This window comes from Notamacropus eugenii, chromosome 3 (assembly GCF_028372415.1).
Source record: "Notamacropus eugenii isolate mMacEug1 chromosome 3, mMacEug1.pri_v2, whole genome shotgun sequence".
NCBI lineage: Eukaryota > Metazoa > Chordata > Mammalia > Diprotodontia > Macropodidae > Notamacropus > Notamacropus eugenii.
The window spans coordinates 356,588,715-356,660,803 of NC_092874.1; the positions used below are offsets into that span (position 1 = coordinate 356,588,715).

General features: G+C 36.1%; 2 pseudogenes; one reads left to right on the forward strand and one right to left on the reverse strand.

Moving 5' to 3' along the window:
• Positions 1-7,986: 7,986 nt before the first annotated feature.
• LOC140532177 (heterogeneous nuclear ribonucleoprotein A1-like 2) lies at positions 7,987-57,012 on the reverse strand (annotated as a pseudogene).
• Positions 56,978-57,778, forward strand: LOC140531649 (small ribosomal subunit protein uS5 pseudogene; annotated as a pseudogene).
• The last annotated feature ends 14,311 nt before the right edge of the window (positions 57,779-72,089 follow it).

A 72,089-nucleotide genomic window follows, 5' to 3' on the forward strand; every position in this document is an offset into this window, starting at 1 on the left:
GAAAATATACTCAATAGGAAAGTTTATGTAGAATCTATACAGAATTGTATGCAGTCGTGGGGAGGGAGGGAGGTAGTGGGGGGTGGGTGGGGAGGGATAAAATCGCAATTGTATGGCAGTGATTGTTAAACATTAAAAAAATAAAAAAATTAATAAAAAAAAATAAAAGGAAACTGATTTAAAAAAAAAAGCAGTTATTAGGGGAAGTTTTATATCTCTGAATGCTTACATAAATAAAATAGAGAAAGAGGAGATCAATGACTTTGGCTTGCAGTTGAAAAATCTAGAAAAAGAACAAATTGAAAATCCCCAAGTAAATATCAAATCAGAAATACTGAAAACCAAAGGAGAGATTCATAAAATTGAAATTAATAAAACTATTGAATTAATAAATAAAACCAATAATTGGTTTTATGAAAAAACTAATAAAATTGATAAACCTTTGGTCAATCTGATTAAAAAAAAAGAAAGAAGAAAATCAAATTACTAATATTAAAAATGAAAGGGGTGAACTCACCTCCAATGAGGAGGAAATTAAAACAATAATTAGAAACTACTTTGCCCAACTTTATGCCCACAAATTCGATAATCTAAATGAGATGGATGAATATTTTAAAAAATACAAATTGCCCAGATTAACAGAAGAGGAAGTTGAATACTTAAACAACCCCATCTCAGAAAAAGAAATTGAACAAGCCATCAATGAACTCCCTAGGAAAAAATCTCCAGGACCAGATGGACTCACAAGTGAATTCTATCAAACATTTAAAGAACAGTTAATTCCAATACTACATACACTATTCTTGAAAATTGGGGAAGAAGGAGTCCTCCCAAATTCTTTCTATGATACAAATATGGTTTTGATACCCAAACCAGGAAGAGACAAAACAGAGAAAGAAAATTATAGACCAATTTCCCTAATGAATATAGATGCAAAAATTTTAAATAAGATTCTAGCAAAACGAATACAGCATCTTATCACGAGATTAATACATTATGATCAGGTAGGATTCATACGAGGACTACAGGGTTGGTTCAATATTAGGAAAACTATTAGCATTATCGATCTCATCATCACCAAAGCTAACAAAAAACACATGATTATCTCAATAGATGCAGAAAAAGCTTTTGACAAAATACAACATCCATTCCTACTAAAAACATTGGAGAATGTAGGAATAAAGGGAACTTTCCATAAAATAATAAGCAGTATCTATCTAAAACCTTCAGCAAGCATTATATGCAATGGGGATAAGCTAGATGCATTCCCAATAAGATCAGGGGTGAAACAAGGTTGTCCATTATCACCACTATTATTTAATATGGTACTAGAAATGTTAGCTGTAGCAATTAGACAAGATAAAGATATCCAAGGAATTAAAATAGCCAAAGAAGAAACTAAGCTATCACTCTTTGCAGACGATATGATGATTTACCTAGAGAATCCCAGAGATTCAAGTAAACAATTACTAGAATTAATAAACAACTTTGGCAAAGTTGCAGGGTACAAAATAAACCCACACAAATCTTCTGCATTCCTATATATTAGCAACAAAGTCCAACAGCAAGAGATAGAAAGAGAAATTCCATTTAAAGTTAGGGTAGACAGTATAAAATACTTAGGAGTCTACCTGCCAAAACAAACCCAGGGATTATATGAACACAATTACAAGACACTTTTCGCACAAATAAAGTCAGATTTAAGTAAGTGAAAAAACATTAGTTGCTCATGGGTAGGCCGTGCTAATATAATAAAAATGACAATTCTACCCAAATTAATATACTTATTTAGTGCCATACCAATTAAACTATCAGACAATTACTTTCTAGAGCTGGACAAAATAATATCAAAATTCATTTGGAAAAACAAAAGGTCCAGAATATCAAAGGGACTAATGAAAAGAAATGCTTGGGAAGGTGGCCTAGCGCTACCAGACCTCAAACTCTACTATAAAGCAGCAATTATCAAATCCACTTGGTGTTGGCTAAGAAACAGAGAGGTAGACAAGTGGAATAGACTTGGCACTCAAGATGCAGTAGGCAAGGAATATAGCAACCTTCTGTTTGATAAACCCAAGGACCCCAGCTTCTGGGATAAGAACTCATTGTTTGACAAAAATTGCTGGGAAAAATGGATAACAGTGTGGCGGAAATTAGGCATAGACCCATACCTGACACCGTACACAAGAATAAAGTCCAAATGGGTACATGATTTAGGTATAAAGATTGATACCATGAATAAACTGGAGAAGCAAGGAATAGTGTATTTATCAGATCTATGGAGAAGGGAAGAAGTCTTTACTAAAGGAGAGATAGAATGCATTATGAAATGCAAAATGGATAACTTTGATTACATTAAACTGAGAAGTTTTTCCACAACCAAACCCAATGCAACCAAAATCCAGAGGGATGTAGTAAATTGGGAAAGAATTTTTACAGCTAAGCTCGGGGATAAAAGCCTCATTTCTAGAATATATAGAGAACTGATCCAAATGTATAATCATACAAGTCATTCCCCAATTGATAAATGGTCAAAGGATATGAACAGGCAATTTTCAGAGGAAGAAATTAAAGCTATCTATAATCATATGAAAAAATGCTCTAAATCACTATTGGTTAGAGAGATGCAAATCAAAACAACTCTGAGGTACCACATCACACCTATAAGATTGGCAAACATGACAGAACAAGAAAATGATAAATGCTGGAGAGGATGTGGGAAAGTTGGAACACTAATTCATTGTTGGTGGAGCTGCGAGCGCATCCAACCATTCTGGAGAGCAATTTGGAACTATGCCCAAAGGGCTACAAAAATGTGCATACCCTTTGACCCAGCAATATCGCTACTAGGACTATATCCCCAAGAGATCATAAAAATGGGAAAGGGTCCCACATGTACAAAAATATTTATAGCAGCACTCTATGTAGTTGCCAAAAACTGGAAGTCAAGGGGATGTCCATCAATTGGGGAATGGCTGAATAAATTATGGTATATGAATGTAATGGAGTACTATTGTGCCATAAGAAATGATGAACAAGAAGACTTCAGAGAGGCCTGGAAGGACTTATATGACCTGATGCTGAGTGAAAGGAGCAGAACCAGGAGAACTTTATGCACAGCAACAACCACAGTGTGTGAGAGTTTTTTCTGGTAGACTTAGATTTTTGTAATAACACAAGAACTTCTTACCAAAAAAAAAAAAAAAAAATCCCAATGGAGGATCTCAAGGCAAAATGCCTGCCACACTCAGAGAGAGAAATATGGAAGTCACTCACATATTGTAGCAGATCATGTTTGTGTACGTGTATGTGTTTGTGTATCATGTTCTGATTTGTTATACTATTTCTTTCATTTATCTTAGTCTGACTACATAGCATGACTATAGTCAAAATATACTCAATAGGAAAGTATATGTAGAATCTATACAGAATTGTATGCAGTCGTGGGGAGGGAGGGGGGGAGTGGGGGGGATAAAATCACAATTGTATGGCAGTGATTGTTAAACATTACAAAATTAAAAAAAAAATAAAGGCTAAAAAAATCCCCCCCCCCCAAAAAAAAGAAAGATGAAGAAAAAAAAGAAAAAGAAAAAAAAATGTTTCTTGGTTTCTTATAATTTTTCTTGCTTCCCCTTGCCCAGTTCTCATTTTCAAGGAGTTGTTTCCCTTAAGTTTCTGGGTCTCTCTCAGTTGATTTTTAAATTATTTTAAAGTTCTGTCAATTCCTTTTTTGGGAAGGGCAGATAAACATTTGACATTACTCTTTGGGTTATCATGATTTTTTTTTCTTCTTTTTGTTTTTAATTTCAATATCATCTTCAGAAGAAGGACCCTGTTATTCTCCTTTACCATAGTGTGTTTCTATGGTTGATTCTTTCTCTGTCTTCTCATTAAAGAAATTATCTTAAATCCCTATAGTCCAGGGGTGTGGAGGATGCTGATTCTGGTCTCACTTACTCCTTCAATTCTCCCTCCTGGACTGGAAACAAAAGCAAGAACTGTACCCTCCTGTAAGTGTCCAGAACTCGCTGCTTTACCTCTCCACTGCTTCTATACTCAGGGAGTGTGCTAGTTCCTTTTCACCCAGGACCATATCTCTGCGGCAGAGCTGGGTTTCATGTACCCTATCAGCAAAGATTCCCTCAGTCTTCTGCAACTGAAATGTAGTTCTCTCCACACTGTCTGGGATGTGAACGTTCCTGTGGCAGGGGTCAAAGCTACCTTCTTACTTAAATAATTCCAGGGCTAGTAGAACTAACATGGAGGTATTTATACTTCATCGGGATCAAACCTCATTTCTGGGATATTTCTTCCATTCTCATGTTGTCCAAGAAGGATTACTGTTCTGGTCCACTTTTGTTTATTTTTGCCACTCTATGTTCACCTGAAGCAAAATTTTGTCCTATTTGTGGGGAAACTCTGGAGAGCTTGGAATTTTCTGACAAACTCTGACATTTATGTAGAATCCTGCTCTTTGAGGTTTTCAATATAAATGAGTGCTGCCTTTAGTGAAAAGTATTTTTTAATGCATCTATTGAGAAAATCATATGATTTCTGTAAGTTTGGTTATATTATCACTTTTAGTTTTCAAAATACTGAACCAGTCCTGCCTTTCTGCTATGAATCTGACCAGGTCATAGTGTATTATCTTAGATTGAATAATTTCTTTGTAAATATTTTACATAAAACTTTCACATCAATATTCTTCAGGGAAGTTACTTTATAATTTTCTTTATCTGGTTTGGTTCTTCCTGGTTTAGGGATCAGCACCATATTTGTATCATTCAAAATAATTTGGTAGGAAAATTTCTTTGTCTATTCTCCCAAATAATTTCTATAGTATTTGAATTAATTGGTTTTTCAAAGGTTGATAGAATTCACTTATAAATCCATCTGACCTTGGGGATTTTCTTTTCTGTGGGGACTTCATTGATAGTTATTAAATATCTTTTTTCTAAAATTGGCTTCAGTTTTTTATTTCCATTCTGTTATTCTGAGAAACACCTACATATATACATGCATGCATGCATGTGTACATATATACATACACAGCACCCATACATATAGGTATCCATGTATATATGTTTATATATGTATATACTCATGTTTGTGTACACATACAGTGCATACAAACACACACACACTCATTTGTAAATATGCGTTTCTTTCACTTAGATTATCAAATTTACTGGCATAGAACTGGGTAAAGTATCACATAATTATTGCTTTAATTTCCTCTCCATTGATAGTGAATTCAATCTTTTTATTTTTGATGTAGGTAATTTGGTTTTCCTTTTTTTTTTTAATCGAAGTAAGCAAGAGTTTATCTATTTTATTATTTTTTCATAAAACCAGCTCTTAACTTTACTTATTAGTTCAGTACTTTTCTTATTTTCAATTTTCCTAATCTCTCCTTTAATTTTCATAATTTCTAATTTGGTATTTAATAGGAAATTTTAATTTGTTCTTTTTCTAGCTTTTTAACTTGTCTGCCCAATTCATTGATCTCCTCTTTCTCTAGTTTTATTCATGTATGCATTTAGAGATTTAAATTTCCACAAGAACTGTTTTGCCTACATACCATAATTTTGATATATTATTTCATTATTATCATTCTCTTTGGTGGAATTATTGTTTCTGTGATTTGTCGTTTACCCACTCATTCTATAGGATTATATTGTTTTGCTTCTAATTCGTTTTTAGTTTACCTTTTCAAGGTCCTTTATTACACATGATTTTTATTTCATCATCATCTGAAAAGGACAAATTTAATATTTTTGTCTTTCTGCATTTGATTGTGATTTCTTAATAACTTAATAACTGGTCGGTTATTGTGTAGGTACCTTGCAACACTGAGAAGAAACAGCTATATCCCTTTCTTTCCCATTCAATTTTCTCCAGTGGTTTATCCTATTTAACTTTTATTAACTTCTTTCTTATTTTGTGTTTAGATTTCTCTAGTTCTGAGAGGGGGGATTGAGCTCCATCACTTCTGTAGTTTTCCTCTTTCTTCCTGTAATGCACTTTACTCTCCCTTAAGATTTTAGATACTATACCACTTTGTGCATATATGTTTAGCATTGATATTGCATCATTGTCTATGTTACCTTTCAGCAAGATATAATTTCCTTCTTTTCTCTTTTAATTAGCCTTGTTTAACATTTACTTTGTCTGAGGTAATGATTGCTACCCACGGTTTTTTTCTTATTTCAGATGAAGCATAATATATTCTGCTTCAGCCTTTTACCTTTACTCTGTATATGTCTCTACTTCAAATGTGTTTCTTGTAGATAACATATTGCAAGTTTCTACTTTTCAATCCAGTCTTCTAGCAACTTCCATTTTATGGGAAAGTTCATCCTATTCACAATCACAGTTATGCTTACTAACTATGTTTCCCTCCATTCCATATTTCTCCTCTTTATAATTTTCTATCTTCTTTCACCCTGTCCCTCCTCACCAGTGTTTAATTTCTGACCATCACTTCCCACACTCTGCACCCCTTCTACCAGCATCCACTTTTCCTTTCCCTTTTCCCCTTTTACTTCCCTATAGGGTAAGATAAATTTCTATACTCAGGTGAATGTGTATGTTACTTACTCTTTGACCCAAATCCAATGAGAAAATAAAAATTCACATATTGTTCACTCCCCTCTCTTCCTTCCTTATACTGTAATGTCTTCTATGCCTCTTTATGTGATGTAATTTACCCTATTTTGTCTTTCCTTTTTCTCTTCTTTCAGTATATTCTGTTTCTCTTGCTAATTTTTTTTGTATCTTTACATCAAAATCCACTTATATCCAACTCCTCTGTCTATACAAATAGATTTTTACAAAGTTACAAGTATCATCTTCCTGTGTAGGGAAGTAAACAGCTTACTTTTACTGAAGAACATTTTTTATGCTTATCTTGAGTGTTATATTTGAAGATTGAAATCTCTGTTCTACTCTGGTCCTTTCCTCAGGAAACTTTAAAAGTCCCCTATTTCATTGAGTCCATCTTTTTCCCTGAAAGATTATGCTTGATTTTGCTGGATAGTCGATTCTTGGTTGTAATCCAAACTCCTTTGCCTTCTGGAGTATCATGTCTAAAATCCTCCAATCCTTTAATGTAGAGTCAATTCTTGTGTAATCCTGACTGTAGTTCCTCGATATTTCATTTTTTTCTTTCTGGTTGTTTGCAGCATTTACCCCTTAACCTAATAACTCTGGAATTTGGCTACAATATTCCTTAGAATTCGCATTGTGGGATTTCTTTCATGAAGTGGTAGGTGCACTCTTTCAATGACTATTCTAAGATATCAGGGTAGTTTCCTTTGATAATTTCTTTTTTTCTAATTTTATGATCATGATCAGAGTATAACATTTAGCAATCAACATTATGGGTGAAAAAATAAATCTAAATTAAAAGTTTTGTTGGAATGTTTTACATTTTCCACAGAACAAAAACTAAAATCACCTGTTATACAATTTGTCACAAATATAGGCCTGGCATTTTTTGACCATACACAAAAAGCATTTTCTAAATCATGCCTTCTTGTAGCAGCTAGGCCCTGCCACAATTGTGCTTGTTTGAATTCATAAATCTGTGGTAACCTGTAGTGTCTGTCACTTTTCTGGCTCTCCTCTCCTACTAAGCTTTGTTTCTTAATACTAATTTAAATTTTGTGTCACTGCCATAATTGTGTGTTCCTCTTCCACTGCCAAAGAAGACCATGCCATCAGAGAAATGATGACATGACTGGCACTTGACTTTGTTTTGGGTGAGGGAGGGCTGTGCTGGTCACCAGCCTCACTTTTCCTCCAGAGCCATCTGAATCCAGTGATCAGATATTCTTCAGGATGACTGGAGATGACTTAGGATGAGGCAATTGGGGTTAAGGGACTTGCCCAAGGTCACAGAGCTAGTGAATGTCAAGTGTCTGAGGTGACATTTGAAGTCAGGTCCTCCTTACTCCTGAACTGGTTCTCTATCCACTGTACCACCTAGCTTCCCCAACTGCCAGAAATGCTGCTACCAATGGAAACCCCATAACCACTTTGGTTACATGGTTTGGCAAAAATATTGGCCCCTGTCATAAGTGCCTGATCTCCTGCCTCCAAATTTTGAGGACTGAATATTGTAGTTGCCAGAACAATTGTAGCTTCCACCACCTCCAAAGTTTCTTCCATTACTACCACAAAAGCCCATCCACCTCCTCCATTGTTATGGCCATCATAGCTGTCACTCCCACCATTGCCACTGTCCTGGTTACTATAAACCTGTCCACCACTTCCATAGCCTCTGTTTCCTCCAGAGTAACCAAGACTGCCTCTTTCATAACAACCATCATTTCCAAATCCATTGTAGCCATCTGCACTTCCACTATATCCTCCACCACCATGACTGCTACCAAAACTACCACGACAATTAAAGTTCCCACCATGGCTAAAAAATATCATTTCTACCAAAGCAACCTTGATGACCACCATCACAATTTCCAGATCCACTTTGACCTCTTTGACTAGATGAAGCATTGACTATTTATTGCTTAGACAAACTTTCCTTGAGTCACAGTTGTGGCTATTCATAACACGGTATTTTTGAATTACAGTTTTATCCAGAAAATCATGATCATCAAAAGTAACAAAAGCAAAGCTCCCCTTTTTTCCACTGCCTTGTTTAGTCATGATTTTAATCACTTCAATTTTTCCATATTGTTCAAAACTTTGATGCCACACACAAATATCATTTTCACAGTTAAGTACGTGCCTGTCCTATGAGAGTCCTCTGTGGAAGCAGCTCTCTTTGATTGGACAAGTGTTCCATCAACCCTGTGAGGTCTTACCTTCATGCTTGCTTCTACCTCTTCCACTGTGGCATGGATAGCAAAACCGAAGCCTCTGGAACATTTGCTATTTGTGTCCCTCACCAACACGTCATCTGTAAGCATTCCCCATTGCTCAAAACGGCTCCTTAAGCTCTCATCTCAAAATTCAGGGGTCTGAAAAAGAACATTTGAAACTCCTCCAGCACCTTGGGAGGCTCTGACTTCAATATGGTAACAGTGGAAGCAAAAGCTTCAGTGATCCTTCTCCAATGGTATTGAGGACAGAAAGTGGCAGTTTCTTGAAAGATGCTGTCCCACCTCTTTTTTTTTTTTTTGATCCTCACCCTCAGGTAGTCCAATAATTCCTAAGTATCTTTCCTCAATCAGTCTTCCAGCTTAGTTCATTTTCCAATGAGATATTTTACATTTCTTCTAATTTTTCATCTTTTGATTTTTTTGAACTGATTCTTGATGTCTCATAGAATCTTTGGTTTCCACTTGTCCAATTCTAATTTTGAAAGAATTATTTTCTTGTTAGCTTTTGTACTTCCTTTTCCATTTGACCACTTCTGTTTTTAAAGGAATTACTTTTTTCAATGAGCGTTTTTCCCTCATTTAGTCAATTCTCTTTTTAAGGAGGTATTTTGTTCAGACAATTTTTGTGTTTCCTTTTCTAAGCTCTTGATGTTTTTTAAAAAATATTTCTCCTGTATAAGTCTCATTTCTTTTCACATTTTTCTTCTACCTCTCGTTTTCATTTTAAAATACTTTTTGAAACTCTTTCAAGAGTAATTTTTGATCTTCAGACTAATTCATATTCCCTTTAGAGCCCTCACTTATTGGCACTATGATGTTGTTGTCCTGTCCTGAGTTTATGTTTTCATCTTCCCTCTCACCATAGTAGCTTTCAATTGTCAGAGTTATTTTCTGTTTCTTACTAATTTTCAACCTATTTCATCACCTTTAAAACTGAGCACTGCTCCTGAGGCATAGGGGCCACTATCCTATATTTCTTATGCTTGGACAGGAGCCTGATCACTGACTTTCTACACCCGCCCTCAAGAGACTGTAGTTTGCCCACTGAGCTTGAGTGATCTGGCTTTGTTTCACCTGTTGTGTCAAGATTCTAAGGCTCACATTTTGCTGTCTGCACTGAGGATGGAGGTCGCACTACTAGCCTGATGAGCCAGGACCACGGGGCATTCATTGCTGATCTGTGATTCGGCTAAGAGCCTCCCATTCTCTTGGCCACAGAGTCTTGCTGGGCTGTGCTCTTCTTGTACCAAAGCAAGAAAGACCTTTCCTGAAGTCCTTCTAACCAATCTTAAGTTGGCAAACTGTTTCACTCTCTTTTTGTGGGTCCTATTGCTCCAAAATCCATTTAAAAGCTTGATTAACGATTGTTTTTGAGGGAAACTGAGGAGAATTCAGGTCACTTGCTGCATTCTTTCTTCCATCTAAGCATACAGTTTTCTCACAGCAGTTTCAAAGACTTTAATTTCCATTAATCAAAAGTTTGTCCTGTAGGCCAAATTTAGGACCAAAGAAGATATTTCTATATCATACCCAATTTTTAATAATCCATTACCCCTTCCTTTTAGTTATCCCCTTTCAATAAAAAGCTTGCCTGATCTCAGGCCAATAAGTATTTCCCTAAAGAGTGTGTTTCAACGTATTAGTCTTGGCTTTTATACAGTCTAATGAAGTGGTTTTCATCAAAAACTTCTCCTAGTTCAAAGCAAAGAGGAATTTCTCCCAGGGGGGTACCTACTGGTATGCTATTAATGCATTCCATTTTTCCCTTTATGAGAATCTTCTCCAACAATTGGGAAGATCATATTGTTTTGATCTTTTATTATTTAAATACTGGATTCATATTTTTCCATTAAGGGAATAATCCTATGGATATCGTTCCCGAATTGTGCCAGGGCTTGCCTTATCTTAGAAGAATCAAGACTGATGGAGAGCTAGGTCTCAGAGATAATGATGCACAGGGTATCCCTTTAGTGAAAATGTTAACCAAAGTGCTCTAAGGAGTTCCATGGAAAAGCTTTACAGGGGTTCCCACTCCACCCATGTGCGGGTGCTAGCTGTAATAATTAAATTGAAGCAAACTGAGGGAACAATGTTCACTATGTGTGATTTATTAGCAAAGCATACATTTGCGAAAATATCTGCTCTAGGACCTCTTCAGTAGACACAAGCACGAGAAAGAAAGGGTCAGAAGAATATTTACAATAAAGAACAGTTGCTATTTTTAGACTTAGAGACCTTCTAGCTCTTCAGCACGCTGATTGGTTGCATACTGAAAGTCACTTTGAGATACAATAATAACTGATTTTATTAAAATAAAATCAAAACTAAAGTTAGATCAGGGACAAAGAACTTAGCTTCAGCAATTATCCAAAACACTAGCAGTGACACAAAATGGAATCTGTTTGATTCTTACACTATATACTACCATCCAGCAACAAGAGACAGAAAATATGTTTTTCATTTAAAATTAGTGAAGACAGTATAAAATACTTGGGATTCAATCTACCAAGAGAAATTCAGTAACAGTGTGAACAACAACAACAACAACAAAGAGATCTACACAGTTCAAGAAATATTAATTGCTTGTAGCCAGATCAAGCCAAAATAATTGAAATAAATTTAAAAAAAACAACAATCTACCAGAATTAATTTGCATATTCAATGCCATACCAAACTACCAAAGAATCAGGAACAGTAATATTGTTCTAAGAATAACGTTGAAGAAAGTCGGTGGAGGAGCCAAGATGGCAATGTAGAAAGACGCATATACACATAGCTCCGAACACACAAACCACAGAATGGCTAGAGGGGACCAAGCCAGGGCGAATTGTGCACCCAGAGACCACGGAGTATTGGAGCGAGGGAGATTCCTGCTCCGGAGAGACCTGCGGACCTCTCGCGGGGGGGGGTCCTTTGGGCCGCGGACTGGGCGCCGGGATGGGGAGTGGAGTGCGGCCCTGCCCCGGCCGCGACACTGAGGGGAGGAGATCCGAGAGGGGTATGGGGATGGGATCTCCAGTGGCCACGCGGGTCCCCCGACCCACAGAGGGACCTGCAAACCTCTCGCAAAAGGTCCATCGCGCTGCAGACGCGGAGCCCAGCCCGGACCTGCGGCGGTGGCGGCGGCGGCGGCCGCCACGGCTCCGAGAAGCACAGATCTGAGAGGGCTCCAGAGGCGGGCTCTTCAGCGGCGGCACCGACCCCCCACCAACAGGTGACTGACGCGGGTGGGTGAGAGAGTTTCTTTGGCGTGTTGAGAGGGGAGTGGGGTGCCCCCAAGGCTCGGCCCCACTCCCCGGGAGGTGGGGGTTGAGAGGCGGCTGTGGACGGGGGCTCCCCAAACGGGCAGGAGCCTGGATCCGTTGTGGAAGGTCTGTGCATAAACCCCCAGAGGGAACTATGCCTGAGAGGCAGCCCTGCCCCTGACCACCTGAACTTAATTCTCACACTGAATAGCAGCCTTTCCCCCGACAAAAATCCTAAGGCGGGAAGCAGCATTTGAATCTCAGTCCCCAAACGCTGGCTGGGAGGACCAGGAGGCGAGGTGGGTGTGAGGAGAACATTCAGAGGTCAGGCCACTGGTTGGAGAAAATGCCAAGAAAAGGGAAAAGAAATAAAACTATTGAAGGGTATTTTCTCGGAGAAAAGACACTTCCTCCCTTCCTTTCTGATGGGGAGGAACAATGCTTGCCATCAGGCAAAGACGCAGAAATTGAGGATTCTCTGTCCCAGCCCACCCAATGGGCTCGGGCCATGGAAGAGCTCAAGAGGAATTTTGAAAATCAAGTTAGAGAGGTGGAAGAAAGACTGGGAAGGGAAATGAGAGGGATGAGGGAGAAGCATGAAAAGCAGATCAGCTCCCTGCTACAGGAGAACCAAAAAAATCTTGAAGAAATTGGCACCTTGAGAACTAGCCTAACTCAGCTGGCAAGGGAAGTGCAAGGGGCCAATGAGGAGAAGAATGCTTTCAAAAGCAGAATTAACCAAATGGAAAAGGAGATTCAAAAGCTCACTGAAGAAAATAGATCTTTCAAAACTGGAATGGTACGGATGGACGTTAAGGACTTTTCGAGAAAGACAGATATCTCAGAACATACCGCACAGATTCGAAAAATGGAAGATAATGTGAAATATCTTATTGGAAAAACAACTGACCTGGAAAATAGAATCAGGAGAGACAATGTAAAAATTCTGGGACTACCTGAAAACCATGATCAAAAGAAGAGCTTAGACATCATCTTCCATGAAATTATCAAGGAAAACTGCCCTGAGATTCTAGAGCCAGAAGGCAAAATAAATATTCAAGGAATCCGCAGAACACCACATGAAAGAGATCCAAAAAGAGAAACTCCTAGGAGCATTGTGGCCAAATTCCAGAATTCCCAGGTGAAAGAGAAAATATTGCAAGCAGCTAGAAAGAAACAATTCAAGTATTGTGGAAATACAATCAGGATAGCACAAGATCTGGCACCCTCTACATTGAGGGATAGAAGGGAATGGAATAGGATATTCCAGAAGTCAAAGGAACTAGGACTGAAGCCAAGAATCACCTACCCAGCAAAACTGAGTATAATACTTCAGGAGAAAAAATGGTCTTTCAATGAAATAGAAGACTTTCAAATTTTCCTGATGAAAACACCAGAGCTGGAAAGAAAATTTGACTTTCTAACACAAGAATGAAGAACACCATGAAAAGGAGAACAGCAAAGAGAAATCATAAGGGACTTACTAAAGTTGAACTGTTTACATTCCTACATGGAAAGACAATATTTATAACTCTTGAAACATTTCAGTATCTGGGCACTGGGTGGGAGTACACACACACACACACACACATGCACACACGCACACATACATAGAGACAGAGTGCACAGAGTGAATTGAAGAGGATGGGATCACATACTAAAAAAAAAAATTAAATCAAGCAGTGAGAGAGAAATATTGGGAGGAGAAAGGGAGAAGTTATATGGGGCAAATTATCTCTCATAAAAGAGGCAAGCAAAAGACTTATTAGTGGTGGGATAAAGAGGGGAGGCAAGAGAAAAATATAAGGTGTATTCTCATCACATTCCACTAAAGGAAAGAATATAATGCACACTCATTTTGATAGGAAAACCTATCTCATAATACAGGAGAGTGGGGGACAGGGGCACAAGTAGGGTGGGGGGGAGGATGGAGGGGAGGGCATGGGGAGGAGAATGCAATACGAGGTCGACACTCATGGGGAGGGAAAGGACCATAAGAAAATAGAAGTAATGGGGGACAGGACAGGATGGAGGGAAATATAGCTAGTCCTATACAACACAACTAGTATGGAAATCATTTGCAAAACTAAACAGATATGGCCTGTATTGAACTGCCTGTCTTCCAAGGGGAAGGAGTAGAGAGGGAGGGAGCTAAAGAACTTGAAACTCAAAGGGTTAGGACCAAATGTAATGTTATTACCACCGGGTAACAAGAAATACAGGTTAAGGGGTCAAGAAAGCTATCTGGCCCTACAGGACAAAAGAAAAGACGGAGACAAGGGCAGGGAGGGAGGATAGAGGAGAGAGAAGATAGGTCACAGGGGCAATTAGAAAGCTTGGATCTGAGGGGAGGAGGGGAAAAAAGGGGAGAAAATTTGTAACCCAAAAATGTGTGAAAATAAATGTTAAAAGTTTAATAAAAAAATTAAAAAGAAATGAATGTTGAAAACCAAAAATTAATAAATAAATTAAAAAAAGAAATTTCAAGGAGGCACATGTAGGTTTAGTACTGGAGCTCAGAATATTTTTCAGATTTTCGATTGATCTAATTTTGGCAGTTAAATTCGTAGAAGCTAGTGCAGTCACCAAGGGAAAGAACACAGAACAAAAAGAGGAAAGGCCCAAGGAAAGAGTTTTATGATATAACTATGCCACTCACTAACGGTGAGTCCACAGAACAGACCATAAAATATCCATTTGATAGGTAGGAAGAGTAATATGACAAAAGAAAGGAATGAAAGCACATCTAGAAGACAGGGAAGGTCAGTAGTGACAAACATTTCAGACAAGTCAAGAAGGATGAGACTTCAGAAAAGTTCAATTAATTTGTCAATAAACTGTAATATAATCCTCAAAGTAGAAATTTCCTACAAGTAGTAGTGTCAGAAAGCATGTTTCAAAAGAACCTCATTGTACCATAAGAAATGATGAGCAAAATGATTTCAGAAAACCCTGGAAATATTTGCATGGGTTGATGCTAAGTTAAATGTACTGGGCTGGGTACAAAGAAGCAGCTATGTTTTAAGATGATCATCTATGAATGACTTATCCATTCTCAGCAATACTTTGATTCATGACAACTCTGGGGGACTTAAGATAAAAAATGATATACAGCCCCAGAGAAAGAATTGATTGTGTTTGAATACAGATTAAAGCATTTTTTTTTTTACTTCATTCTTTCTTCTTAAAGCTGTTTGTGTTTTTTTTTTTTTTTGTCTATGTTTTCTTTCACTACATGACTGTTATGGATGTGTTTTGCATGACTACACATTTATAATCTATAATGAACTTCTTACCCTCTCAAAGAGGTGGGGATAAGGAGGCAGAGAGAAAATTTGGAACTCAAAATTTTAAAAAGAAATGTTAAAAATTGTTTTTACTTGTAAAAGGAGAATAGTAAATACTAAACGAATAGCAAAAAATCTAGGAAGTGTGTTTTTTCTATTTTTTTTTTAGGATAAGGAAAATCTAGGCAACTTTGAAAGCAGTAGGAAGGGAATTAGTGGAAAGGGAAAGGCTGGATTTTAGGGACAGAGAAAAAGTGGGCGAGACAAACATCTCATGAGAATTGAAAGGAATGAGATGAAGCATAAAAATAGAGGTTTTAGCATTGACAAGAAGGGTTGCCTATTCCTCCAAGTCTCGAAAAAATAAGTATTTCTTTTTAATTTGAAAAGTTTATAAAGTGATGTATTCAGTTAAAAAAATGCTTGAACAGCCACTAAAACTCTAATGCCAAAAGATAAACATTAAAAAAACAGACTTCTCCAATCTGTAGCATTCAATGATAACTAGTAATTATGAAGACTTTACAGAGATAAATCAATATCTAATTAATTGTAACAACCCATCTTATTGACTAATAGACCAAATTTTGCAGGAAGATGTTTTAGACACCTATAGGGAAAAATAAGAAAGGAAATGGAGTGTGAGCAGCATGATATCAAAGCCAAACTGGTATTATGAAGGAAAAAAAAAAAACATAATGAAAGAACAAAAGTCGACCTACTTAACTACTAACAGGACTAAGGATTCTTCATGTCAAATTTGGCTTAAGAACACCAAAAGTAATAAGCAAGTCTATACCCTCTTCTGATAAATTACTAACAAAAATAAAAACAAATCACAAGAAAAGTTCCATCTAAAAATTTTATTTATTTATTTAGTCTAGAATTCTACTTTTATTTGTCTGTTTGAACTTCTGGTAAGGAAACTTTCCATTCCAATCTACATCAACAGTTCTTCCGCAAATTGAACTCTGAGTTGTTGGGTCAACTTAAGTGATAGGACTTGCACAAAGGGGCAAATGTGGGAGGTGGGACGGGAATCCAGGTTTTACTGACTCTAAAACTGGTTCTCTATACATTGTAGCACTTTACCTCTCTTTAAGATATTTAAAATGTTTAAGAGGAATAATACTTCAGTGCTTTAAAAGACCTAAGACTTCACTTATATGACCACTTCGTCATACTTTAGTAGACTCTCTTTTCAGGGATTTAAGAACCCAGGCAATTCAACACATAATGACGATTTTTCTCTGAGCTTATCACAGCCAACTCTCAAATGATAGATATACAAAGCCTTTCAAGCTTAGAAGAATATACCAGTATTTGCACTCTCTTGGCATAGTTATGTTTTAGTAGAAGGGTATTTGGTACATTACATAATAATTGACTCAGTAATTAAATTGCTTTTTTAAAGTATTCTTAATGTTCCAAAATGGAATGTTAAATTCTGTTTCTGACACATACTGTTTGTTCCTCAGGTTCCTTCAAGTCTGTGAATTACATAAAAAAGTTTTTCCTCAATGGCATTCCTTTATAAAAAGGAAATAACAGGTTGCACTTACCAACAAGGATGTTACTTTCATTCTTGTATTAGTTGATCATTTTCATATTTTACATAAAGGGTACTAGTGCTATAGGTAGGTTGTTTATCTGTTTTACTTAACACTTACTATATCACATCCCAGCTCTCTAAGTCCTATCATATCTTACCTTGATGTTACAATGTGTGGTGTTTTATTGTCCTGGTAATTTCTTAATTTTAAGAGACCTAAAGGAAGGGTCCAGTATTTTGATTAAATTACTCATGGAGAAATAAACCCTCAGACAGATATTAGTTGTGTGACACTGAGCAAGTCACTTAACTTCCACCTATTTTACTTCAATTTACTCATTTATAAACTAGGATAATAAGAGTTCCTAGTGGTAATACGTTGACAAAATTGGGTAATATTTCTAATTCACTTTTCAAATCTTAAAATGTTATATAATGCCCATCAAGGAGTTCAGTATGCATGCAACTAAAGTCACTTAACTCCAAGATAAACTCATCATCTGAAATATCATGGTCATGGAAATTGTTTCAGTTTTGATTTTCATTGCCACCTCAGCATCATCAGTGGCGTCTTTCATCTGTGTGGAGAGCTAGAGTGTAGAGCATTGAATTGCTCCACAAACTTCCCTGGAGAGATGGCTCAAGGATTTCTAGCTAACTTCAATTCACGTCAGTTTCCCTGCTTAGTTACAACTCTAGCAACATCATGCCCTTTCTTCTGCCTCACCTTTATAGTTCCTTTTGTGTGTTTCTTTCCCAAAGTAGATTATACATTTCTAGAGGCAAGAAACTATTTTTCTATTTCAAATTTGTATATCAACACTTTTCACAGTGCCTAGCACATAGTAGTCATTTAATAAATGTTGATTGACTGACAAAAAAAGATATGTGTATTATATTTTCCTCCATTGGAGTCAGGTACCCAGAGCCCTGAGATCATGTGTCTATTGCAGCAATGGGGAACTGGAAAAAGAACTGAGTGGAGACACAAGATCTTTCTTCAAATATTGCCTTTAAATCTTGTTATGTGTACAAACTTGACCTCTCAGGATTTCAGTTGCCTCATCTGTGAACTGAAGGGATTGGACTAAATGGCTTTTCCAATTCGAGTTGAATAATATTAAGATACTTGAAAATTCATGCTTATAAATTCAATCCCCTTTCTACTTTGGAATTTAGTGACTCTTGTTCTCAGTGCCCTCTTCAATGAAAATGATTAATTCTGTCATAGAAGCAAAACAAGCATGCCATACAGACTGCTAGTGTCTCAACACATTAATTTGCATAGGGTCTCTCTTCTGTCAAGATATAAACATAAGTGTCGTGTTTGCATTCCAGTGAATATCCAGATTCTTTTTACCTATCAAAGCTAGTGTTGAAGATTGCTTGCTAATCAAATGTTGTTACTTTAATCCATTTCTTAGGGCACATCTTATCTGAATACTAATGTTGCATTTTCACAGTGTAACTTGGAAGCTATGTGAGGCTTTGGTAGGGCTAATTTTGCTGTCTTCATGGAAATTTTCATCAAAATTACCATTTAATTTAATTTAGGAAAAGTTTTGAATAAACAATTGGTATTATTTTTTTCTCCATCCGTTTCAGCCTTTGATGAGACTTAAGGTAGATGAAAATGAGACATGGAGTCAACTTACCATATAAAGCTACTCTTTTTCCTCTTTAGTTTTCCATATGCAAAATAGAAAGAATGCCTCTAGTATCCCACCATGTATCTACTCTGCACATATAGACTTTAAAGACAACTTTAGAAAGTTAAAGCAGATATGCCCTGGGTTCAGTAAATGATCTTACTTATTCTGTGGAAATATGGGGAAAAAAAAAGAATGCATCTTTCCGATCTCAACACAACAGACTTTACAAGTAGAAATTATTGTTATTATTATAATGGCATGATTTTGCCATATTGAATGTTCTCAGTGAATTAACATTGCATTGTAAGGAATAACTGAAAGAATTTGAATAACTATTCCTTGTTGTTGTTGTTCATAAGAAAGAACTAAAAAGGAAGGCAACATAAAAAAAAAAAGAAAATGAAAATCACAGGTAAAATAAAGCATTAAAATATCGCTGGGTGCTAATATCTGTATTTCTACATAGTTTTTTTTTTTTTTTGAGACAGACTCTGACCAGGTTCATATATATATGCATGTATGTATATATGTGTGTGTAATATATATATACACGCACACATAAACACACATATATACATATGTATATATATTATATACATATATGAGTTAAACACATATATACATATACATAACTATTATATATGTATATATATGCATATATGTATAACAATTAATTGTACATTGACTGCCAGAAGTGTTTGCTTTTGAGTTCTCCTTTATTTGTTTCTTCATAAAGCAGAAGTTAGTGATAGTTTCCTATTCATCAGTTGTTTTGAGAGCAAGCTTTATACATATTACAAATCTGTCCTAATAAAGTTTTCTAGTACACATACACTTGCTTTTTTTCCCTAGAGCAAAGTATTCCAAACTTGTCTGGCCTACTGCCCCCTTCAAAAAATTATTCGGTACCCCCTTGGGAAGCCACTTTCTTTAACCCTTTAATATTTTATTGTAAATTTGTGAGAATTTTTTTCCTGCATTGAAATTTTGATGACGCAATATTGCATCATATAATTGTATAGTATCACACTGTAAACAAGTTATTACTGGCACATATTCCTGCAGCTGCTGCTGGACTTCTAGACTGGCTTACCCGTCAACACTATCTATCATTGACCTTGACCACTGGATCAGTTATAACTTACATTTTGTATGCTTATTTGGAAAATAATGTAATCATTATTATTTTAAATCTGTTACACAGCAGATAAAATATGTACAATTTTTTTTTTATTCTTCTCTTTTTTCACCCCATTACTTTCATTCCCACAATTGCACCAGAGGCTACGACTGCATCCTGGAATAGTTCCAGCACCCCCTGGGGGCTGTATCACCCAGTTTGGGAACTTATGCCTGGAGCATCAGTTTTGGGGACGGTATAGTAATGAATTTTCAAAGGAGAAATTCCAACAATGCACGAACAAGAACCGGTTCAGCACAGTGTACAAAATCAGAGTCACTATGATATTTTTAAAGGAACAATGAATTTGCGATCAGAACGTCTATGATTTTGATTCTGGTTCTATTACCATTTGTGTGATTTTGAGCTTTTTTTGTGATTTATTCTCACCAATTGAGAACTCATTTTTGTCAGTGGGAGAATGAGTCAATGAAGTTAAGAACAAGTAGAGGAAGCTGCAAACGTTAAAGACATGATAGAAATTGAATAATCTGTCCTTTCAGCTGCCATTGGCTCTATGGCACTTCCCTGGTGTCAATAGAAAATTCGTGCATTTCTTTTTCTGGGACAAGTTGCCATTTCTGATGTCTGAGTCACTCTCCTAGATAAAATGAACTCCCATACCCTGAGTTTGTTGCAATTGCTTTCTGAGAAGGGTGACTGCCAATCTCCCCACTCTATCTAGAAACACAGACACAGTGGATAGAACACCGAACCTGGAGACAGATAGACTTGAGTTCAAATGGCAAGTTAGAACACTTATAAGCTGTGTCACCATAGACAAATCACTTAAATTTTGTCTAACCTAAGTTTCCTCAATGGCAAAATAGGCAAAAAAAAATAATGGCTCCTAACTTCAAGTACTTCTATGAATACAAAGTGAGTTGATATTTGCAAAGTATTTTACAAAACTTCAAAGGCTGTATAAATGCTACTGATTATATGTATTTATATTAATTATTTTTATGTTGGCAAAATGTAAAATAAAACTGTAAACTAAAGGGATACTCATAAACTGTGTAATGACTAAACAAACTGTGATATCATGAATGTAATCAAATACTACTCTGCTATAGAAAATAAGAAAAACAAAGATGATTATCCAGCGATTTGTAAGAAGTGGTACAGTGTGAAGTGAGCAGGACTGGAAGAATGATTTGTACTGTAGCACAACTATTATAAAAGCAAACAAATTTGAAGATTTTTATTTTTTGAGGAATGAAATGAAAAGAAAAGGGTGAACAGTTTATACAATAACAATGCTGTAAAAACAAACAAAATGCTTTTGAAAACTCTAAGAATTCTGATCAATGAAAGAATCATCCATTATTTCAATGGACTGGTGATGAAGCAAGGTATGGCCAATGAGGGAAGCTGTTTGGCTTCATTATGGATATTTGTTATGACATTTTTTTCATCCTTCTCTCTCTTTCTCTCTCTCTCTCTTTCTCTCTCTCCCTCTCTGTCTGTCTGTCTCGCTTTGTCTGTCTCTTTGTCTCTGTCTCTGTCTCTCTCTGTCTCCCTGTCTCTCTCTCTCTCTCTCTCTCTCTCTCTCTCTCTCTCTCTCTCTCTCTCTCTCTCTCTCTCTCTCTCTCTCTCTCTCTCTGCAATTGTGTAATGAATGGGAAGGAGTACATTTTTCTCTGTTCTTCAAGGGACATCTATGTGGCATAGTGAACAGAGCACCAGGTCTGCTGTGAGGAAGACCTGAGTTCTAATTTGGCTTCAAACACTTAATAGCTGTGCTACTGTGGGTTAGTCCTTGACTCTTTGTGCCTCAGTTTCCTTATCTATAAAGTGAGCTAAAGAAATGGCAAACCACTCCAATGTCTTTATCAAAAAATAAGAATAATTGTAAAAAAATTAGACACGATTTAAATGAGTGACCAACAGCAAAATATTCTTACCATGGAAACATAACTCAAAATGAACTCATATTTACATTGTATTTATTAAGTATTACATTTTCCCCAATTACGTGTTCAAGCATCTTTTAACATGTTTTTAAAATTTTGGATTCCAAATACTTTCCCTTACTCCCTAACCACTTGTTTGAGAAGGTAAGTCATTTGATATAAGTCATGTATGTGCAGTCATGAAAACATATTTCTATATTCATCATGTTGGAAAAAAAAACACAGACAAAAATCATGAAAGTAGAAAAGAACATTTTACTTTATATTCAGACTTCACCAGTTATTTCTCTGGATATTGATTCTATTTTTCATCATAAGTCTTCTAGAGTTGTCTTGGATCGTTGTGTTGCTCAGAATACCTAAGTTATTCACAGCTGATCATCTTACATTATTGCTATTACTAAGTAGAATGTTCTCCTGGCTTTACTAATTTCACTTTGCATCAGTTTACAGAAGTCTTTCGAGGGTTTTCTTTTTCCTGAGAAAAATCTGCTCATCATTTCTTATAGTACAAGAGTATTTCATCACAATTATATTCCACAACTTGCTCAGTTGTTGCCCAATTTATACACATCTCCTCAGTCCCTAACTCTTTGCCACCAGCAACTACATATATATATACACATATATGTATGTATGTATGTGTATATATGTATATACATATATGTATGTATGTCTATGTATATGTATATATATATGTATGTATGTATAATAAATTTAACCTCCAAATAAGAAAGAATTTAGGAGATGAAGAGAACTCTTGATAAGGTAGACACGATAGATCCTTGGAGAAAATTGAATGGGAATAGAAAGCAATATACCCTTTTATTAGCTGTACATGATACAAATACAAAAATTGACCATGTACTAGGGCATAAAACCCTCACAATCCAGTGCATAAAGGCAGAAACAATTAATATATGCATGCAAACATTGTGAAATAGGAAGAGAAATTAGGAGGTATAGGGAAGTTAACTTGCCCATGGCCACACTGTGTGTGTGGTCATAAAGACGTAAAACAATAATAAATTTGCTCATAGCTCTTTAACTTTGGCAAAGCAGTTTATATTCACATATATAGGTATGTGTTTATGTGTGTATATATGTGTATATTATACATGTATGTATATATGTATTTATATGTGTGAATACATAAGTAAATACAAACATATATACAAATATCCATACATATGTAAGTGTATACGTATACATTTCTATATATTTTCTACAACACTGTGATGTAGTTAATATAATTCTCATTTTGAAGATGATGTCATTTGTGCTATATTGTTAATCCTCAAATACGAAAATACACATTCACTCACACATGAATGTGACACCAAGCAGTTTGTTTCATCCCCATTTTATTTGATAGGGGCCAAAGGATAGGGTTTCCAGAGAGGGAGACAGAACTCTTTCTTTTTTATATCTAACCGTTACCAAAATGCTTGTCACACAGTAGGCACTTAATAAATCTTTATACAATTGACTATATAGCGATGTATGCGTATATGGTTAGTTCATTCTATTTCAGAACAGATTTTAAGTGAAAATTTATTTGCATAATCCCAAAGCAACATTACATTCAAGAACATTAATCAATCCAAATATTTGTCACCATGTATATAGGTATAAGAACAATAACTACTGTATGTATTATTCATTTTTCCCCCTACGAGCTGCTTTGATGTCAAAGAAACATGGGATAAATATTACCAAATCCTTTCGTACCTCACTGATTACTTGCTGCATAGGTGAGATAAGAAGCCAGAAAAAAAACTGAGTGTCTGGACTTAGAAAGCTGATAAATTTTGTCCTTTACAACTTTGATGAATTTTATCGACTTCAGTTGTTTTGTTTTACCTTATGATTAGAAAGCAGAGAATAAATTATTAGTTACAAATTATTGATTCAGGATGCAATCATTCCTTCCATAACACTTCACAATAAAATTCATATGATAGTAAAATCCAGAAGGTAAAAATACAACCTTGTGCTTTTGATGTAATAAAGTTATCTCTTTAAATTGAATTATTTATTTTTGGTGTTCTACATTCACTTCCACATACTTCAGATATTTTCCATTCCCTCACCCCAATCTCTCCCTCCCCACTCCCTCCCTGAGATGGTGTGAAATCTTATATAGATTCTACATGTACATTCCTATTAAATGCATGTTGCATAGAAAATTTAAAATAAATGGGAGAAACAATGAAACAAAACAAAACATAATACATAAGAAGGTGGTGTGTTTCTATCTGCGATCAATTCGATAGTTCTTTCTCTGGAGGTAGAAGGCATTTTGCCACAGGAGTCCACTGGAAATTTTTTAAGTCCATGTATTTCAAAAAAGTACTAAGTCTACCAGAAAAAGTCCTCTTACACTGTGGTTGTTGCCGTGTACAACATTCCCCTGGTTCTGCTCCTTTCACTCAGCATCAGTTCATATAAGTCTTAGCAGGTGTCTCTAAAGTCTTCCAGTTCATTGTTTCTCACAACAAAACAGTATTCCTTTACATTAATATACCACAACTGATTCAGCCATTCCCCAATTGATGGGCATTCCATTGATTTCCAGTTTCTGGCCACCACAAAGGGAGCTGCTATAAATATTCCTGTACATGTGGGACCCTTTTCTATTTCTATGATTTCTTTAGGATAGAGTCACAGAAGGGATAGGACTGGGTCAAAGGACATGCATATTTTTGAAGTTCCAAAATGCTCTCCAGAATGTGAATCCAGATCAACTCACAAATCCGCTAAAAAGGACTTAGTGTTCCAACTCTCTCACATCTTCTCCAACATTTACCATCTTACTGTTTTCTCATGGTAGCCCAACTTATAGATGTGATGTAGTCCCTCAGAGTTGTTTTGATTTGCATCTCTCTAATGAATAGTGACTTAGAGCATTTCTTCATATGATTATAGTTAGCTTTAATTTCTCTCTCTGAAAATTGCCTGTTCATATTCATTAACAATTTATAATTGGGCTGTGACTTGTATTATTGTTTTAAATTATAATTTTATTTGTTTTCATTGTCCTTCAATCATTTCAATATATCTTAGACTTTGTCCTCTCCCTTCCAACATTCCACCCTCCCTACCCACTCCCTCTTTGAGATGGTACATAGTATTATATAGGTTCCCCACACACATTCTTATTAAGTACATTTTAACATTAGTCATGTTGCATAGAAGAATTAAAATGAAAGGAAGGGGGAGCGTAGCCAAGATGGTGGAGTAGAAAGACCCATGTACTATAGCTTTTCCCCCACAGCCCATAAAATACCTGTAAAGAAAAACTCTCAATAAATTCTAGACTAGCAGAAGTCACAAAATGATGGAGTGGAGGAGATTTCCAGCCCAGAGTGACATGGAAGACCAACGCAAAAGGTCTCGCAAACCAAACATAGACAAGAGCAAGGCCTAGCCTTGACTGGCACCAGGAGGAGCAGGGAGAGAGCAGGTTGTAGCAGTGGAATCCCCATCAGCAGTGGGGGTTCACAGATCCCTCAACCCCAGGTGCCAAAGACACTTCAAAGGTCAGTGAGCGAGCATTTTCTCCTTGGTGACAAGGGAGTAGGTTTCTCTCCTAGCACTAGCACCAGAGGGTGGTGAGGGTGTTGGCAGCAGTGGCAGGCTGCAGTGGCTACAGTGGTGGTAGACCCTGAAGGCAGCAGCCAGCATCCATTATTGAAGCCCTGAGCTTAAAGCCCCTGAAGAAATTGAGCAGCTTGATCTGATTCTCAGCCATAAACCAGGCCAGGGAGTAAACACCTCTCCCTTGATTGTACCACCTTGGAGGAACTGAGATCTTACAAATCCCCAGAGTATATACCATTCTTGAGAAAGGACACAAAAGTCAAGTACCTGGTTGAAATATTGCACTAAAAAGGGGAAAAATAAGACTATGGAAGGTTACTTTCTTGGTGAACAGGTATTCTCTTCTGTCCTTTCAGATGAGGAAGAACAATGTTTCTCCTCAGAGAAAGACATAATAGCCAAGGCTTCTTCATCCACAATCTCCGAAATATACAATGGGCCTAGGCCACAGAAGAGTTCAAAAAGAATTTTGAAAATCAGGTACTAGAGGTGGAGGAAAAATTGCGAAGAGAAAGAGAGCAATGCAAGAAAATAATGAAAAGTGAGGCAACAGCTTGCTGAAGGAGACCCAAAATATGCTGAAGAAACCAACATCTTTAAAAATAGGCTAACTCAATTGGCGAAAGAGGACCAAAAAGGGAAGGAAGAAAATAATGCCTTAAAAAGCAGAATTAGCCAAATGGAAAAGGAGGTTCAAAAGCTCACTGAAGAAAACAGTTCTTTAAAAATTAGAATACAAGGGGGCAGAGCCAAGATGGCGGAGTGAAAGCAATGACTCACCTAAGCTCCTGGACAAATTCCTTTGGATACCTTTGAAAGGAGAATCTGACCAAACTTTGGAGGTGTGGAATAGAGTGGGTGACAGACTTTGACGCATTCGGAGCCCAGGTCAGACTGGAAGGTCCAAGGGAAGGATCTGTTTCGCAGAGCTGATCCCCCAGCACACAGGACAGCGTGGTCAGCGCAGCAAGGCAGAAGGGACCTGAGAAGCCTGAGAGCGGCGGGCAGAACCAGTGGAGCAGGAGACCAGCCAAACCGAGCTGGTGAGAGCCGCTGAGCGCCAGATATCAGCACAGCAGCCCTTGAAACCTTCAGCCTGAAGACTAAACTCTGGTAAGTCACCTACTTGAACTTCCAGGAGCCAGGATGGTGGAGTGATCAGTAAATGCACTCTCCTCTCCCTGATGACCGTGAAAGAACCATAAAATATTTCCCCAGATAAATCCTGGATCAGCAGGAACAGCAGAAGGGGGCAAATAGTATCATAACACCAGAGGCTAGAAAAATAGCAAAGGGGGATTCTTCCTACTGTGGCGGAGGCGATCTGGAAGGACAGACGACCCAGGGCAGAGAAAATTCGCAATGAGACCCAGGCAAGCCTCAGCGCTAGGAGACGAGCCCCAGGAGGGGCGGGAATACTCATTAGCATCTAGGAGTGCCCGAGCCCTTCAGGGGAAAAGGGAAGACAATAGGGAAGCTGGGATCACAATCCCCTGACCTTACCTTTGCCTCAGGTCAGCTGAGGAGATCTCCTAAGACCAGACCACCCCTCCCACACACCTAACAAGCTAAACCCAGGGTTGATCTGGGAAACAAAAAACAAAAACCTGCTTTTAGCCTCGACACACATCAGCTCAATACAAAGATCTGTACCTTCTGACTGAAAGAACGAGAAGCTACAACACTCAGCCAACATCATGAATCAGAAAAAGCAGACGAAAAGTGAAAAAACCATAGAATCTTTCTATGGGGATAAGGACCAAAACACAAACACCAAAGAGGTCAGAGCTGAGACTGTACTTCCATCTGAAACCTCAGAAGGGACTATGAATTTCTCACAAGCTCAACTAGATTACCTGGAACAGCTGGAGAAGGAAATAAAAGAAAAACTGGCCAATGATTTTAAAATTATAAAAAAAAAATTCACTGATGAGAACATCACTCTGAAACGGAAAATTGAACAAATGGAAAAGGAAGTTCAAAAATTAACTGGAGAGAATAATTCCCTAAAAGGAAGAATTAATCAAACGGAAAAGGAAACTCAAAACCTAATTGGGAAAATTGATCACATGGAAAAGGAAACACAAAACCTAACTGGGAAAATTGGTCGAATGGAAAAAGAAGTACAAAAATTAAATGGAGAAAATAGCTCCTTAAAGGGAAAAATTGGTCAGATGGAAAAGGAGATGCAAAAGTTAACTGAAGAAAACAATGCGATGAAGATTAGAATTGGGCAAGTAGAAACTAATGACTCAATGAGGCAACAAGAATCAGACAAACAAAATCTAAAGAATGAAAAGATAGAAGAAAATGTAAAATATTTAATTGGAAAAACAACTGACCTGGAAAATAGATGCAGGAGAGAAAATTTAAGAATTATTGGCCTGCCAGAAACCCATGATGAAGAAAAGAGTCTGGACAATATCTTCCAGGAAATCATCAAGGAAAACTGCCCAGAAGTACTAGACTCAGAGGGCAAAATAGTCATTGAAAGAATCCACCGTTCCCCTCCCGAAAGGGATCCCAAATTCAAAACCCCAAGAAATATCGTTGCCAAATTCCAGAGCTATCAAGTGAAGGAGAAAATACTACAATCAGCCAGAAAGAAACAATTCAAATATCAAGGACATACAGTCACGATCACACAGGACCTTGCAGCTTCTACATTAAAAGATCGAAAGAATTGGAACCCAATATTCCATAAGGCAAAGGAGTTGGGACTTCAACCAAGGATCAACTACCCAGCAAAGTTCAGCATAACATTTCAGGCAAGGAGAAATTCATTCAACGAAATAAGGGATTTCCAGAGCTTCCTGACCAAAACACCAGAACTCAATAGACAATTGGATCTTCAAATGCAGGTCTCCAGAGAATCATAAAAAGGTAAACAGAGGGGAAAAATCAAAAACAAGAACTTGCTACTCAATTAGGGCAAACTGTTTACCTCCCTATAAGGGAAGATGATACCTGTTAATCTTGAGAACTGTGCAGCTATTATGAAAAAAGGGATATATGTAGAGGGAACGGGTATTAAGTAAATGATGTCATGTCAAAAATATGATTTAAGTATGAGAAGGGATTGTAATAGGAGGTGTGAAAAGGGGGAAGCAGAAAATGGCAAATTATATCACAGGAAGAAGTACAAAACTATAGTAGAGGGAAGGAGGGGAGGGAGATGAGCATTGTTTGAGAGGTACTCTCATCTGATTTGTTTAAAGGAGGGAACAATAATCTTAAGTAGATAATCCTAACTAGCTTTATAGGTAGTAGGAGGGGAAGGGGGAAGAAAGGGGAGGGTGGCTAAAAGGGAGGAAAGAAGCAATAAGAGTAAAGGGGAGTAAAAGGGAGGGGGGTTAAAAGAAGGAGGGGAAGGCTGCAGGAGGAGGGGGAGAAAAGTGAATACTATTGAGGAGGGGAAGGGAGACAGGAGAGCTAAAAGCACAAATGATGGGAAAGATGTTGGAGGGAAATACACAGATTGTAATCATAACTGTAAATGTGAATGGAATGAACTCTCCCATAAAACGGAGACGGATAGCAGAATGGATTAAAAGCAATAATCCAACAATATGCTGCTTACAAGAAACGTAGTTGAAACGGGGGGATACACATAGGATAAAGGTCAAAGGATGGAGCAGAATATATTGTGCTTCAGCTCATGTAAGAAAGGCAGGAGTAGCAATCCTAATCTCAGACAAAGCAAAAGCACAAATAGATCTAATCAAAAGGGACAAGGATGGAAACTACATCCTGCTAAAAGGCACCGTAGACAATGAAGCAATATCATTACTAAACATGTATCTTCCAAGTGGTATAGCATCCAGATTCTTAGAGGAGAGGTTGGGGGAGTTGAAGGAAGAAATTGATAGCAAAACTATACTAGTGGCAGACCTCAACCTCCCCCTCTCTGAACTCGATAAATCTAACCTCAAAATAAACAAGAAAGAGGTTGAGGAGGTAAATAAAACTCTGGATAAGGTAGATATGATAGATCTTTGGAGAAAATTAAATGGGAATAGAAAGGAATATACCTTTTTCTCAGCGGTACATGGAACATTTACAAAAATTGGCCATGTACTAGGACATAAAAATCTCACAATCCAGTGCAGAAAGGTAGAAATAATCAATGCATCCTTTTCAGATCATAATGCATTAAAAATTACATGTAAGAAAAGGCCATGGAAAGAGAAACCAAAAATCAACTGGAAACTAAATAATCTAATTCTAAAGAAGTGTTGGGTTAAAGAAGAAATCATAGAAACAATCAACAATTTCATTCAAGAGAATGACAATAGTGAGACAACATACCAAATCTTATGGGATACTGCAAAAGCAGTTATTAGGGGAAGTTTTATATCTTTGAATGCTTACATAAATGAAATACAGAAAGAGGAGATCAATGACTTGGGCTTGCAGTTGAAAAAGCTAGAAAAAAAGCAAATTGAACATCCCCAAGTAAATACCAAATTAGAAATACTGAAAAGCAAAGGAGAGATTAATAAAACTGAAATTAAGAAAACTATTGAATTGATAAATAAAACCAATAGTTGGTTTTATGAAAGAACTAATAAAATTGATAAACCTTTGGTCAATCTGATTTAAAAAAAAAGAAGAAAATCAAATTACTAATATTAAAAATGAAAGGGGTGAACTCACTTCCCATGAGGAGGAAATTAAAACAATAATTGGAAACTACTTTGCCCAACTTTAGGCCCACAAATTCTATAATCTAAACGAGATAGATGAATATTTTAAAAAATACAAATTGCCCAGATTAACAGAAGAGGAAGTTGAATACCTAAACAACCCCATCTCAGAAAAAGAAATTGAACAAGCCATCAATGAACTCCCTAGGAAAAAATCTCCAGGGCCAGATGGATTCACAAGTGAATTCTATCAAACATTTAAAGAACAGTTAATTCCAATACTATATAGACTATTTTTGAAAATTGGGGAAGAAGGAGTCCTCCCAAATTCCTTCTATGATACAAATATAGTTTTGATACCCAAACCAGGAAGAGACAAAACAGAGAAAGAAAATTATAGACCAATTTCCCTAATGAATATACATGTAAAAATTTTAAATAAGATTCTAGCAAAACGAATACAGCATCTTATCATGAGATTAATACATTATGATCAGGTAGGATTCATACCAGGATTACAGGGCTGCTTCAATATTAGGAAAACTATTAGCATTATCGATCACATCAAGAACAAAGCTGAGAAAAACCACATGATTATCTCAATAGATGGCGAAAAAGCTTTTGACAAAATACAACACCCATTCCTCCTAAAAACACTGGAGAACGCAGGAATAAAGGGAACTTTCCATAAAATAATAAGCAGTATCTATCTAAAACCTTCAGCAAGCATTACATGCCATAGGGATAAGCTAGATGCATTCCCAGTAAGATCAGGGGTGAAAGAAGGATGTCCATTACCACGAGTATTATTCAATATGATACTAGAAATGTTAGCTGTAGGAATTAGACAAGATAAAGATATTGAAGGAATAAGAATAGTCAAAGAAGAAACTAAGTTATCACTCTTTGCAGATGATATGATGATTTACTTAGAGAATCCCAGAGAGTCAAGTAAGAAATTGCTTGAAATAATATACAACTTTGGCAAAGTTGCAGGTTACAAAATAAACCCACGCAAATCTTCTGAATTCCTATATACGAGCAACAAAGTCCAATAGCAAGAGATAGAAAGAGAAATCCCATTTAAAGCTAGGGTAGACAGTATAAAATACTTAGGAGTTTACCTGCCAAAACAAACCCAGGGATTATATGAACACAATTAGAAGACACTTTTTGCACAAATAAAATCAGATTTAAGTAAGTGGAAAAATATTACTTGCTCATGGGTAGGCCGTACTAATATAATAAAAATGAGAATCCTACCTAAATTAATTAACTTATTTAGTGCCATACCAATTATGCTATCAGATAATTATTTTCTAGAGCTGGATAAAATAATATCAAAATTCATTTGGAAAAACAAAAGGTCCAGAATATCAAAGGGACTAATGAAAAGAAATGCTTGGGAAGGTGGCCTAGTGCTACCAGACCTCAAATTGTACTATAAAGCAGTAGTTATCAAAACCACTTGGTACTGGCTAAGAAACAGAGAGGTAGACAAGTGGAACAGACTTGGCACTCAAGATGCAGTAGGGAAGCAATATAGCAACCTTCTGTTTGATAAACCCAAGGACCCCAGCTTCTGGGAGAAGAACTCACTGTTTGACAAAAATTGCTGGGAAAACTGGATAACAGTGTGGCAGAAATTAGGCATAGACCCATACCTGACACTGTACAAAAGAATAAAGTCCAAATGGGTACATGATTTAGGTATAAAGATTGATACCATGAATAAACTGGAGAAGCAAGGAATAGTGTATTTATCAGATTTATGGAGAAGGGAAGAATTTTTTACTAAAGAAGAGATAGAAAGCATTATGAAATGCAAAATGGGTAATTTTGATTACATTAAACTGGGAAGTTTTTGGACAACCAAACCCAATGCAACCAAAATCCGGAGGGATGTAGTAAATTGGGAAAGAGTTTTTACGGCTAAGCTCCGGGATAAGGGCCTCATTTCTAGAATATATAGAGAACTGACTCAAATGTATAATCATACAAGTCATTCCCCACTTGATAAATGGTCAAATGATATGAACAGGCAATTTTCAGAAGAAGAAATTAAAGATATCTACAATCATATGAAAAAATGCACTAAATCACTTTTGATTAGAGAGATGCAAATCAAAACAGCTCTGAGGTACCACATCACACCTATAAGATTGGCAAACATGACACAACAGGAAAATGATAAATGCTGGAGAGGATGTGGGAGAATTGGAACACTAATTCATTGTTGGTGGAGCTGCGAGCGCATTCAACCATTCTGGAGAGCAATTTGGAACTATGCCCAAAGGGCTACAAAAATGTGCATACCCTTTGACCCAGCAATATCGCTACTAGGACTATATCCCCAAGAGATCATAAAAATGGGAAAGGGTCCCACATGTACAAAAATATTTATAGCAGTACTTTTTGTAGTTGCCAAAAACTGGAAGCCAAGGGCATGTCCATCAATTGGGGAATGGCTGAATAAATTATGGTATATGAATGTAATGGAGTACTATTGTGCCGTAAGAAATGATGAACAAGAAGACTTCAGAGAGGCCTGGAAGGGCTTATATGACCTGATGCTGAGTGAAAGGAGCAGAACCAGGAGAATTTTGTGCACAGCAACGACCACAGTGTGCGAGAGTTTTTCTGGTCGACTTGTAATTTCGTAATAACGCCAGAACTTCTTTAAAAAAAATCCCAGTAGTGGTTCTCTAAGGCAAAATGCCTTCCACACTCAGAGAAAGAAATATGGAAGTCATTCGCAGAATGTAGCAGATCATGTTTGTGTATGTGTATGTTTTTGTGTATCATGTTTTGATTTGTTATATGATTTCTTCCATTTATTTTAGTCTGACTACATAGCATGACTATAGTGAAAATGTACTCAATAGGAAAGTATATGTAGAACCTATACACAACTGTATGCAGCCGTGGGGAGGGAGGGGGGTAGTGGGGGTAGGTGTGGGGGGGATAAAATCTCAATTGTATGGCAGTGATTGTTAAACATTAAAAAAATAATTAAAAAAAATTAGAATACAAGAAATGGAAGCTAATGACTTTATGAGAAACCAAGACATTATAAAACAAAACCAAAAGAATGAAAAGTAGGTGACAATGTGAATTATCTCATTGGAAAAACAACTGACATGAAAAATAAACCTAGGAGAGACACTTTAAAAGTTGTGGAACTACTTGAGAGCCATGATCGAAAGAAGAGCCTAGAAATCATCTTTCCTGAAGTTATCAAGGAAAACTGCTCTGGTGTTCTGGAACCAGAGGGTAAAGTAAATACTGAAAGAATTCACTGATCACCTCCTGAAAGAGATCTGAAAAGAAAAACTGCCAGGAATATTGTAGCCAAATTCCAGAGTTCCCAGGTCAAGGGGAAAATATTGGAAGCAGTCAGAAAGAAACAATTTGAGCATATTAGAAACACAATCTATATAACACAAGATCTAGCAGCTTCTACAGTAATGGACCAAAGGGCTTGGAATATGATATTTTAGAAGTCAAAGGAACTAGGATTAAAACCAAGAATCACCTACCCAGAGAAACTGAGTATACTACATCAGGGGAAAAAATGATGATTCAATGAAATAGAGGACTTTCAAGCATTCTTAATGAAAAGATCAGAACTGAAAAGAAAATTTGATTTTCAGACGCAAGAATCAAGAGAAGTATGGAAAGGTTAACAGGAAAGAGAAATCACAAGAGACTTACTAAAGATGAACTATTTACATTTCTACATGGAAAAATAATATTTGCAACTCTGAAACTTTTCTCAGTATCCAGGTAGTTGGAGGGATTATATACAAACACACACACGCACACGTGTGTGTGTGTGTGTGTGTGTGTGTGTGTATAGAGAGACAGAGAGACAGAGACAGAGACAGAGACAGAGAAATACGGACAGACAGATAGACAGAGAGCCCAGGGTGAGTTGAATGGGAATGGATCATATCTGAAAAATAAAATTAAAGGTGAGAGAAGAATATACTGGAAGGAGAAAGGGAGAAATGGAATGGGGAAAATTATCTCTCAGAGAAGGGGTAACCACAAGCTTTTACAATGGAGGGAAAAAGGGGGCAGATGAGAGGGAAAAAGTGAAGCTTACTCTTATCACATTTGGCTCAAGGAAGGAATAACATGCACACTCAATTTGGTATGAAAATCTATCTTACACTGCAGGAAAGTAGGGGAGAAGAGGATAAACAGGGTTGGCGGGATGATAGAAGTGAGGGCAAATGGAAGGAGGGAGCAATTAGAGGTAAACACTCATGAGGAGGGATAAAGTCAAAAGAGAGAATAGAAGAAATGGGGGGGCAGAATAGGATTGAGGGATGACAATATGAGTATTATGGAAGTAATTTGCAAAACTACACGTATATAGCCTATATTGAATTGCATACCTTCTCATTGGAGATGAGTGGAGAAGGAGGAAGAAAGAGAGGTTAGAAGTCAAAGATTTAAGAATAAATATTGAGGACTGTTTGTGCGAACAACTGGGAAATAAGAAATGCAGGTAATGGAGTATAGAAATTTATCTTGCCCTAGAGGACAAGAGAAAAGTTGGGGTAGGGGAAGGGAGCACACATTGGTGGAAGGGGAAATCAGACTGCAATGTGGTTTGGGGTGGGGAGAGGGGAGACATGAGGAGAAAATCTGGAACGCAAAATTTTGTGAAAATGAATGCTGAAAAGGTAAAATAAACAAATAAGTAAATAACGATAAAATGAATGGAAGAAACCATTAGAAAAACATAATACAAATGAAAATGATCTCCTTCATTCTGAGATTGAATTCAGTAGTTCTTTCCCTGGATGTAGAAGAGACCATTAGGAATTACTTAGGTCCTTCCACAGCAATGCATTTCTAAGTCTACCAGGAAAACAATCCTCGCATACTGTGGTAGTTTTTGTGTACACAGTTTTCCTGTTTCTGCTCCTTTCATTCAGCATCAGTTATGTAAGTCTTTCTAGGCCTTTCTGAAGTCTTCCTGTTCGCCATTTCTTATAACAAAATAGTATTCCATTACATTCATATACTACAATTTATTCAACCATTCCCCAATTGACGGGCATTCCCTTGATTTCCAGTTTTTGATCACGACAAAGAGAGCTGCTATAAATATTTTTGTGCATGTGCCATCCTGTCCCATTTTTGTTATTTCTTTGAGATACATTCCTAGAAGTGATATTGCTGAGGCTTTGCAGATTTTTGTAGCCTTTTTGGCATAGTTCCAAATTGGTCTCGAAAACGTTTGGATCAACTCACAACCCCAATAGCAATGAGTTAGTGTTCCAAGTGTCCCACATCACCTCCTGTTTTGTCATGTTAGCCCATCTGATAGATGTGATATGGAACCTCAGAGTTGTTTTGATTTGCATCTCTCTAGTCAATAGTGATTTAGAGCATTTTTTCATATGACTACAGATAGCTTTAATTTATTCCTCTGCAAACTGCCTGTTCATATCCTTTGACCATTTATCAATTGGGAAATGACTTGTATTCTTGTACGTTTGACTCAGTTCTCAATTTATATTAGAAATGAGATCTTAACCGCACACACTACTTGCAAAAATTACTTCCCAGCTATCTGATTTCCTCTGAATCTTGGTTGTGCTGGTTTTGTATAAAAACTTTTCACTTTAATGTTATGAAAATTATCCATTTTGCAGTTCATAATGTTCTCTACCTCTTGTTTGGTCATAAATTTCTCCATTGTTCATAAATCTGTAAAATATACTATTCTGCACTCCCATAATTTGTTTGTATTATCAATCTTTATACCTAGATCATGTGTCCATTTGGACTTTATTTTTGTGTACGATGTCAGGCATTGGTTCATGCCCAGCTTCCGTCACACTGTTATCCATTTACCTCTGCAATTTCTTATCCTAGAAGCTGGGATCCCCGAGTTTACCAAACAACAGTTTGCTACATTCATTAACTACTGTGTCTTGTGTACCTAAATTATTCCACTGGTCTACTCCCTGTTAATTCTTAGGCAGTACAAAGTAGTTTTGATGATTGTGGCTTTATAATACAGTTTGAGATCTGGTAGGGCTACATCACCTTCCCTATCATTCCTTTTCATCAGTTCCCTTGATATTCTGGACCTTTTGTTCTTCCAGATGAATTTTGATATTACTTTTTCTAGCTCTAGAAAATAATTATCTGGTAGTTTGCTTGGTGTGGCACTGAATAAATAAATCAATTTAGGTAGAATTATCATTTTTGTTATATTAACTTGGCCTATCCAGGAGCAACTGATATTTTCCAGTTACTTAGATCTGACTTTATTTGTGCGAAAAGTGTTTTCTAATTGTGTTCATATAATCTCTGGCTTTGTTTTGGCAGGTAGAGTCCCAGATATTTTATAGTGTCTACCATAGCTTTAAATGGGATTTCTCTTTCTATATCTTGCAGTGGGGCTTTCTTAGTAATATATAGAAATGCGGATGATTTACATGCGTTTATTTTGAAAGCTGCAACTTTGGAAAAGTTATATTTTTTTATTTCAAATAGTTCTTTTGTTTGATTCTCTGTGATTCCCTAAGTGTATCATCATATCATCTGCAAGGAGTGACAAATTTATTTCTTCTTTGCCTATTCTAAGTTTTTCAATTTCTTTTTCTTTTCTAATTGCTACAGCTAGCATTTCTAATAAAATGTTGAACAACAGTGGTGATAATGGGCATCCTTGTTTCACCCCTGATCTTACTGGGAATGCATCTAGCTTGCCCCCATTGAATATAATGCTTGTTGATGGTTTTAGGTACATACTGCACAGTATTTTATAGGAAGTTCCATTTTTTCTATATTCTCCAGTGTTTTCTATAGGAATGGGTGTTGCATTTTTCTGCATCTATTGAGACAATCTTGTGGTTTCTGCTAGTTTTGTTGTTGATATGATCAACAGTGCTAATAGTTTTTCTAATATTGAACCAGCTCTGCACTTCTGGTATTAATCCTACGTTATCATAATGTATTATTTTCATGATAAGTTGCTGTAATCCTTTTCCTAGTATCTTATTTAAAATTTTAACACCTATACTTATTAGAGAAATTGCTCTACAATTTTCTTTCTTTTTTTTGGCTCTTCTTGGTTTAGCTATCAGAACCATATTTTGGGCATAAAAAAAAAAATTTGGTAGGACTCCTTACTCCCCAATTTCGCCAAATACTCTACATAATACTGGAACTAACTCTTCTTTAAATATGTGATAGAATTCTTTTTTAAATTCATCTGGTGCTGTGGGTATTTTCCTAGGGAGTTGATTGATGTTTTGTTTAAATTCCTTTTCTGAGACGGGGTTATTTAACTTAAGTGATCAACTTCCACTTCTGGTAATCTGGATAATTTATGTTGTTTTTTTTTTTTTTTAAATAATCATTCATCTCTTTTAGACTGTCAAATTTATGGACATACAGTTGGTCAAAATAATTTCTAATTGTTGTATCAATTTCTTCCTCACAATGGGTATAATTTGGTGTTCTTTTTTTTTAATCAAATTGACAAAAGTTTATCAATTTTATTCTTTTTTTCATAAAATCAACTCTTAGTTTTATTTACTTGTTCAATAGATTTTTTAATTTCAATTTTATTAACTTCTCCTTTGGTTTTCAGTACTTCTAATTTGGTATTTACTTGGCAATTTTCAATTTGGTCTTTTTCGTGCTCTTTCAGCTACATGCCCAATTCATTGATCTCCTCTTTCTCTATTTTATTAATATAGGCATTCAAAGGTGTAAAACTTCCCCTAAGAAAAGCTTTTGCAGTGTATAAGATTTGGTAGGTTGTCTCGTCATTGACATTCTCTTGAATGAAGTTGTTGATTTTTTCTATAATTTGTTGTTTAACCCACTCATTCTTTAGGATTAGATTGTTTACTTTCCAATTCTTTTTTGGTTTATATTCCCATGGCCTTTGTTTTCATATAATTTTTATTGCATTATGATCTGAGAAGGAGGCATTGACTATCTCTGCCTTTCTGCACTGGATTGTGAAGTTTTTATAGCCTAATACATGATCAGTTTTTGTATATGTACTGCTGAGAAAAATGTATGTTCCTTTCTATCCACATTCAATTTTCTCCACGAATCTATCATATCTACTTTATCCAGAGTATTATTCACCTCCTTAACTTCTTTCTTGTTTATTTTGAGGTTAGATTAATCAACCTCAGAGATGGGGAGGTTGAGGTGTCCTACTAGTATAGTTCTGCTGTCTATTTCTTCCTGTAACTCCCTTAACTTCTCCTCTAAGAATGTGGATGCTATACCACTTCGATCATATATGTTTACTAATGAAATTGCTTCATTGTCTGTGGTGCCTTTTAGCAGGATATAGTTTCCTTCTTTACCTCTTTTGCTTAAATCTTTTTTTCTGCTTTTGATTTATCTGAGATTAGGATTGCTACCCCTCTTTTTTTTTTACATCAGCTGAAGCACAAAATATTCTGCTCCAACTTTTTTTTTCCTTTAAGCTGTGTGTATACCCCAGATTCAAATGTGTTTCTTTTAAACAACATATTGGTCAAGTAGGATTTTTAATCCATTCTGTTATCTATCTCCGTTTTATGGGAGAGTTCATACCTTTTCACATTCACAGTTATGATTCCTATATGTGTCTTTCCTTCTATCCTCTTTCCGCTTGTTTATGCTTTTAGATCTCCCTTCTCCATTCTCCTCCACAATAGAGTTTTCATTTTTGACCACCGCCTCACTCAGTCTTCTCTCCTTTCTTTCAGCTCCCCTCTCTTTTAATCCCCATTTCTCTTACTACTTCTATCCTCCCTTTCCTTTTCTTTTCCCCTTCCCCTACTACTGTCTATAGAGTTAGTTAGATTTCTAAGCTTAACTAAGTTTGTTTGTACAATCCTTGAAACTAATCAGATGGGAGTATCTCTCAAACAAGGCTCATTTGCCTCCCCTCTTTCCGTCTCCTGTAATATATTTTTGTGTCTCTTTCTGGGATGAAATTTATTTTTTCTACCTCTTCCTCTTCACATCTCCCATTACAATCACTTCACGCCCTTAAATCACATTTGTTATCATCACCTCATTTAATTTATACCCATTCCCAATGTCTATGTATACTCTTCTTACATTTTTTAAGAAATGAACAATTCTCAAGATTAACAAAAATCATGTTCCCTTATAAGGATATGAATACTTTGCCCATATAGAGTAACATATTTATTATTCTTTCCCTATTTATCCTTTTAAGCCTCTCTTGAGACCTGTGTTTGAAGATCAAATTTTCTATTGAGTTCCGACCTTTTCATCATGAAGGTCTGGATATCCCTCATTTTATTGAAGGCCCATCTCCTTGCCTGAAATATTGTGCTCACTTTTTCTGGGTAACTGATCCTTGGTTGTAGTTCTTGCTCCTTTCCCTTATGAAATATTGTATTCCAATTTCTTTGATCTTTTAATGTAGAAACTGCAAGGTCCTATGTGATCCTAACTGTAGCTCCTCCTTATTTGATTTTTTTCTTTCTGACTCCCTCCTGTATTTTCTCCTTTAGTTGATAGTTCTGGAACATGTCAACGATACTCCTTGGTGTTTTTAGTTTTGAGTTCCTTTCAGGAGGTGAACGGTGGATTCTTTCGATTTCCTTCTGGATCTAGGAATTCTGGGCAATTTTCCTTGATGATTTCTTGGAAAATATTGTCCTGGCTCTTTTTTCATTATGACTTTCTGGTAGACCAATAATCTTTAGATTTTCTCTCCTGGATGTATTTTCCAGGTCAATTGTTTTTCCAATTAGATAGATTTTCTTGTATCTTTTCATTCTTTACATTCTCTTTGACTTATTCTTGATGTCTCATAGATTCAGTAGCTTCTACTTACATGATTCTAATTTTTATCCAATTGTTTTCTTCAGTTAACTTTTGCTTCTCCTTTTCCATCTTTTCTATTGTTCCTTCTAAGGAGTTGTTTTCTCCATTTTGGTTTTATACTTGCTTTTCCATTTGTCCAATTATACTGTTAAGTTCTTCTATGATTTCTTTTTTCATATTTTTCAAGGCAGGGATAACTTTTTCTTCTATTTCTCTGATTTGGCTTTTGAAATCCTTCCTGATCTCTTCCAAGAAGGCCCTTTGTGCTTAAAGTCAGTTCATATTCCCTTACGAAGTTTCAGATGGGAATATCATCTCAATGTTGACCTCTTTGGTATTTTTGCTTTGGTCGTTATCCCAATAAAAAAGATTCTACGGTCTTTTCTTTTCTGCTTTGCTTCTTACTCTTGCTAATCATCCTTTTCCTGGCTTTCAAAGTAGATCTCTGCGCTGGGGCATAGTGGCCAGCTCCCACATTTCTTCAGCTTAAATCCTGAGGCTTTGTTTGCTATGGCCTCTGATTCTTTCAGCTAGAAGCTAAAATCCTGCAGCTTAACTAGTACTGAGCTGACTGGTATTGGAAAGCAGAGGCTAGGTGAGGTCTTTTGGGATTTCCCACTAGTTACCCTGGAACTAGATCCTTAAGTGTGAGAGAGGAGTGGTCTGGCCACAGGAGGTCTCCTTTGCTGAGCTAGGGCATAGGCAGACTTGGTGGTTGGTAATCCCATCTGCTCTAGTGACTTCCCCATTCCTCTGAAGTGATGAGATAAGCCTGATGTCTTGCTGTTGGTAGTTGCTGACTTCACCCCCATAGGGCTCAGGATTTTCTCCAAGTTTGTTGAGGTGGGGCTGTCTGGGACAGCTGTAATCCTGCACTGGTCCCTTTCAGCCACAGCAAGTGGGACCTTCTGTAGAGATCTTCCTAGCCTAATGTGCCAACAGTCTGTTTACCACTTCAGCTCCTCCCACTGTTCCAGGGTTTTTCCCAGGGAGATATTGTCTGGACTCCTCAAGATTAACAAGGGGATGGAGATAGCAATTGCCAATCAGTTCTCCACCTTGGCTTCTAGCACTGAAAATTAGCTTTATCTCCTCATAATGTTTTTTTTTCCTGTAGTCTTAATGATGTAAAGAAGAAGGAAAAGGAAATGGTAGATTCTGGACAGAAAGTTTTTGATTGTTCCTAGACCAGGGCACAGGTGAGGAGAGGAGTAACACCTCTCTCTTGATTGTGCTAGCTTGAGCATTTACAGTTCCCCAGAATATACGCATCTCCCGACAAAGGTCTCAAAAGTCAAGTAACTTGCTGGAAAAATGACCAAAAAGAGATAAAAAAATAAGACTATTGATGGTTACTTTCTTGGTGAACAGGTATTTTCTTCCATTCTTTCAGATAAGGAAGAAAAAGGCACAACATCAGAGGAAGTCAAGGTTTCTGCGTCCAAAGCATCCAAAATAAATATGCAGTGGTCCCAGGCCATGGAAGAACTCAGTAAGAATTTTGAAAATCAAGTAAGAGAGATGGAAAAAAATTGGTAAGAGAAATGAGTGATGCGAGATAATCATAAAAAGCAAGTCAACATCTTGATAAACAGACCCAAAAATACCGAAGAAAAAATACCTTTAAATACAGGTTAGCTCAATTGCCATAAGAGGTCCAAAGAGCCAATAGGAGGGGAATGCTTTAAAAAACAGAATTAACCAAATGGAAAAGGAGGTTCAAAAGCTCACTGAAGAAAATAGTTCTTTAAAAATTAGAATGGAACAGATGGAAGCTAGTAACTTTATGAGAAACCAAGAAATTACAAAACAAAATCAGAAGAATGAAAAAATGGAAGATAATGTGCAATATCTCATTGGAAAATCAACTCACCTAGAAATACATCCAGAAGAGACAATTTAAAAATTATAGGACTACCTGAACGCCATGACAAAAAAAAAAAAACCTATACATACATTTCATGAAATTATCAAGAAATACTGCCCAGATATTCTAGAATTAGAGGCCAAAGAACATATTGAAAGAATCCACAGATTACCGCCTGAAAAAGTTCTGAAAATAGAAGCTCTTAGGAATATTGTAGCCAAATTCCAGAGTTCCCAGGTCAAGGAGAAAACATTGCAAGCACCCAAAAAGAAACAGCTTCAGTACTGTGGAAATATAGGCAGGAAAGCACATGATCTGACAGCTTCTATATTAAGGGTTTGAAGGACTTGGAATACGATATTCCAGAAGGCAAAGGAACTGGGATTAAAACCAAGGACCACCTACCAAGCATAACTGAGTATAATACTTCAGGGGAAAATGAGTGTTCAGTGATATAGAGAATTTTCAAGTATTAATGATGAAAAGACCAGAAAATAAATAAATAAACAAACAAATAAATAAATAGAAAATATCAAACAGAAAAATGAAGAGAAGCACGAAAAGGTAAATAGGAAGGAGAAAACATAAAGGACTTTCTAAAGTTGAACTGTTTACATTCATACATGGAAGAACAATATTTGTAACTCGAGTCTTTTTTCAGTACTTGGGTAGTTGGAGGGATTATACACACACATACACATAAATACACACACACATAAAACACAGGGTGAGTTGAATAAGAAGGAATGGTACCTAAAAAATAAAATTGAGAGGTGAGAAAGGAATATATTGGGAAGATAAAAGGATAAATGCAATGGGGCAAATTATCACTCATCAAGGAGGCAAGAAAAAAACTCCTTCAGTGGAAGGGAAAAGGGAGGATGTGAGAGGGAAAAAGAGAAGATTACTCTCTTCACATTTGGCTTGAGGGAATGACATGGTCACTCAGTTTGGTATGAAAGTATATCTTGCACTAGAGAAGGGTAGACTAGAAGGTGACAAGTGGGCTGAGAGGTTGATAGAAGGGAGGGCAAATGAGAGAAGGGATTAATCAGAAGTAAACACTTTTGGGGAGGGAAAAGGCCAAAAATGAAAATAGAATAAATGGAGGACAGCCTATTATGAGGGTAATATACTTAGTCTTACACAGAGTGACTATTATGGAAATCTTTTGCAAAACTACATTTATATACCCTATATTGAATTGCCTGCCTTCTCAGTGGGGATGGGTGAGGAGGGAGGAAGGGAGAGAAGTTGGAATTCAACGTATTAGGAATGGATGTTGAGAATTGCTTTTGCATACAACTGGGAAATAAAAAATACAGGTAATGGGATATAGAAACCTATCTTGCCCTACAAGAAAAGAGAGAAGAAGGGGCTAAGGGAAGGGAGAGGTGTGATAGAAGGGAAGACATATTGAAGGCAGGGGTAATCAGAATGAAAGGTGTTATGGGGTGGGGAGAGGGGAGAAATAGGGAAAAAATTTAGAACCCAAAATTTTGTGGAAACGAATATTGAAAAGTAAAAATAAATAAGCTTAAAAAAGAAGAAGGAAAAGGAATGGAAAAGGAAAAAAATAAGGAAAAATATCGTCTTTTTTTTGTCATACCAAGATCAAAATTCAGTACGATCACCAACACCTCTCCTTAGCTTCCCTAATTGGTAAAGCAGTTTCATTGTTCCAGAATCGAGGTGAGTATCTTGGTTTTTTCTTGTTCTTCTTCTTCTTTTTGGTTTTCACAAGAGGGATGAATTTCTGTTTCCTTTGTTTTTCTGCTAAAATACATCTTAGCAAACCAGATAAGAGTTCTTTAGGAAGGAGATGTGGGCTAAAGTAAATACAAAACGAACTGAGTGTTAACACATGGAGAGAAAGTAAGATTGATGATCTGACAAAACATTAATTAAAGAGAAGACCAGTGCCAAGACTTTCTTTGTAATTCAATTCCACATAATTCAAAGACAAAATTAATTTAGTGCTTCTTATTTGACAGAAAATAAACAGCTTCGTATTGATTACTCTTTTTGAAAATTTGTGCACATATGATGGGTCTATGCTCTGCAATCGGAAATAGAGTTGTTTAACCTCTGAGCTTAGAGCTTAGATTAATAGAATGGTACAGACAAAAGAAAGGTGTTTCTTTTTTCTCAGATGACGCTATTTTAAACTCGTTTTTTCCATGTTTGCGTATGCAATCTTGGAAACATAAATCGTTTATTAACTAAAGGAAATAATCTTAAAACTTTTGGAAATGTTTAATTCTGAGCAGTTGTCAATTTGTAAAGTTGCAGATATGCTATCTATTTCACATAGGAATGATTTCTTACAAAAATACTAATGACAACTGACAGTGTTTTTACATTTATTTGTGTAGATGTGAGCAGATTGAAAAGTTGAATATAATTCCAAATACATGCACTCACTTATTCCTCAGATATCTTCATATTAACTGACTTGTTTGACTTTACCCACAACCTTCCCAACCCTCTCTGAATTCTAGAATCTTAATAAAATCAATATTGTTATTGACATCTCAAAGTGTGTGTAAATATTCTCTGTTTTGTCTCCATCCTTCATCCTGGTAAGTTTTGAAACCAAAATTTTATTCCAGGGCTATTTTGCTATATGTACAGCCAAGGCATGACCTTTGAATAAGGAGAGAAAGAAATCAGCTAGCATTGTACGTGAAGGGGATAAGTCAGATGCATTTACAATAAGATTTGGGGTGGAACAAGAGTGTCCATTATAACCAATGTTATTCAATATGGACTAGAAATGTTAGCTTTAGCAATAAGAGAAGAAGAAGGAAATTGAAAGAATTAGAATAGGCAAAGAAGACATAATGTTATCAATCTTTGCAGATGATATGATGATAGAATCCTAGAGAGTCAAGTAAAAAAAATATCTAATTGAAATAATAAACAACTGTGACAAAGTTGCAGGACACAAAATAAACCCACATAAATCATCTGCACTTCTACATATTGCTATATATTAGTAACAAAGACCAAACGCAAGAGATGCAAAGTGAAATCTCATTTAAAGTTACTATAGACATTTTGGTCTACCTACCAAAAGAAACCCAGAGACTGACTATATGAACACAATTACACAACATGCTTCACACAAATTAAGTAATATCTAAATAATTGGGAAAGATGAGATGCTCATGAATAGACCAAGCCAATATAATAAAAATGACAATTCTACCTAAGTTAATTTTCTTATTCAGTGTAATACCAAACTACCAAAAATTATCTTACAGAGGTAGGAAAACGATATCAATTTTAATCTGAAAGAACAAAATGTCCACAATATTAAAGAAAGTAATGAAAGGAAATGCTGGGGAAGGGGGCCTAGCCAAATCTCAAATTGTATCATAAAGTTGGTAGGTTGTTACTCTTCTTTCTCAAAGAGAACAAAAATGACATCATCATGATAAAATAAAATTCCATCGTCTGTGGCTGTGTCTGATCAGACTCATATGAGCTAAGAATTCTCTACCAAATTTGCACATCCTAGATTTCCTTTGTGCTGTTGCAATTCTGCTTTGCTCATACTGCTCAGCACATTTTCCAATGTGGGCATGCCATGCTGAGAAGTCCTGTGCCAGTGTCTCCTATACCCCACAATCAAATTCAAAGTTCTGGAGAGAGAACTTGAAAGTGTCCTTGTATCTCTTCTTCTGATCACCATGTGATTACCTACCCCATGCGAGTTCTCCATAAAACAGTCTTTTTTGCAAGCTTGCATTCTGCATTCAAAGAACATGGCCAGCCCATTTGAGTTGCACACTCTGAAGCATAGTTTGAATGCTTGGCAGTCCAGTTTGAGCAAGTAAATTAGTGTCCGATAACTTATTGTGCCAGATGAACTTTAGAATCTTTCTAAGACAGTTCAAATGGAAGCAATTCAGTTTCCTGGCATGGTGCTGGTAGGCTGTTCATATTTCACAGGCTTACAACAATGAGGTCAACATAATAGCTCTGTAGACCTTCAGTTTGGTAGTCAGTATAATACCACTTTTCTCCCAAATTTTTGTTCACAGTCTCCCAAACAATGACCTAGCTCTGGCAATGAGTGTATCAAACTCATTGCCAGTGTGTACATCCCTGGAAAGTACACTACCAAGGTTAATGATCTTTTGCACAGTATTCAAAAATTCTCCATTTGTTGTAACCAATGTTTCCACATAAGGATGGTGTGGTGGTGACAGATGGAGCACCTGTGTTTCCTTCATGTTGATTGTTAGGCCAAAATTCACACAGGAAGTAGAGAAGTAATTCGTACTTTGCTGCATCTCAGCTTCAGAGGCTGTGTTGAGTGCACAATCATATGCAAACAGAAAATCATGTACCAATACTCCCTCTATGTTGGTCTTGGCTTGTAGCCTTTTCAAACTGAAGAACTTACCACCGGTACTGTACTTGACCTTGATGCCTTGTTTATCCTCATTTAAAGCATTTAACAACATGGATGAAAATATCATGCTAAAAAGCATGAGAGCAGGCACAGAGATCTGTTTGACTGCACTAGTGACTGACAAGGCATGAAAGCATTGTGCACTATCCAGAACCTGGGCAAACATGCCATCAGGTAATTGATGTTCAATGCTGATGAACTTCTCTGGGCAACCAAATTTTGACATAACTTTCCATAAGGCCTCATGACTAATAATGTCAAATCTTGGTCAGATCTACAAATGTTGTGTCCAGACTTCTGTACTGCTCCTGGCATTTCTCCTCGAGTTGTTGGGCAGCAAACACCATATCGACTGTTCCTTGGCCGTTTCTGAAGTCTCACTGACACTCAGATACATGACCAGTTTCTAGGTGAAGGATCAGCCTGTTAAGGAGTACTCTACCAAGAATCTTGCCAGCAATTACTAAGAGAGTGATCCTTCCCTCAATGTGACTATCGCATGAAAATCTGTTCCCTTTACCTTTATAAAGATGGACAATGGAGGAATCCTTCAGCTCCTGAGGGACAACCTTTTCTTGCCATATAACCTGGAATATTTCAGTCATCTTTTGCATGAGCTTGGCTTGTAGTCTTTTCAAATTGAAAAACTTACCATCAGTATGGCAGTTGACCTTGAAACCTATTCATCCTCACTGAAAACATTTGATCACATGGCTAAAAGTGTCCTGCTAAAAAACATGGAAACAAGCATATATTGTCATGAGTCTGTCATTCAACCTTTTGGAAAGAGTATAAGCTTATAAAGTATGAATTACCAAAAGCTCTTAGTACTGACTAAGAAATAGAGTAGGTCAGTGGAAAACATTAGGTACACAAGACACAGTAGTCCAAGATCATGGCAGCCTACTGTTTGATAAACCCAAGCATCCCAGCATTTCGAATAAGAAATCATTGTATGACAAAAACTGCTGGGAAAACTGAAAATAGTATGGTGGAAACTGGATATAACCCAAGCCTGACACTGTATAGCAGAATAAAGTCCAAATGAGTACATGATCTGGGTATAAAGCCTGACATAAAAAAAAAGGGGATGAAAGAAATAGTTTATTGTCATATTTATGGATAATCGTGGAATTTATGACCAAACAAAATACAGAGAACCTTATGTAATGAAGAATGGATAAGTTTGATTACATTTAATTAAAAAGGTTTTGCACAAACATAGCCAATGTAACCAAGATTAGGAGGGAAGCAGAAGACTAGAGAAGGAGTTTTACAACTAGTGTCTGTGATAAAGGCCTCATTTCCAAGTACATATACATATCCAAACAAAATTTGCAAGAATTTGTCATTCCCCAATTTATAAATCGTCAAACAATATGAAAATCTAGTTTTCAGAGGAAGAAATAAGCTATCAATAGTCATGTGACAAAACAACGTAAATCAGTATTCACTAGAGAGATGCAAATGAAAACAACTCTGAGGTACCACATCACACCTGTCAGATTGGCTAGTATGACAAAACAGGAAAATTTGAAATGTTGGAGAAGATGTGGGAGAGTTGAAACACTAATTCATTGTTGGTTCGAGCTATGAGCTGATTTAACCATTCTGAAGAGAGCCGTTTGGTAATAAACCCAAAGTGCTATAAAAATGTGCATACCCTTTGAATCAACAATATTGCTTCTTGGACTGTATCCCAAAGAGATCACAAAAATGAAAAAAGAACTCATTTGTACAAAAACAATTATAGCAGCTCTTTCTATGATTGCCAAGAAGTGAAACACAAGGCGATGCCCATCAATTGAGGAATGGCTGAACAAGTTGTGGTATATAAATATGTTGAAATATCACTGTACTATAAGAAATGACGAACAGACAGACTTCAGAAAAAACCTAGAAGGACTTATATGAACTGATGTTAAGTGAAATGAGCAGAAAGAAGAGAAAATTATGCATACTAAAAGCCTCAGTATGTGAGGACTGAATTTGATTGGATTTAGCGTTTCTCAACAATACAGGAATGTAAATCGTTTTCAAAGGACTCATGATGAAAAATGCCATCCACATCCAGAGAAAGACCTATGGAGTTGCAATGCTGAATGAAGCAGACTATTGTCTCTCTTATATTTAGTTTTGTTTTTATATGGTTTTCCCATTCCCTTCAGTTTTTAAATGCAATGTGATTTAAGTGAAAATATGTTTAATAGGAATGTATTTGTGGAGCCCATATGAGATTGCATGCCATCTTCGTAAGTGAAAGGTAGAAATTTTTGAAACTTATAGAATGAATATTGAAAAGTGAAGACAAATTAATAACTTTGGGGAAAAATAAATAAAGAACATTTAAAAATGAATAATTCTTTTTTAATTCCTACTGTTTATCAGATAACGCATACTAAATGTATCTTAATTTTATTTATTCATTGAAGGATTACTAAAACTTTAATGATTTCTTTAAAAATATTTTATATATGTTGTATCAATATACTTTGTTTTGGTATAATTGATAATATTCAACAAAAACTCAGCTGACTTTTCTTGTCAATAAGTTTCCTCAAAGAATTAAATGAAATATAAAATAATTTACTTTTGACTGATATTACAAGATATTTTCTAGTTTTTCCACTCACACATGTTTAAGGGGAGTGTATCTTTTCCCCCCCTTATAGTATTTCACTCCATTTCTAGTTGCATGTAAAAGCAATTCTTGGCTCTCATTTTGGGAAATTTAGAGTTCAAGCCCTTCCCCTTCCCTCTCTCCTCTTCAAGACAGTAAACAATGTGACATGGACTACAGATGCACAATCATGTTAAACATGTTCCACAATAGTCATGCTGTGAAAGAAAAACCAGAAAAAGGGAAAACCGTGAGAAAGCAAAATATTAAAGAAAATTTTATGTTTGCGTCTACATTCATACTCTGTATTGTTTTCTCTGGATGTGGTTTGCATTTTTCATCACAAGTCTTTTGGAGTTGTCTTGTGTCATGTGTTGCTTAGAAGAGCTAAGTTTATCATAGTTAATCACTGAACAGCATTTCAATTGCTATGTACAGCGTTTTATAGAATGCTCCTGATTCTGCTTACTTCACTCAGCGTCACTTGATGTGTCTTTCATTGTTTTTCTGAAGTCATCCTCCTCATTTTTTATAATAAAATAATAACCAAATAAAATCATATGCTGGTTTTGCCATTCCCCAATTGATGTGATCCTTTTGATTTGAAATTCATAGCCCCCAAAAATGTTGCTATGAATATATTTCTACAAACAGTTCTTTTTCCGTTCTTTGCATGTCTTTGCAATACAGATCTAAAAAGGGTATTGCTGGATCAAAAGAAATGCACAATTTTATAGCCCTTTCTACATAGTTCCAAGTTTTTTTCCCCCCAGAAGGGATGGATCAATTCACAATCCCAGTAAAAATGCATTACTGCTACAATTTTCCCACATCCTCTCCAGCATTTATCATTTTTTCTTTTTTGTCATATTAGTCAATCTGATAGGTGTGAGTTCTTACCATAGATTTATTTTAATTCGCATTTCTCTAATGAATAGTAAATCAAAGCATTTTTTCATGTGATCACAGATAGTTTTTATTTCTTCTTGTGAAAATTTCTTGTTCATGTCCTTTGAACCTTAATCTATAGCTGAATGACATTTGAAAATAAATTTAATTCAATTCTCTATATAGTTTCGAAATGAGGCATTTATCAGAAACACTGATCATAAAAACTTTTTCTTACATTTTTGTTTTCCTTATAATCTTGAGTACATTTCTTTTCTTTTTGCTTGCAAAAACTTTTCTTTTATCTAAATGTAATGAAAATTATCCATTTTACACTTCATAAGGTTCTCTTTCTCTTGTTTGGTTATGCATTCTTCACTTCTTCATGGATCTGTCAGGTAAACTATTCATTGCTTCCCTAACTTGTTTTTGGTATTATCCCTTATTGATTCCCTATCGATAGTATTCTCATTATGACCTTATTTTCGTAAAAGTTTTGGGATGTTACTCTATGCCTAGCTTCTGCCATGCTGTTTACCAGTTTTCCTAGCAGCTTTTGTCAAATAGTGAATTCTTATCCCAGAAACTGGAGTACGTTGGGTCACTAATTAGTAGATTACCAACTACTAGTCACCAACTACTGTGTCTTGTGTATTATTTCACTTATCCACCACTCTATTAACCAGTACTAAATAGTTTTATTCTTTAATTATTTTATTTGTTTTCAGTGTTCTATAATCAATTCTATATTATCTTAGGTTTTTGCCCATCCTTCACCTTCCTTCCCTCCTCCATCCCCACTCTTTCCCAGAGACAACATGCAATCTTATATAGGTTCCACACATACATTCCTATTAAATATATTTTACCTTAGTCATGCGGAATAGAAGAATTAAAATGAATGGGAGAAACAACAACAACAAAAAAAACATAACACAAAAGAAAATGGTCTGCTTCATTTTGCGATCCAATTCCATAGTTGGATACTTTCCATCCACATCCATCCTTTCTCTGGATGTGGAAGGCATTTTGTCTCAAAAGTCCTTCGGGGATTTTTTTATGCCCTTGCATTGCTATGAAGGACTAAGTCTACCATAAACATTCCGCACACATTGTGGTTGTTATTCTTTACAAAGTTCTCCTGGTCAGTTCCTTTCACTCAGCATCAGTTCCTATAAGTCTTTCAAGGCATCTCTGAAGTCTTCCTGTGCATCATTTCTTACAGCACAATAGCATTGCATTATATTCCTATACCACAACTTGTTCAGACATTCCCTATTGGATAGGCATTTCCTGGATTTCCAGTTTTTGGCCTCCAAAAAGAGAGCTGCTATAAATATTTTTTGTTCATGTGGGAACATTTTCAATTTTCTTGATCTCTTTGGGATACAGTCTTAGAAGCAATATTTCAGTGTCAAAGGGTATACACATTTTTATAGTCCATTGGACATAATTTCAAATTTCTCTCCAGAATGACTGGATCAGCTCACAGCCCCACCAACAGTGAATTAGTTTTCCCACTCTCCCACATCTTCTCCAACATTTATCACCTTCCTGTTCTATAATGTTAGCCAATCTGATAGGTGAGAAGAGGTACCTCAGAGTTGTTTTGATTTGCATCTCTCTAATTAGTAGATTTAGAGGATTTTTTCATATGACTATTGATAACTCTAATTTCTTCCACAGAAAGCTGTCTTTTCATAGCTTTGATTATTTATCAATTGGGAAATGACTTGTATTCTTGTACATTTGACTCAGTTCTCTACATATTTTAAAAATAAGAACTTTGTCCCAGACACTAGTTGCAAAAATTCTTTCCCAGTTTTCAGCTTCCCTCCTAATGTTCTTTTCATTGGGATTGTGTGCGCAAAAGTTTTTTAGTTAAATGTAACCAAATTATAGGTTTTGTACTTCATAAAGTTCACTATGTCTTGTTTCTTCAAAAATTTCTCCATTCAAGATAAATCAGAGAAATACACTATTCCTTTCTCCCCTAATTTGTATATAGCACCAGTCTTTATACTTAGATCATATATCAATTTGGACTTTTTTCTTGTGTATGATGTCAGGCATTGGTCTATGGCAAGTCTCCACCACAGTGTTATTCAATCGTTTCCCAGCAATTTTTGTCAAACAATGAGTTCTTATTCCAGAAACTGGGGACCTTGGAATTATCAAACATTAGATTGCTATATTCATTTAGTACTGTGTCTTGAGGAACCAACCTATTCCCCTGGTTTACCTCTCTATTTCTTAACTATTAAAAGTGGTTTGGATGATTGCTGATTCATAATACAATTTGAAATCTGGTATGGTTAGATCACTATCCCTAGGATTTCTTTTCTTTAGTTCCCCTGATATTCTGGACATTTTCTTCTTCCAGATGAATTTTGATATTATCTTTCTAGCTCTAGAAAATAATTATCTGGTAGTTTGTTTGGCATGAAACTGAATAAATAAATTTATTTGGGTAGATTTATCATTTTTATTATATTGGCTCAACTTACCCACAAGTAACATGTGTTTTTCCATTTACTTAGATCTGATTTTATTTGTGCGAAATGTGTTTTGTAATTGAGTTCATATAGTCTCTGAGTTTGCTTTGGTAGGTAGACTCTCAGATACAGCATAGTGTCTACTGTAGCTTTAAATGGGATTTATTTTTCTATCTCTAGCTGTTGGACTTTATTAGCAATATATGGAAATACATATGATTTATCTGTGTTTATTTTGTAACCTGCAAATTTGCCAAAGTTGCTTATTGTTTCAAGTAGTTTTTTTTTTTTAACTTGAATAGCTGGAGTAACCTAAGTATATCATCTCATCATGTGCAAAGAGTGACAACTTAGGTTCTTCTTTGCAAATTCTAGTTCTTTCAATTTTTTTTTTCTTCTCTTATAGCTACAGTCTAGTGTCATATTGAATAACTGTGGTGGTAGTGGACATTTTCGTATCAGTCGTAGTCAAATTGGAAATTTTCCTACCTTATTCTCATTGTATATAATGCTTGCTGATCATTTCAGGTAGATACTACTTACATTTTAAGGAAAGTTTCATTTATTCCTATGCTCTCCAGTGTTTTCAATAGGAATGGGCGTTGCATTTTGTCAGAAAAAAATCTGCATCTATTCAGATATTCATGTGATTTCTGTTAGTTTTGTTCTCGATATAGTTAATAATGTTAATAGTGGTCAATCCTCAAATGATATGAAAGGTCGAAGGTTGTGAGCAGGCAGTTTTCAGAGGAAGTAATTAAAGCTATCTATAGTCATATGAAAAAATACTCTAGATCACTGTTGCTTAGAGAAATGCAAATGAAAACAGTTTTGAGATACCACATCACATGTATCAGATTGCCTAACATAACAAAATAGGATGATGATAAATGTTGGAGAAGATGTGGGAGAGTTGGCACACAAATTCATTGCTCATGGAGTTGTGAGTTGATCCAACCATTCTGGAGAGCAATTAGGAACTATGCCCAAAGGGCAAAAAAATTGCACACCCTTTGACCCAGTAATACTGCTTCCCAGTCTGTAACCTGAAGAGATCATGAAAGTAGAAAAAGGATCCCACATGTCTAAAATTATTTATAGCAGCACTCTTTGTGATGGCCAAAAACTAGAAATCAAAGGGAAGCCCATCAATTGAGGAATGGCTGAATAAATTGTGATATACGAATGTAAAGGAATTCTATTGTGCTATAAGAAATGATGAACAAGGAGACTTCAGAGAGGCCTGGAAAGACTAATATGAACTGATGCTAAGAGAAAGTAGTAGAACCAGGAGAAATTTATACACAGCAACAACCATAGCATGTGAAGATTTTTTTGTGGTACAGTTCTGGACAGTTTTCTTTGATGATTTCTTGAAAGATGTTGTCTGGACTCTTTGCTTCATCACGACTTTCTGATAGAGCAATCATTTTTAGATTTTCTCTCCTGAATCTATTTTCAAGATTATTGGTTTTTGAGATGACATGTTTTACATATTCTTTTATCTTTTCATTCTTTCGATTCTGTTTGACTTTAGATTCTGTTAGATTCTTGATGTCATGCAGATTAATTAGCTTCTATTTTCCAGATTCTAAATTTTATCAAATTGTCTTCTTAAGTTAACATTTGCATCTCCTTTTCTGCGTGGCCAAGTGTTCCTCTTAAGGAGTTATTTTCTCCAGTTAGATTTGCTTCTTCCTTTTCCATTTGTCCAATTTTCCATCTTAAGGAGCTGTTCTCTTCAGTGAACTTTTTTTCATATATTTAAAATCATTGGCCAGTTTTTCTTTTATTTCACTAATTTAGTTTTTAAAATCCTTTTTATGTTTTTTCATGAATGCCCTTTGGTTTTGAGACCTGTTTATACTCCTTTCTGAAGTTTCATATGGGTGTACATTCTCAGCGGTGACCTCTTTGGTATTTGGTTTTGTCTCTTGTCCCTGTAGAAAGATTCTTTGGTCTTTTCTTTTCTGGTTTGCTTCTTGCTCATGATGATCACCCTTTTACCTGCTTTTCAAAGTAGATCTCTGCTTCTGGCATACAGAGGGCTCTATCTCACAGTTCTTGTCTCAGAACTTGAGACTTTGCTTATTGTGTCCTCTGGTTCTTTCAGCTAGAAGTTAACATGCTTCAGCTCACCTAGGGCTGAGCTAGCTGTTTTTGGAAAGCAGAGTCCAGGTGAAGTCTTTCTGGGTTTCCCTGGAGTTACGCTGGAGCTAGGTGGGTTAAAGCATAGACAAGCTTAGCAGTTGGTGACTCTGCCTGTGCTAGTGTCTTCCCTATTCCCCTGGAGTGATGTGGCAACCCTGGGCTCCTGCTATTGGAGGTTGTGGGCTCCACCCCAAGGGACTCAGGTTCTCCTCCCAGTTTGCTGAATTGGGACTGTCTGGGACATCTCTGGTCCTTCGCTGGTCCCTTTCAGCCACAGCATGACAGAATCCCCTTTGCGATATTCCTGTCCTCATGAAGCTAAGAGCCTGTTTACCACTCCAAGATTTTTCCTGGGGAAATGTTTTATCAGTTTTTCAAGGTCAACAAAGGGAGGGGTAGAGAATTTACCAATCACTCTGCCATCTTTTTCTCAGAAGTTCAAGTAGGTGACTTATTTAATTGGTTGGCTGATAGTATCAGGAACAGCTGCTGAAGTTTCCTGGCACTCCTTGGCTCTCTGTGTCTCTGTTCCACTAGATTCCCTCCGTGGGCTGATATAACCAAGATTCCTCAGTACTGCTGTTGCTTCCGACCATTAGGGTTTTCCTTCTAGGACATGCCATGGCAGGGACTGTGTTGTTACACCCTTGTGCTGTGTGCTTCTCCAACCTTGTGCAATGCATCCTTCCAACCCAGTCTGCCCTGGGCTGGAAATCTGCCACAGTCTGTCTCTTATTGGATTCTGCCTCTCCAAAATCTCTTCAGATTCTCATTTTACAAGTATCTGAAGGCGTTTGTCTTAGAGCTTAGGTGAGTAGTTGCTCTCAGACTGCCATCTTGGTTCTTCCCCCTACTTTTTTTCCCCAAATAATTTTAATACAGTTTAGTTCTGGTATGTCTAGTTGATTTTCCTTTCAGTTTTTAAAATTAACCCCCTTGATATTCTTGATGTTTTATTTTTTCCATATAAATTTTAGTATTCTTTCTCTAATCTATATGGTAATTTTTCATAGTTTCTTTGTTATAGTACTGAACAAAGATGAAGAATTATCATTTTTATTATATTATCTCAGTCTTCCCATTAGCTATTAATATTATTCCACTTGTTTAGACAAGTCTTTTCTTATGTGAAAAGTGTTTTGTAATTATGTTCTTATAATTTCTGTATTTATCTCGGCAGGTAAACACCCAAATATTTTCTATTGACTACAGGTATCTTAAATGGAATTTATCTTTTTATCTCTTGCTCCTTGACTTTATTGGTAATATAAAGAGATACGGATAATTTATATGACCTTATATTATTTTCAGCCACATTCCGTAATACTGTTAAATATTTCAAGTACTATTTTAGTTGATTCTCTGTGGTTCTCTAGGTATAACACTACATCGTTTTACAAAGAATCATATATCACTGGAAACTCTAATTCTTTCAATATATTTTTCGTTTCTTATTGCAAACACCAATATTTCTGATCCCATACTGAATTATTTTGATGATAATGGGCATTCTTGATTCACTTCCAATCTAATTGGAAATTCTTTTAACTTATCCCCATTACGCACAACATTAGATGATAGTTAAAGATACAGATTCTTTAACATTTTAAGGAAAACTCTAGCTATTCCTATGTTCTCCAGTGTTTCTAATAGGAACAGGTACAATGTTGTTTGAAAAGCCTTTTCTGCACCTATTAAGATAATCATATTATTTCTGTTAATTTTGTTATTGATATGGCTATTTATGCTATTAGTTTTCCTAATATTGAGCCAGCACTGCATTTCTGGCATAAATGCCACCTGATCATAGTGTCTTACTCTCATGACAAGTTGAAGTCCTCACTTTGCAAATATTTTATTTAAAAAATTAAATCAATTTCCATTACAGAAATTGTTCTCTAATTTTCTCTATTTTGGTTCTTCCTGCTTTAGATATCAGTACCACATTTGTTGTTATAAAAGGAATTTGGTACGATTTCTTCTTCATGTGCTTGGCTCTTGGTCACATTCCTAGGTGGTAGTCCTGGGATGAATGGGAATACTGATATGGTGGAACTTATGGCAGTATTGGAGAGAGAGTCCTCCTCATAGTTCCAAGACAGGAAAGAGTGCTTGCCATCACTCAAAGACCAGAACACAGACTAGAAGAGGAGCAAACAACCCTCCTTTGAACATACAACCTTGGAAGAACTAACAATTTACAGGTTTCTGGGAATATCTGTGGAAACAGATATGCAAAACCCTTGAAGTTGAGACTGTGAACTTTGTACTCCAGAAGCAAATTGGTATTTTAACAAATAACAGATAACAGTCCAGTAACTGACTAGTGAATTGAGGAAATAGTGGAAGCAAAAATCCCACATCCGACTATATATTCTTATTTTGGTGTCAAGACGATCAAAACATAAAATTGGAAAACAAAAATTCAAAGATCCTACATCCAAAAAAATATAAATTGGTCTCAGACCATGGAAGACCTCAGAAATAATGTTCATAATCAAGTAAGAGAAATGAAGGAAAAATTGGTTAGAGAAATGAGAGCAATACAGGAAATTCATGAAAAATGAATCAATAGCTTGCTAAAAGGGAACCTCCAAAATGTTGAAGAAAATAACAGTTTAAAAAACAGAGTAACTCACTTGTATTTCTAGTGAACACCAACTTGTGAACAACGCTGGTGCCACAGGAAGTGCGGGAGGCCCCAGGGGCCCCAAAGTTGGAGGCCGATTGGCTTCCACGGTGGCTTCTGAAGTGCGGGCCGAGGTTGAGGCCAGGGCTGTGGTCGAGCCTGAGGCCATGGCCGTGGGACCCAGGGAGAAAAGGCCAAAGACAAGGAGTGGGTGCCTGTCACCAAGCTGGACTGGTTAGTCAAGGACATGAAGATGAAGTCTTTGGAAGAGACCTACCTGTTCTCCCTTCCTATCAAGGAGTCTGAGATCATAGATTTCTTCCTCGGATGTTCATTGAAAAATGAGATTCTGAAGATCATGCCTGTTCAGAAACCATCTAGAGCTGGGCAGCATACCAGGGTCAAGGCTTTTGTGGCCATCCGAGACTACAATGGCCATATTGGTATGGGTGTCAGGTGCTCCAAGGAAGTGACCACAGCTATTCGTGGTGCTATCATTCTGGCCAAGCTGCCCATTGTTCCTGTGAGATGTGGCTACTGGGGGAACTAGATTGGCAAGCCTTGCACAGTGCCCTGTAAGTTCACTGGGGGATGTGGATCGGTTCTGGTGTGCCTGATCCCTGCCCCTAGAGGCACTGGCATTGTTCAGCTCCTGTGCCTAAGAAGCTCCTGATGATGACTGGAATTGATGACTGCTACACGTCTGCAAGAGGATGTACTTCCACTCTGGGCAACTTTGCTAAAGCTACTTTTTATGCCATCTCCAAAACATATAGCTACCTAACCCCAGACCTGTGGAAGGAGACTGTGATTACTCAGTCTCCTTATCAGGAATTCACTGACCATCTTGTGAAGACTCACACTCCAGTGTCTGTCCAGAGGACCCAGGCAGCTGCTGTGGCAACCACATAGATGGTTTGTGTGAACAAATAAATTGAACAATATATTGAACTAAAAAAAAGAAAATTAGATTAACTCAGATAGCAAAAGAGGTCCATAGTAAAGCCAATGAGGAGAAGAATGCCTTAGAATGGAGAATTGGCAGAATGGAAGAAGAGGTCCAAAAATTCACTGAAGAAAATAATTATTTAAAAATCAGAATGCAGTAAATGGAAGGTAATTACTCTATGAGAAATCAGGAAATTATAAAACAAAACCAAAAGAATGGGAAAAAAATAGAAGACAATGTGAAATATCTCATTGGAAAAGCAACTGACCTGGAAAATAGATCCAGGAGAGATAATTTCAAAATATTCGATTAAATGGAAGCCCTGTTCAAAAAAGAATCTACACATCATCTTTCAAGAAATTATCAAGGAAAACTTCCCTGATATTCTGGAAGTGGAGGACAAAATAGAAAAGGAAAAATTCCTCTAATCACCTCCTGAAAGAGATCCCAAAAGGAAAACTCCTGGAAATACTGGAGGCAAATTCCAGAGTTCAAAGAGAAAATATCAAAAGAATTCAGAAGGAAACTATTCTAATAGTGTGGAAACACAATCATGATAATACAAAACTTAGCAATTTCTACCATAAAGGATTAGAGGTCTTTTAATATGGTATTCTAGAAGCCAAAGGAGCTAGGATTAAAATCAAGAATAACCTACCCAGTAACACTGAATATATTTCAAGGAAAAAAATGGGCATTCAATGAAAGAGAGGAATTTCAAGCATTCTTGCTGAAAAGATCATTGGTGAATAAAAAATTTTGCTTTCCAGTACAAGACTCAAGAGAAGCATGAAACGTAAACAGAAATCATAAAGGACTTATTAAAGTTTAACTGTTTGCATTCCTACAGGGGAAGATGATATTTGTAATTCATGAGATTGTTCTCAATATTAGGGTGGTAGGAGTGTATCTATATCTATATCTAGAAAAATCTATCTGTACATGTATAGCTATCTGTCTCTGTCTATGTATATATCTGTATATATCTAGACATAGATAGATAGATAGATAGATAGATAGATAGATAGATAGATAGATAGATAGATAGATAGAAAGATAGATAGATAGATAGATAGGGCACAGTTTGAAATCAACATGAAGTGATAATATTTAAAAATACAATTAAGGATTGTGAAAGGAATGTAAAGAGAGAAGAAAAAGGGGACAGGTTAAATAGAACAAATTATTTCATTTAAAAGAGGCAAGAAAAAATCTTTTATATTAGAGGGAAAGTGGGTGAATGAGTGAAATTTATTTCCATCAGATTTGACTGAAGAAAAGAATAGCATACAAACTTAACTGGGTTTGGAAATCTATCTTACCCTAAAGCAAAGCAGAGGGTAATGGGTTAAGAGACGAGGGAATGAAAGAAAAGAGGACAATCAAGGCAGGGGTAAGCAGAAGGACAGGATCAAAAGTGTCAATAGAATAAATATTGGGCAGAATAGAATGAAGGTCAATAAAGTTAGCTTTTTGTTTTTTACATCACTGTTATGGAAGTATTTTGCGTGAATACACATGTATAACGTATTTAAATTGCTCTCACTGAGCGTGGGTGGTGAGGGAGGAAGGGAGGGAATGTGAAACTCAAAGCTCTTCTTAAAGAATGTTAAAAATGTTTTTACATGTAACTAGGAAAAAGATATACAGGTAATGGGCAATGATATATAGAAATCTATTTTGCCCTACAAGAAAATAGAAAGGAAGTGAAAAAGAGAAGGACGGGGGCAATTGAAGGTAGGGCAGATAGGGGAAGGGGTAAACAGAATGTATATTGTCTTAGGGTGGATGGAAGGGAGAGATGGGGAGAAAATTTGAACTCAAAGTATTGTGGAAATGAATGTCAAAAACGAAAAATAAATAAATTAGTTAAAATAAAGCAAATAATCTATTAAAAATAAAATGGAGTTAAGTTCTTCTGTTCTTCTTTTAACTTCTGTTAACCTGAGTAATTTATATATGCATCCATGCATGTATACAGAGATATACGTATGCATGTAGATAGATAAATAGATATGTATGTAGACATAGATGTGTATTTATATAGATAGATATATGTGTATATTTACGTGTGTGTGTATGCATTGATCCATTTCACTTAGATTTTCTGACTTATTGCCATAATAGTTTGGTAACGTAGCAACTAATTATCGCATTAATTTCCTCTTCGTTGTTGGTGAATTCACCCTTTTCATTTTAGATATAGAAAATTTGGTTTTCTTTTTTTTTAAATCAAATTAACCAAAATTTGTCAGATTTATTAGATTTTTTCTTAAAACAAGCACTTAGTTTTATTTACTAATTCAATGTTTTTCTTCAAATTCTATTAATTACTCCTTGGACTTTCAGATTTTCTAATATATTGTTTAATTAGGGAATTTTAATTTGCTCTTTATCTAGCTGTTTTGGTTGAACGCCCAGTTCATTTATCCCTTGTTTTTCTATTTTGTTTATGGAAGCATTTAGATGTATGAAACTTCCTTTATGAAGTGTTGTTTTTTTTTATTTTTGAAAAAAAAAGTGTTTGAAAGGATTTATTCAAGATTTACTTTGAGAGTGAATGATTTGCCACCCAGTGTTGTCCTCCTGTTCTTTCTGCACAGTCATGCCATGTTCCACAGTGACCTCCGCAACTCTCCCAAAACAGGTGGGCCTGGACTGTGCAGCACCAAATAGAAAGCACATGCTCTTCAGATTTGCCTTTTTCTTGGAACATTTCATGGCCTCCACCAAGGGATCAGCGCAGGCTGCAGGCTATGACCTGTATAGTACCTATGATTATACAATACCAGCCATATAGAAAGCCCTCATGAAAGCAGACACACAGATTTCTCTCCTTCCTGGGTGTTATGGTACAGGTACTCCATGTTCTGGCTTGGCTGCAGAACATTTTATAGATGTGGGAGTTAGTGTCATAGATGAAGATTGCAGAGAATATATTGATGTTGTACTATTTAACTTTGACAAAGAAACATTGAAGGGAAAAACGGTGACACAGTTGATTTGTAACAGGTTTTTTTTTTTTTATCCAGAATTTGAAGAAGTCCAAACCTTAGATGACACTGAACATGAAGCAAAAGGTTTTGGTTTGCCTGGTCAGAACTAAAATTATATAAAAAGTAGATACAACAAGCTCTTTCTTGAAACAATTAATAATATGAATTTCTGCTTTAAAAAAGATTCTTTTGTTATTTTCTTCATATATTTAGTATTCTTAAAAAGTTAGTTTTATTAATTCTTGCTGGTTTTGTATCAGTGTTGGATATGAATATACTCTCTTCTTCTCAAAGAATCAAGCTTTATATCACAATAAGCAAAACACAGAGAATAAAATATCTAATCCTGAATGACGTATAACAATGTATACAAAAATTTATGCTTGGTAATTCCCTAGATCTCTGCTGACATGTAAAAAAAAAAGTTTCTGTATTCAGTGTCTGGAATTGTGTTTGGTTTTCTAATAATACAGAACTAAGCTTCCATTTAATGATCTTTTATGTTCATTGTTGTAGTCTTTGGGTATATTCTTCATCTGGTTCTTGTTATTTTATGCTGTGTCCATTCATTTGAAGTTTCTCATGTTTTCAGAATTTCTACTATTTATCCTTTTTTAAAATGCCCTCTCACACAAAGTAAATGACATTCACACACCCCACTTTGGCTAAACATTCTTCGGTGGTTCAACATCCAATGTTTTCTAATGCTTTTTACATTCTACTTCTCCCAGAAGCACTCCCGTAGACACACTGATATACATTAGATTTATTTTTTGTTATCTGTCTGAACAATGTATATGAAAAATTCATTAATATGATTGTCATATTTCTTTCAAGTATGAGGTAATAATTTAAGAGTAAAGAAACGTGAAGAGAATAGAGCATAAATTGTTATGTTTTGTTTATTTTGCTTTGCTTGGTCATTATTACTTTGATGTGTAATAGGCTTTTAAAAAATATATAGTTTATTTATTTTTCACTTCTTAACATTCACTTGAACAAGTATTTGAATTCAAAATTTTCTCCCTATCTCTCTTCATCCTCCACCCCAGGACAATATGCACCCCATCCACCTCTTCCTCAAGTCTGTATTCCCTTCTATTATCCATCCTTTTCCATCCCCCTCCTCCTCTATTTTCCCGTAGGATAAAATAGATTTCTATACTCCATTGCCTGTATAGCTTAATTTCCAATTGTATGCTAAAGCAGTTTTCAACATTCATTCTTAAATCTTTGAATTCCATACTCTCTCCTTCTCCACCTACCTTCATTGAAAAAGTAAGCAATTCAATATAGGTCATACATGTACAAAGTGCAAAGGACTCCCATGGTAGTTATGTTGTAAATGACTAACCACATTTCCCTGTATTTTATACTGCCTTTCATTTATTCCATTCTCTACCTTGACCTGTCCCCTGACAATCGTGTTTGCTTCTGATTATCTCTTTCCCCAATTTGCTGTCTCTTCTATTGTTCTCCCTCTCCCATTCCCTTTCCTATTGCCTTCTTGCAGGGTAAAATAGATTTCCATATCCAATTGAGTGTGTGTTATTACCTCCTTAAGCCAAATCCCATGATAGTAAAGCTCAATTATTTCCTTTCATCTCCCCCTTCTTCCCCTCTATTGTAAAAACTCTTTCTTCATTCTTTTATGCTACATTCTTCCTCTCCCTTTCTCTTACTCCTAATACATTACATTCAACACTAAATTTTATTTTTAAGGTATTCTCCCTTCATATTCAGCTCATTCTGTGCCCTCTGTCTATTTATATATACATGTATATACAGACACATACATTTGTATGTATATATGTATATATACATGTATATATGTACACACACGTACATATGCATACCCAAACATATATGATATTCACATATATACATACACACCCATACACACCTATATATATACGCGTATATATACGTATATATATATATACATATATATATATACATACATATATATATATATATATATATATATATATATATATATATATATATATATATATATATATATATATTCTCTCTAACTACCTTAATACTGGAAAAGGTCTCAAAAGTTACAAATAATATCTTCTCATGTATGAATATAAATGGTACAACTTTAATGATTTCCTTAGGACTTCTCTTTCCTGTTTACTTTTTCCTGTTTCTCTTATTCTTATATTTGAAAGTTAAATTTTCTATTCATCTCTGATCTTCTCAGAAAGAATGCTTGGAAGTTCTCTATTTCATTGAAATTTCATTTTTCCCCTTAAGTATTACACTTCTTTTTGTTGGGTAAATGATTCTTGGTTTTAATCCTATCTCCTTTGATATCTGGAACATCATATTCTAAGACCTTCAATCCAGTAGTGTAGAAGCTGATAATTCTGTTATCTTGATTGTGTTTCCACAATACTTGAACTGTTTCTTTCTGGCTGCACGTAATATGTTCTCCTTGATCTGGGAACTCTGGAATTTGGCTACAATATTTCTAGGAATTTTCCTTTTGGGATCTCTTTCAGGAGGTGACTGGTCAATTCTTTCCATTTCTATTTTACCATCTGGTTCCAGAATATCAGGGCAGGTGTCCTTGGTAATTTCTTGGAAGATGATGCCTATGGTCTTTTTCTGATCACAGTTTTCAAGTAGTTCCATATTTTTTCAGTTATCTCACCTGGATCTATTTTCCAGCTCAATTGCTTTTCATTGAGATATTTTACATTGTCTTCTATTTTTTCATTGTTTTGGTTATGTTTTAAAATTTCTTGGTTTTGCATAAAGTCATTAGCTTCCATCTGCTCCAGTCTAATTTTTAAAAAGCTATTTTATTCATTAAACTTTTGAAGCTCCTTTTCCATTTTGGAATTCTGCTTTTGAAAGCATTCTTCTCCTCTTTGGCTTTTTGGACCTCTTTTGCCATTTGAGTCAGTGTATTTAAAGGTCTTATTTTCTTCAGCATTTTTCGGGCTCCTTCAGCAAGCTGTTAACTCACTTTTCATGATTCTCTTGCATCACTCTCATTTCTCTTCCCAATTTTTCCTCCATCTCTGTTAAGTGATTTTCAATTTCTTTTTGAACTTTTTCATGATCTGAGACCACTGCATATTTTTGGAGATTTTGGATGTAGAAGCCTTGACTTTGTTGTCTTCTTCTGAAGGTATGTTTTTTTCTTCTTCATCTGAAGGGATGGAAGAAAATACCTTTTCACCAAGAAAGTAACCTTATATAGTCTTATTTTTTTCACCTTTTGGGGATATTTTCCCAGCCACTTTCTTGACGTTTGAGTCCTTTGTCAAGTGGAAGGTACACTCTAGGGTCCCTGTAAATTTTCATTTCCTCCAAGGTGACACAATCAAGGGAAAGGAGTTTGTTTCTCTCTTGGTCTGTGCTCTGGTCTGTGAGCAACCACAAGCGCTAATTTCTACCCAAGACCTGTGAATAGGTTTCCCTCTCCGTATTCATCACCAGCTGTACCACGCCAGTGCTTGTCCTTACCCTAGGACTGCAATTCAGACATGAGACCCAGGTCAGCTGTTCTATTTCCCCAGGGTCTTCAGACAGAGAGGTCCTAATGTGAATGCTGCTGTCACCCTCCAGTAGGGGCTGGGGCCAGACTTCCCTCTCTCCTAGGTGATAGAACTTTCTTACTGATCTTTGAAGTTGTCTTTGACATTTGTGAGTTGAGAAATCTGAGAAACACAAATGCTACCCGTCTTTCCACAACGTGAAGCCTGCTACAATCCTGTCTGTGCTGTGTAGCCAATACTGGGCTGTGCGTTGCTCTGACCTCGGTGCACTAGACATTTCCTCTTGGTCTTCTAAGCTGTCTTGTGCTGGAAATCTCTTTCACTCTGTAATTCTGTGGCTTCTCCTGCTATAGAATTTGCTTAGAGTCATTTTACAGGTATTTTATAAGATATGGGGGGTGAAGCTAGAGAAGGTCCATCCTTCTACTCCACCATCTTGCCTCTGCCTTGTGTGTGATATGTTTATGTGTGTGTACATGTGTGTATGTCCATTCGTATGCATTTGTGCTTTTGTTTCATGGACTACTTCAGCAGTGTAACTGACTCTATGGACCCCTTTTTGAACAGTATTGAAATAATTCATAGAAGTGCTAATTGTCCCTTAGGAGTTAATAAAAATAAAGCCACGTATTTTTTTCTCATCCAAAATTTCAAACTCCCTGAAATCCAAAGGTCCATAAACCATAAGTTAAAAAACCCTGATCTAAAAGAATGTCTCTCCACATTCCAGGATTTCAGAAGAGACTACTTGTTCCTTAAATAATTAATATGATGGAGTGCTTCAACAGGAACTAAGAAGTGTATTGATAGAGGGGAAATCTTGCTTCTCATCAGAAGGAAGAAATGGGAGAATGTCAAAGGAGAAAGGAAGGAAAAGAATATGTGAATAAAATAAAACTAGACCTAAAAGCCAACTTTCAAAAAGCCTTAAGGTGGAGTTTTTTTTTTATTCTGAGCAGCTATTTTGTTATCTTCAAGGTATGGCAGAGTCATAGAAGCTGCTAATTTGGAAAATTCAGCTAGTAAGAGTCAGAGGAGGAAAAGAATGCTCTTTGTTGATTGCTAAAATCTAGGATACTGAAGCAATTTTGTGTTGAACTAATAATAAATAATGGTTTGTTGTCTTTCAAAGTATGTATTGACGTAACAGAAAACCATTAATGTTTGTCAAAATGGATATCCACTACCCAATTCTGATTTCGGATTTCTGCACAAATTATATTGACATTAGAAATCTTGAAGCACTCCTGTATGCATGCTGATATTTCTTCCAGAAATTTTGAAGTTTTATGCTAGAAACATAACACAACGAGGATTATAGTGCATGATTTTTTTTTCTCACTGAAACCCAAAAAGGGTAGAAGAGAAAATTTGTAAGGGGCCCAGAGGGTCCCAGGGGGGTGCAAGTCAGAGGCAAAGCCTGTTCCCGTGGGAAAGGTGCTTACACACACCCTGGCAGAAGCTCTGTGTGACCCTGGAACCTGATATTCCTGCAGATACTTATGTTCCATCCAGTAAAGTTAGAAGTGGGCCTGGGAACCCAGGAACTAGCTGCAGGAACAAGATAAGCTTCCTTACTTACTGCGGGTGTAAGGATGTGGAATAGTCATGAGATGGTGAAGTAATGGGATAAGCTCAGCCTGTATGTGATTGGTGGTTACAGCCTTTATAACCCCTAACTTTCAGCTGAATAAAGAGAGTTACTTGGAGTTGCTTATCATCTTGTCTCCGGTCTCTTTCCTTCAAAGCTCACAGATTGCTCAACCCAGACTGACAGGCATTTAGAGACCTGTTGGTCAGGGGGACCCCAGGGGACTCGGGCCCTGACCCCGAGCAAAAATTGATTTTGGAATTGACCAAATGACAAAGATGAAAATGGGATTTGGATTTCTAGACCACATCTCAAAACAGAGGAATTTTGAATCCTTTTCAAAGATGGAATAAACCAGCAACACCTGGGAAGAAAGACTTTGTTTTGGTTTTTTTTAGATTAAAAAAAGAGTGCTTCCATGTCTGCGTTACCAGGGGTTATGCACTCTTTCTTCAGTTTCTTCATCTTTATAATCAGAGGTATGTATTAAATGACTTTAAAAGTAATTTGAACCTTTAAATTTATGATAGTGTGATAAGTGATAAAAAAAAAATGAGTTCAAACAACCAGAATGTTACAAAAGATGAAATCTGGGAAGCAAGATATTAGTGAAATGAGTGGACTCTATTTCTATACACAAATATCCAACCTTTAGGCAAAAAACAATAACAAAAGTACATGTTCAATCGTTGGAAAAGTTATTTGCAGTGCTAAGAAAAAATGATTATTTTAGTAAAAATTATGAAATATTTATCATAGACCAATCAAATTTATTTGCAAGCCTTCTATACAAATTTATAATTTCGTACTTTTTAATCATTCTATTTGATTTCTCAGACTTTGAAAGAGGTTCATTAAAGTCATCTACAGTTACTGAATCATTATCTACAGATCACAGCATCTAGGAGAACTTTTCCTTTAAATGTTCATATGTAATGGTATAATGTGTATATATGTATAAGTATACACACATATATATGCATATACGTGAGTATGTATAGATATATGTGTACATGCACATACACTTAGTATTGACGTGATTTTAAACTGTGGTGCTTTTAAACATAATGAAGTTCCCCTATTTAACCTTTCATAACGTATCTTTTTTAATGTCTTATTAGAAGCTATGATAGCAAGCCCTGTTTTTATAGATTTAAATGATATATAATTAAATTTATTTTGGTCCTAATTTTTCTCTATAGTCATCTGCATGTTATTAGTGTATTTCTTTTACGTAGCATATTGTTAGATAATGCTTTCTATTCTGTTCTGTTATCTTTCTTTTTATGGATGAATCCATCGTATTTACATTCACAGTTATGAATGTTAATTGTGCATTTACTTCCGTTCAATTATTTTGTGCATTTTTCTCTCCTCACTTCACACTCATATGTTTTTTATAAAAAAAGAGAGTGATTAGATAGGATTATGCCCATTACTGGTACTCTTATATTTGATGTATTTTGTTTTTGCTTTGCTGTTCACTTTCTCTTTCCTTCACCAAGAACTCAATCACTGACTTTTATCTTTTCATTTTAATGCTCTCTCTGACACCTAACTTTCAAGGTGAGAATTTATTTTGCTTATGACTGATCTCTCCCTGAATTTATTCCTCATTTCCCTAATTTCCTCATTTCTGTGTTGAGTTAAATGCATTTCTGCACACAGTTCTCTGTGTGTAGTCTAGCTTCCATGGATCAGTTCAGGCAAATGTGTTGTCTGCTCAACTCAGCCATTCTGTTTTTACATTGTCTTGTACTAGGGTATATACAGGTGTAAACCAATTCTATAACACAATTTCTCCCTTTTTCTCCATCTTCCTTCAATAATTTGTTCCTTTTGCCTTTGTCTTCCTTTCTTAATTAAAACATAATAAAGCCACTCTTAGGTCCTTATTTAAATCCATACACATGATCCTTGGTTTCACTGGTGTTTACAAATATCTTTCTATTATCTCCCTTTATTAGAATGTGAGCAACTCATCCTTAGCCCTTCCCAATTATTCATGTTTGCTTTTGTGGGTAGCTTGGTGGTACAATGGATAGAGTATAGGGCCTGGCATCAGGAAGACTCATCTTCCTGTGTTCAAATCTGGTCTCAGAAACTTAGAGCTGTGTTAACCTAGGCAAATCACTTAAACCCATTTTCTCATCTATAAAATGAGTTGGTCTAACTATTATAGTATGCTACCTCTAGTCTAATTTTTCATTTTACAAATGAGGAAACAAGATCAGAGACATTAAAAACCGTGGCTAAGGACACACAGTTGGTAATTAATGGATTAGCGAGTTGGACCTTCACTTCCAGTCTAGGGCTTTTACCTCCATATTACATAGCTCATTTTGTAGTAAAGCAATTAGGGTGCATCGGGTTGCTTTCTCAAGAAAAACTTGAAAGTGGAGGAATATAAATAGAAGCAGCTAAAGAGATTTACTCAGGCTTGTGGTTTTGCTTCATTTATTTCAGCACAAAAAGTCATTGATAATAAAGATCTACCTTGTAGAGTAGGTATATGACCAATATAATGCTTATGAAATCATTAGGCTTTGATTACTATAACGATTTATAATAACATAAATTTTATAACATTGAAAATCACTTTGAAGTCTGCAGACAGATCTTCTGATTATAATTGTCTTTTCAATAAATTATTTTCATTTTTCCCTAGAAAAAATAACGATACTTTCCATTCAATATAAAGTATTTTTATTACCCTAGTTATATAAAATATTAGTATTATTAAGGACAGGAATTGAAGGATTCAAAAACTGAATATATTAAAATATATTTTCCAGATTGGATTGTGATTGATATTTTTAAAGAAAACTGGATATGTAGCTTCATTTTTGAGTCATTCCATTACTGTGTGGCACAAGCCGTCTAATATACACACAACAATATATAAGGAAAGGGCCTAATTTTGTCCTTTATTTTATTCAATGCATTTAGTAAACGTTTGTGAGTTAAATTGAGTTTCACTGTTCTTAAATGTCAGTACCTAATTGAGACTGATTGACAGATCTTTGAGTAGGTGGGGGTCACTTGAATAGCATTCAGGAAGTGAGCAAAGTGAGCATCATTACAATTTCTGCTCCTTGGTTCCCACATGAATTCCTTTGTTCTGGATTTTACTTATTTAATCATTTCCCTCCCTGATTGTTTTTAAAGTACTTCTCACTTTTTTTTTTTCTGATGTTGCTATTGAAGAATGCCCTGATATAGCCCCTTGCTGTATTAACTGGCTTCTTCTCTGCTCCCCATTCTCAAAAAATGATTTCAGACATGACAACTTGAGAAGTTGCTACTTCCTCTAAATTTTTCCTGCAGCCCTTTCTCGAAGCAAAAACAATGGAGCCTTTCATCCCCTAAAAGCTGGCATACTAATATAGCTTCCAACACAGTGAGGATCTGGTTGAGGTAGAAAGATAGTATGTTTCAAAGCTAGAGAAAATGGAAATTATAGTTATAATATTCCATGGGGAACAGAAGAATAGGTGAAGACAATAGTTGGCTGAGTCTCAACAGCTTCAACTCTTCTTGTTGGGTTTCCCTAAGGAATTTTCAAGAGGCACTGAAAATTAGTGGTTTGGCTTTAAAGTGCAAATTTGACTATGCTAGGAATTGGAATTCCTGATAGAATTTCTCTCTCCCAAACTTTCAGGGATATGCTGGAGCCAATCGGTACTGCTTAGATTAAATCGTCACGTTTTCAGTGTAAGGCTCAGAAATCAGTAAACATTAGCAAACTTCAAATCAGGGTTTCACTATTTCATTGATTGTCTAGCCATAAGAAAACGATAATGAGAAAAAGAAATACTGATAATACAGAGTGGAGTTTAAAAGTATTTCATTTGGAGAGATGGTTGTTAAAAATTTACGAGCAATCCCCTGCCCAATTATCATATTGTGATGCCCAGGGCACTATGTGGCATGTAGAATAGAAAGAAAAGTAGAGGGTTTTTTTTGCTGTTTTTTTCTGTATTGAGTTTTAGCCAATCAAGTGCTTTTGATTGAGTCTCACCTTTGATTGAATCAAAACTATTTGATTGGAAACTGTATATATATTTTATTGCTTGGAGGGAGAAAATAGAGTAGTGAGAAAAGCATATCTGAGAGAGAAGCAAGCCTGAGTGGGCTAGGGGAACTTACTTGTGGGTCGCCTAACAGAAAGAATGTTTGTGATGTCGGGAACCCTGTCAGTTGATCTGTGTTGATTTCTCAGACAGAAGTCCTGTCTGTTGAGTTGTGTTAATGTCTCAGACATCAGCCCTGTCTGTTGGTCTTTGTGAGTGAATTGAGATGATAGCACTGGTAATGTGTATAAATATTGTTTTAGACCTGTTAAGCTTTGTTTTCCTAGAAACACAAGCTGTGGACAGGAGCCCCTCGAGCCTGCTGTCAGGAAGAAGCAGGGAGAGTTTGGAGGGGAATAGTCCCTATGAGCTGAGACAAGGAGCATAAACAGAGATCTGACTGCGTGTGAACCCAGGTAAGAGCTGGGAGCCCAAGGAGGAGGAGCTGTGGGGTTCGGAACTCAGCCTTAAGTCAAGATGAGAGAGGATTTTATTTGGACACTATGTATTGATTGAAGAGATTGTTCTTGCAGTGACCAAGGGAAGAATGATGTGGTATTTTCTGCTACCCGTTAAGGATGCATCATTCTATGGAAGACCCTGTCCTGGATCCTCTGACTTTGGGGATGAAATGATATATGCTTTGTACCATATGGCATACTGAGTATTATGAGATACACACACACATTATACATACATACATACATACATACATACATATATGTATATACATATACATATATGTATATATATATATATGTACGTATGTCAATAAAAGGAGAACTTAAGAGTTATTCGGTGTGATTCAAAAAAGTCGAAGTAAGAGCAGAGGGACAAAGTTTAAAAGAAGTATTTGACGTAAGGGAAAACTTTCTAACAATTAAAAAGTGGAATGGACTTCCTGAAGTATGTGTGTGGCAATTATTATCTCTTTACTGCAGTTCTTCAAGCAAAGACTGATAGGCCAGATCTGTTGCTGGAGGGATTCGTTTCGAGGTATCATCTGGATGAAATAACCTCTACTAACCTAGAATTTTGGACACACAGTGCATTTCACAATCAAGTTTGGCATTTTTTCCAAAGCAGAAGGCAGAAGTTAGAGTAGAAGCAGTGGAGTTTAGTAGGGCACTATGCTAGCAATTTCTGATCCAGAGTAGGGATCTCACCTAGAAGGAGAGGTTTCACTGATCAATTGAAAAAATGATTTAATCAAAAGATTTATCCAAAGATAAAATTGTCAGGATAAAATGGCTCCTTTTTTCTCAGTTCTCATACCATAGGACTTTACACCTAAGGATCAATTTCAATCTTGATACTGAGGAGAGGTCCTCTCTAGCCTCTGTCTTTGTCTCTTTGGAAGGTTGGTGCACTCAGTCCACGTTCTGAAACAATGATGTTGATAAATCACAGTTGATTGCAGCTCTGCGATAGTAAAGAAGCTAGTGCAATTGTTTCTTTCTGTTTCATCTCCTTTTCTCCCTTCCTTCCCTTACCCCCAAATTCTGCTCACTCCATCTTTCAAACATAAAATATTAATTTCCCTTAATAAAGCTGGGGGTGCTGGACCACTACTTCTGCCGCATCAAAGTTGTTGTATACATGGAGGTTCAAGCCTTTTCCTGGACTTTAGAAGATTCAGAGTATAGTGGGAAAAATTAAGAATTAGCTGTTGCATTCCAAGTTACTGAGCGATGACTCATTAACTCAGGTGAGCAACTATGTATAAGCTATGATCCAACATGTCACAGGCTTTCTCCATTTCTTGGTGTTGACCAGAATAAGGTAGTCATTGTAGAATTACCTTCACACAACATGAGATACTGAATTGTTTTCCTTCAACTTTCTCATAAATATCGCCAAAATAACCTCTAGGAAATTGACCTTCCTTCTATCCATCACAGATAGTTAGTTTTGAGCTATACTTCTGCTTTCCTCTTATACCCCTCCCAGACTTAGGAGATATTTTTAGTTATTAGGAAATCTTCGTCCTCGTTGTCCCTCGATCGGTCTATTTGAATTGGGACAAAGGCTTAATTCGGTCATCTGATTCAAAATTCTTTCTCTCAAAGAATTTCTTGCATCCTAAACCCAATGGAAACTTTATTCAATGTAATTGTTA